Raw genomic sequence first — 72,089 nt, forward strand, 5'->3', positions numbered from 1 at the left:
TCTTGGTCTTTCACTCTTATTTTCCCTCTTGTCTCTTGTACATTTTGTATATTATCCCTATTTGCCTCAAAATTTCGAACATCCTCCAACATTTTAAATTGAAGTACACTTTTTGCTGGTAGATGGATCCTATTAACATGTCTTAATTTTTCGTCAATCTTGCTTCCATTATCAACAGCTATGTCATAATTGCTTCTCTAGTGCCTTTACATTTCCTAAAGCCAAAATAATCATCAACTAACACATCTTCAATTTTCTTTTCCATTCTTCTGTATATTGTGATTGTGTGATAATTTCCCCCTTGTACAGGCTTTGAATGTACTCTTTCCATCTATCCATTCTCCATTCAGCATTGGAATTCCCATTACACTGTTAATGTTACAACACTTTACAACCCTTCCTTTTATTTCACCGGAGTTTGTTTTGACTTTTCTGTATGCTGAGTCAGTCCTTCAGACAATCATTTCTTTTTAGATTTCTTCACATTTTCCTCCAGCCACTTCAGCTTATCTTTTCTGCACTTCCTATTCATATCATTCCGAAATGACATGTATATCTACACTCCTGGAAATTGAAATAAGAACACCGTGAATTCATTGTCCCAGGAAGGGGAAACTTTATTGACACATTCCTGGGGTCAGAGACATCACATGATCACACTGACAGAACCACAGGCACATAGACACAGGCAACAGAGCATGCACAATGTCGGCACTAGTACAGTGTATATCCACCTTTCGCAGCAATGCAGGCTGCTATTCTCCCATGGAGACGATCGTAGAGATGCTGGATGTAGTCCTGTAGAACTGCTTGCCATGCCATTTCCACCTGGCGCCTCAGTTGGACCAGCGTTCGTGCTGGACGTGCAGACCGCGTGAGACGACGCTTCATCCAGTCCCAAACATGCTCAATGGGGGACAGATCCGGAGATCTTGCTGGCCAGGGTAGTTGACTTACACCTTCTAGAGCACGTTGGGTGGCACGGGATACATGCGGACGTGCATTGTCCTATTGGAACAGCAAGTTCCCTTGCCGGTCTAGGAATGGTAGAACGATGGGTTCGATGACGGTTTGGATGTACCGTGCACTATTCAGTGTCCCCTCGACGATCACCAGTGGTGTACGGCCAGTGTAGGAGATCGCTCCCCACACCATGATGCCGGGTGTTGGCCCTGTGTGCCTCGGTCGTATGCAGTCCTGATTGTGGCGCTCACCTGCACGGCGCCAAACACGCATACGACTATCATTGGCACCAAGGCAGAAGCGACTCTCATCGCTGAAGACGACACGTCTCCATTCGTCCCTCCATTCACGCCTGTCGCGACACCACTGGAGGCGGGCTGCACCATGTTGGGGCGTGAGGGGAAGACGGCCTAACGGTGTGCGGGACCGTAGCCCAGCTTCATGGAGACGGTTGCGAATGGTCCTCGCCGATACCCCAGGAGCAACAGTGTCCCTAATTTGCTGGGAAGTGGCGGTGCGGTCCCCTACGGCACTGCGTAGGATCCTATGGTCTTGGCGTGCATCCGTGCGTCGCTGCGGTCCGGTCCCAGGTCGACGGGCACGTGCACCTTCCGCCGACCACTGGCGACAACATCGATGTACTGTGGAGACCTCACGCCCCACGTGTTGAGCAATTCGGCGGTACGTCCACCCGGCCTCCCGCATGCCCACTATACGCCCTCGCTCAAAGTCCGTCAACTGCACATACGGTTCACGTCCACGCTGTCGCGGCATGCTACCAGTGTTAAAGACTGCGATGGAGCTCCGTATGCCACGGCAAACTGGCTGACACTGAGGGCGGCGGTGCACAAATGCTGCGCAGCTAGCGCCATTCGACGGCCAACACCGCGGTTCCTGGTGTGTCCGCTGTGCCGTGCGTGTGATCATTGCTTGTACAGACCTCTCGCAGTGTCCGGAGCAAGTATGGTGGGTCTGACACACCGGTGTCAATGTGTTCTTTTTTCCATTTCCAGGAGTGTATATTCCTGAATTTCCCTAAAAATTTTTGTACTCCCTTCTTTCGTCGATCAACTGAAGTAATTCTTCTGTTATCCATGGTTTCTTTGCTGTTACCTTCTTTGTACCTTCTCTTTTTCTCTTGCCAACTTCTGTGATTACTATTTCTAAACGTGTCCATTCCTCTTCAACTGAACTGCATACTGAGTTCAAATGGTTCAAATGGTTCAAATGGCTCTGAGCACTATGGGGCTAAACATCTGAGGTCATCAGTCCCCTAGAACGTAGAACTACTTAAACCTAACTGACCTATGACATCACACATATCCATGCCCGAGGCAGGTTCGAGGCTGCGGCCGTAGCGGTCTCGCGGTTCCAGACTGAAGCGCCTAAACTGCGCATACCGAGTTATTTCTTACCGTAGTATCTTTACTATCATTCTCCTCATTCAAATGTACCTGAGTATTCCACTTGTTTGAAAATTTATTTTTGCTGACTATTCAGTTAAACTTCAGCCTACTCATCATCACTACTGAATTGTGATCTGAGTCTACAGCAGCTCCTGGTTACGTCTTCCAATCTGCTATCTGTTTTCTGGATCTCAGCCTGACTATGAAGTAATCTAACTGAAATCTTCCTGTATTTCCCGGTCTTTTCAAAGTATATCTCATCCTGGCTATTATTATCTGAAATTTATTTCAGAGCTCAATTAGTTTTTCTTCTCACTCATTCTCACTACCAAGCCCGTATTCTTCTCTAACACTTTCTTCTACTCCTTCCCCTACAATCGCATTCCAATCGCCCGTGACTATTCGATTTTCATCTCCCTTTACATACTGGATGATCCGTTCAGTAGCTTCATATACTTTCTCTATCTCTTCATTTTCTGCTTGTGATGTCGGCATGTATACCTGAACTATCGTTGTCAGTGCTGGTTTGCTGTCTGTTCTGATTAGAACAACCCTATGAATGAGATGATTGAACTGTTCACAGTAACTCACTCTCTGCCCTATCTTCCTACCCGTAACAGATCCTACTCCCGTTATACCATTTTCTGCTTTTGTTGATTTTACCCTATACTCATTTGTCCAGAAATACTTTTTTCCCTTTCACTTTATTGACCTCCAACCATATCTAGATAGAGCCTTGTCGTTTCCCTTTTTCAAGTTTTCCAGCTTCCCTACAACTTTCATACTTCTAACATTCTACGCTCCGTCTCATAGATTGTTATACTTCCATTCGTTATTCAGGCTTTTTCTCATCGTCACCTCCCCCTTGGCAATTCCCTCCTGGATATCTGCATGAGGGACAAGTCTGCAATCTTTTGCCAATGGAGAGATCATCGTGACACTTTTTCAGTAGTAGAACATGCGCCTGTGAATGCACATTATGTGTATTTAATGCAGAGGTTTCATTGCCTTCTGCATTCTTCCACCTTTAGGGGCAGTTTCTCATCCCAAGAGCAAAAGAGGCCCTGAACCTCTGTCCGCTCCTCCATCCCCTTTGACAAGACCGTTGACAGGATCTTCGGCCGCCATTGCAGATTTTTATTCAGAATTTAAGCGACGGCGAGGTTCAAACAAGAGACCGAGGGCATTTTGACTACTTGTAAAAGACGTTACACCTAGACCATGGGTACAATAATGTACGGTTCCGACGGTCACGTGGCACTACCGAGATGAAAAACAATCGTGTTCGGCGTATGGCTCTGGCCCATCGTATTACATCTGCAGCAGCAATCTGAGCAGCTGTCGGCACCATAGTGACACAACGAATTGTTACAAATCGGTTAGACGGCCTGTAGCGAGCATTACACTGAACCCAAATCACCGCCATTTGCGACTTCAGTGGTGTCAAGCGAGAGCTCATTGGAAGGCAGATTGGAGGTCTGTAGTGTTTTCTGATTAAAGCTGGATCTGTCTCTGTACCAGTGACGGCCGAGTGTTGGGTAGAAGGTGGCCAGTCGGGAGTCTGCAACCAACCTGTCTGTGTGCTAGACACAGTGGACCTACACCTGGAGCTATTGTCTGGGGTGCAATTTCGTGCGACAACTCCAGCGTCATCCAAAACAGCATTAACCGTCCCTGTATTGAACGACCAGGTGCAACAAACATGGAACTCCATCCCACAAACCGACGTCCGGCAACTGTACAGCAATTTCATTCACGATTGCATGATTGCATTCGACTTTCTTTGATTACACCGGTAACCAATGTGCCACAATTTAACATTTGCAATGGTTTATCTCGCGCTTACATAAACATGTGATTTTGCAATGTCAGTCACTTAAATATTTCATCTAGACAAATGTATTCCCGAAATTCCATTAATCTAGATTAATTTTTTTGTGTCCGATTACTTTTCAGTCATATGCACTGAAGTCAGCTAACAAATGACCGCAATTCCTTAACATTATACACACACATTAACTGTTATAAGGAATGGATTTAATAGTTGTTAACAGAGCGCGAAAGCAGAGTTCTGCATAAATGCAAAATAGATTAGCGCCAACATGAATGATTTGCCCTGGTAGTTTGATAAGAATTTTAATAAGTTAATGTTTATAACATAGCTATTTGAGTAGCGCAGTATGGCAGCGGCGGTCTAAAGAAAGTTATGAGTTTGACTAGCTCTTGTTGTTCCGCTTTGAGCTGTATAAAATACAAATCATAGTTTATTATTCTGCAGTTTTGAACATATAATAAAATAATACCTGTCTTCAAGTTATCTAAAAATGTATATTTCATATGTTTGAGATAAGTAAATATTGTAGAATATGAGCTCATTGGAATGGTGGCCTCGTTCCAAGATTCTTATTTGAATGTAGTTACAGGTCATGTGAGAGAAATTTTAAATAGTCGAGCAGAGTATGGTTCGGGGCGTTTTTGATGTTCTTGTCTGGATGGGTGAGGCAGCTGGTAAGGTTTGCATCGCCAGTTAGTTAAGTGAGTTAACTGATAGTAAGGAGTTCTTTTTCTTTTAGCAGCTTGTCAGATTAAGACTTAGAAAATATTTGAACATTGAGTGCTAGTATAGCTATCAGTGGCTGAACTTTGCTATGGTGAATCGATAATGCATATAGTGATTAATGGACTTCCTGAACTTTAGAAATTGTATTGAGTTTAAGTGATATGGGTGCGATGTATAATACCTTTGGCTTACATTACTCATTACCTCCAAAGGCTCTGACTGCTTTGTCATTTGAACAAACATCACACAACTCGAATCATTGAAAAGTTGTAGAAAGTAATCTACTCTACTTATGCTTGACTCATATTATTTTGCAACACGCACCAATACAATGAACGATATCAACGCCGTCCCTCTGTCAGAGTGACTAATTTTCTCCTTGCCCAGAAGTTTTGGTTAAATTTGAAACAGTCAGGAAAAACTTTCTAATTAAAAAGCTCTTAAAAGGAAGACATGGATGACCAAAAGGAACACTAGGTATCCTTTTTGCGCCAGCATATTTCTTATAAGCTCTATCTGTGAATTTTGGATTGAGTTATTTTTGGTTTCAAGAAATGTGAATTCATCTTGATGGATGCTGCTTTCAGCTGAACAGCAGGAGGAAGCGTGGACTTCCGTTGCGTCTTAACAGGGTAGGGTTAGAGGATGAATGGGTGACTAGGGAACTGACAGAGCAGCCCGTTATATGGCGTAACACAGGCAATCACTCTTTTGCCGGCACGGTTGGTCTGACACACTTGTCCGAAGCTGTACAACAGGTACGTGTCGATAAGGAAGAACTGGGAGGAGCCTACGGAACGATACAAAATTTTTTCCAGCAAACCAGGTATATCACGTCAGTGGCAATGTCTTACACCAATGTTTTGGTTAAATTTCACTCCTAGCAAAAACTTACACTGAGGTGACAAAAGTCATGCGATAGCGACATGCACATATACCGATGCTGGAAGTATTACGTACACGAAATATAAAACGGTATCGTATTGGTGGAGCTGTCATTCATATTCAGGTGATTCATATGACAAAGTTTACGACGTGATCACGGTCGCACGACGCGAACTAGCAGATTCCGAACGTGGGAATGGTAGTTGGAGCTAGACAAACAGATCATTTCACCTTGTAATTCGTTAGAGAATTCAATATTCCAAGATCCACTGTGTGAAGAGTGTGCCGAGAATACCAAATCTCAAGTATTAACTCTCACCACGGACAACGCAGTGGCCGACGTCTTTTACTTAACGATCCAGAGCAATGGCGTTTGCATAGAGTTGTCAGTGCTAACAGACAAGCAACACTGAGTGAAATACCCGCGAAAACCAACGTGGGATGTACGAGAGCGTATCCGTTAAGACAGTGTTTAAATTTGACGTTAATGGGGACATAACAGCAGACGACCGACGCGACTGTCCATGGCCTTTAGCGCCTCTCCTGGGCTCTTGACCATATCGGCTGGACCACGAAACCACAGACCCAGGTCATGAAAGCTGTTGGTGGTTCCGTAATGCTGTGGACTGTGTTTGCATGGAATGGACTGAGCAACTGACTAGAAATGGTTTTTTAGGCTAGGTGGAGACCATCTGCTGCCAGTCATAGACTTCATGTTTCCAAACAACGTTGGAATTTTTATGGATGACAGTCATGTCAACGGGTCACAATTATTCGTGACTGGTTTGAAGAACATTCTGGCAATTCGACCAAATGATTTGGCCAGCCAGTCTCCCGACATGATCCGAACAAACATTTAAGGGACATAATCGAGAGGTTAGTTCGTACAGGAAGTCCTGAACTGGCAACACTTTCTTACAAGGGAACCTCCCCATCGCACCCCCCTCAGATTTAGTTATAAGTTGGCACAGTGGATAGGCCTTGAAAAACTGAACACAGATCAATCGAGAAAACAGGAAGAAGTTGTGTGGAACTATGGAAAAAATAAGCAAAGTATACAAACTGAGTAGTCCATATACAACATAGGCAACTTCAAGGAGAGTGTTAGCGCAGGAGCGGCGTGGTCCCGTGGGTAGCGTGAGCAGCTGCGGAACTAGAGGTCCTTGGTTCAAGTCTACCCTCGAGTGAAGAGTTTACTTTCTGTATTTTCGCAAAGTTATGATCTGTCCGTTCGTTCATTGACGTCTCTGTTCACTGTAATAAGTTCAGTGTCTGTGTTTTGCGACCGCACCGCAAAACCGTGCGATTAGTAGACGAAAGGACGTGCCTCTCTAATGGGAACCGAAAACATTTGATCGCAAAGTCATAGGTCAACCGATTCCTCCACAGGAAAACACGTCTGATATATTCTATACGACACTGGTGAGGGCATGTACGTCACATGACAGGAATATGTTGTCGACCCACCTAACTTGTACACTTGGCGAATGGGTGAAAAGATTCTTCTACTTTGCCCGATTTAGGTTTTCTTGTGGAAGTGAGAATTATTCCCAAAAAAGTGATGAAAACATAAGAGTTTGTCACATAAACTGCAACAAATGAATCCAACAGTTTCACAGTCGCACAATTTTCCCTGTGCTCTGTCAAAACATGTTTTTAAGGTTTTCAAATTTTTCCGTGTGTAGACCGTCAGATCCTGCATATGTCCAAGCAAATCTGTACATGTCCTGGAATTTTGGAGAGCGAATTTGATTATGTGTGAGTGCCTGAACTTTGATAATTGTCTGAAAATAAAAAATTAAATTTTACGCTAGGAGGAAGACTTGAACCAAGGACCTCTTATTCCGCAGCTGCTCACGATAACCACGGGACCACGGCGCTTCTGGTCTTAGGGCATCCTTGATATTGCGTATCTTCGCATGGACTACTCAGTTTGTATATTTTGCTTATTTTTTTCATAGTTCCACACAACTTCTTCCTGTTTTCTCGATTGCTCTGTGTTCAGTTTTTCAAGGCCTATCCACTGAGCCAACTTATAACTAAATCTGAGGGGGGTGCGATGGGGAGGTTCCCTTGTTAGTTACGAACAACTATAAAGGCAGCATGCCTCAATATGCAGGGGACTTCCAACGATTTCTTGAATCCATGCCACGTCGTGTTGCCGCACTACGCCGGACAAAAGGAGGTCCGACACGATACTGGGAGATATCTCATGACTTTTGTCACCTCACTCTATTTGCATACAAACAGATAAAAAGGAACACATCGACTTACAAATGAAACATTAGGTATCGTTTTTGGGCAAATATATTTCTTGTATACTGGAGCTGTACAAGTTTTAGTGAATTACTATTGGTTTTAAGAACTGTAAAAATAATCTTGTCTGCTGTTTCTTTGATGAGGTAGCTGCTACTACTCGAGTTCTTCGACGTCGTTCTCGTCGGACTCTGGGGGTGGCGGAGGCGGCCTGCCGCCCCCGCGGGGTCCTCCGCGGTGGTGTGGGGGCGGTGGCCCCCAGTGGCCCCCCATGGGGCCTGGGGGACCGTGGGGGCGGCTCGTCAGCATCTGCCGCCGTCGCATCCAGTCGCCGGGCTCCGACCCCTCCACCTCCACGAAGCTTGCGTAGCTCGCCATGTTACCCTGCGACCGAAAGCAAAAACCTCCCAACGTCTGCATAGTGACAGCGGTGGCTGCCGCCTTCCAGCTTTCAATCACGTATTTTTATCTACAGTAGCGACAACAAGTATTTTGACAAATACATTTTCGCGTGCGTCGTCCGCTTCCCTGCCCAGCTGGTCCGTCTTGGCTCACTGTACAGCAGCACACATGCATATAAACAGATCCGTTAGGATTCAGTGCAGTGGTGGTAAGTAAAACAGTGACAGTGTTCTTGTGGTCGGTCAAAAGGAATTTTTGACACTGATTTATTGTCGGAAAACGAATGCCTACGCCAGTATTACGTCGAATACCTTCGGTTTACATTAGTTTTTGTTTTGTTTCTTCGAATTCACAATTTGCCGAAGGTCAAAGAGAATTAAGTAGACCTCAAAACTGCGGTAATCGATCCCCTACAGCGATGCAAGTCTCAGGCAGATGGTGCTCGGGATTTTGGTTTGGCCAGACAAATTGTGAGTGTCTCGAATGAGGTTAAGCGGTTAACAGGTACCACAAATAAGACTGGGTAGGCCCAGCACAGTCACACTCCGGACGAAGAATCTCATAAGGAGGATGTCAAAGGGTGTCTCAAAGAAGTCTGCTTGATATAAACAGAGAGCTGCGTAAAATAGGCAAAGGGGAAATAGCGAACAGTACCGTAAAACAAATCCTCGGATAGTCTAATCATCATGGCCGGCGCCCAAGCACAAAGTCATTAATATTAGCAAATAACAAGAAAACTTGGCTCGAGTTTTCCAGAGCGCGTAATGACTGGATGTGGTGACGGTACTCACGCCTCTAGAGAATACCGCACCAGAATCGATGCTCGAAACAATCGTAGCGCAGCCGCTGTATGTGTTGGTAGCACGAACTATGCTGAGGTCCGTCAGGGGCCGCAGTTGCCAACCCATGGGCATCACATATGTGGATAGCGACTCGTCGATGCCTCGTTAAATACAGGAGCACTGAGCTACGGAGCACAATTCTCTTAGTGTGCCGAGTCGTGTACGGTCTCCATTTACCGCCGAGTCTGCAAGCTGCAGTTTTTCGCCACAGTCTTCAAGACTTAGGCTCTGTAGGCATCGTAGGCCAGCTCTGGACTCTACGTTGGCATCATTCAGAGGCACAGTGATAGGACGTTAATATTTTAGAGGACTTGTAATAATATGAAAGGTCTATCTGTGCTGCACATTTCACAAGAAGAAGATTTGAGTATTTCTTCATGTTTAACAAAAATCGTTTTCTTACTGTTTGTTGGGAATCTTTCTGATTGAAGATAAAGCACACCGTCCTCCTGTATTTTTAACACTGCACACATCGACAGTGGTTGCACGTGAGATGAAAGTAAGTTTGATTCGTGTTCTTCCGACCGGACTCGATACGTTCGAAGATCATTCGACGCAGGAAACGCTGTCCAGTACCCAGTACCCATTGTTAATTATGGTGATGGGAACGCCGTGGTGTAGGGATGCTTCTCCCATTCAGGTGTCGTCTTTCTGGTGCCTACTGAAGGCATTATGGATCGTTTCAAATATTGTGAAATCTTGGAAACGTTGATGTTGTCCCATGCCAAAGATAAAACAGGACATGATGCGAATTTCGGCACAACCATTATACTAAGCACCTTTTGCTAATGTCAAAGACTTTTTGAAAAGGATGCGAGTAAGCCCTAGCCCAGATCACAGTCAGATTGGACATGTGTGGGAGGAACTCGGTCGAACGCTAAGGCAACGAAAATTCTCCAGCCGCGACCAATTATTGTAATCTGAGGTTAAAGAATGGCAAAAAATCCCCCTGCATTGTTTGGCTGCTTTCATTGACTCCATAGCATTACGCTGTGCGGCTGTAATTATGGCGAAAGTTTATGCAGCCTGATAACAATGGCTATGTACACTGATTTGAGTTCAACAAGTCTATTAAGCTGTAACATAACTTTTGTCAAACTACAGCAGTTTTGTAAATCTACCAGTGATATTGCCAGTTACGAAACACAATTTTCTATGTTTTGTTACATCAGCGCAGTTAGCGCTTTAAATCAAGTGACATAACAGTTACAAAGATTTTCCTTTGAATCAGTTGTTATTCTCGTGAAAATGTGATTGTCAAAATACTTATTGTCGCTACTTGATATCTCTATTAATGCAAATTATGTGTAAAGTAAACATTTCGATCAGGTTCCCATCCAACTGACCTTAAGTTTTAATCATGGCTGTCTACCTTTACAGGAAACAAAATACTACTTCGGCACATTACTATAAACTCGGACCTGCTGTAGGAAGCGCTCCACGTGTCATCTTCGCATTTGGATGCAGTACTGTAATTTATCCCTCCACTGAGTTATCATTTCTTTCATACACTGTCAGGTCATCTCGTAAACCTAGACAAGACTATACAATCCAGAATAATTTTCTTTTATTTCAGTCTATGATCACAGAACGTTTTGGTCCTTAGGTACCGGCTTCGGTCAGAGATATCCATCTTGAGATCTTTACCAAAATACGTAAAACCCAAATATAAACAGTGGACAGCCTACGTCTTAAAAAAAATTAAATATGCCACAGTGAAAAGTATTACTTTGATGCATGTAGCAAAATGTGCTTTAATGTGACCATGTATACCTGTTTTAAAACATGTAATATAATGGAGCCATAGTGGCATCGTCAAAAAAATACACACAAAATCAGCATATCATCGTGGCACATACTTAAATAATGGGGTAAAATAAGGCACTTTGTCAGAAGAGTCATCCTATTCATAACGAACTATGTTTGTCGTAAGTTCGTAAGCTGTCGCTTCTGTAGGCCTGCATGTATTCGTCAATTATAAAATTTTACAAATGCAATGAAATGAAAACGTACAATACGTAAAAACTATTCTCGGCTTGTAAGGTGTATAAGATGTATAAGTCAAGTGTATAAGTCAATATAAGAAATTAAGAACACTAATAAAGTTAAATTTTACAATTATTAAAAACGAAATGGTTAAGTGACAATATGTGTTTATGAGTCACTCTTGCTATTACTGCATCTTCGCAGCTTATGTAGAAAATGCATCCAGTATATGCAAGATGGGGCAACGATATGTCTTGCAACTGACGTAAGACGACATGTAAAGCATCAAAATGGTCCCAGGTCGATAGGCCGAACAGGCCCTGTATCTTGACCTCAATCCTGGGGATTTTTCTGTCCAGTGTCGTCTCAAAAGTGAAGCACACTCATGCGTAACTTTGAAGGAGTGGAGCAGTGAATTTTATACTCTCATAAGCTGCGTTGTAGTCATGAGTAACACAGCGCTCCAGAAAGTGCCGAATAAATTTCTTTTATTTCCGTATGCGGTCAAAAACCGTTTTGGTCCTCACACTACCGGTCTCAGTCAGCGTTGACCATCCTGAGATTTGCAGCAAAGCATGGGAAAAACAAATACAAGAAGTGGACAGTAGAGTCCTCAAAGAATAAAATGTGCCATAATTGAAAACGTTACTTCAATATATGTGGAAAAATACGGTTCAAATGTGACGTATACTTTTTGAAAACAAGTCGTAATATGAGGGCATGCTGGAAAGTAATTCCTCCGAGTTTTTAATGTGATAACTCTTAAAGCTTTTTAAATGAAACGAACGTTATTAACATTCTACATCTTTATGTACACTTGAGACGATCCTTAGTCTCAACAAATGTATTTTTTAGTGATAAACTTTCCCGAACAAAGAACTTTATGATGCCACTGCATTCCACTTGACCCTTTTGAACAGAATATTCGTAAACGAAAAGTAGCAAAGACTAAACTGACGCACACAATGGGGCGATACTTGCCTTGCGTAATTATGTAACATGTTCCAATGTAACACAAACAAAATTTGATCGATATCAGTGCCATCTCTGTGCGACGATGAGAAGTCTGCTCCTCATCCTCGCACACAGCCGTCGGAGACTTTGGCAATCCAGGTGTTGGAGTGCTGGGGACCGTTACACGTTCCTGTTTTTCGAATGCATGGACAGCGAGAAGTAGTTGCTCATTGTAGAGCGTACGTCACACATCTTAAGCGGAAGTGGTTGTAGTCTGATGTCAGGAGTACTTCTGGCAACAGACTTTCGCACATAGTTCGTGGTACATAAGAGGTATGCAAACGGTTGTGCGCTTAGTGGCACTTTTACATGCAGCCTTAGTCCAGTGGTGTGCCAGCACTCGAAAACACATTGTGTAGACCATCATAGCTCTGGGGATGACTTCTCTGTCAACCCATATCGACGTCATAATTCGTGGTCACTTGAAGTCCAAGTATGCCTCGGATGGAGTGGTATTACACCACACAGGAAACCAAACAGTGCCGTCAGTGGCCTAATAATATTACACGAATCTAACCTTATGTCGCATTTTTCACAAACATTGTTTACCCAACTACTGCTGGACCTGACGCAAACCAAATCATTAATAATTCCACCAGCACTATGTGAGCAATGGAATCCGGACATTAAAATATTTAAAAATTGTTTTCAATGCAAGTGTGCAAAATGACATTTTTGTAGTCTATGCTCGCCAACAAAAATTTTTATGAGTTAACATACAAAGAGCATTTAATAAGTAATGCTACACATTTTGTTCTTGGCCAGTTTCGGTTGAAAAAAAAAATGCAGAATTTGTTGTAGTTCATCGTGAAATTTTCCCGCTTCAGCCCCTATACTTTCATGAAGTTTCGATAGGTGGTGGCGCTATACGTAGCCTTCAAAATGGCATCGGTAACGGAGGAGCGTTTCAAGCAGAGAGCTGTCATTGAGTTTCTTTTGGGGGGAAAATCAGAGCATCACAGATATTCACAGGCGCTTGCAGAATGTCTACGGAGACCTGGTAGTGAACAAAAGCACGGTGAGTCATTGGGCGAGGTGTCTGTCATCATTGTAACGAGGTCGAGCAGAGCTATCCGATCTCCCGCGTGCCGGCAGGCCACACATAGCTGTGATTCCCGCTATGTTCGAACGTGCGGCCACTCTCTTTCGAGGTGATCGACAGGTCACAATCAAACATCTCGCTGCTCAACTGAATATCTCTGTTGAAAGTGCTGACACACTCGTCCACCAGTTGAGTTACTCAAATGTGTGTGAATGCTGGGTTTCTCGCAGCCTAACAGGAGACATAAAGAGCGACGAATGACAATCTATACGGGGCTGCTTGCGTGTGATCTTGACAATTTTTTGTCTAACATCAGCACAGGCGGTGAAACTTGGGTTCATCAGTGTGATCGTAAACCAAATGGCAACCCATGGAGTGGCTGACACAGTCATGGTGGCGGTCTTCTGGGCCTCTATATGGATTATTCTGTTTGATGTCGTCCAAGGTGTTGCATCGATCAACTCTGAAGTGTATTGTGCTATCCTCAGGAAACTGAAGAAACGGCTTCAGCGTGTTCGTCGTCACATAGATGCAAACGAACTCCACCTTCCCCGTGGCAACGCAAGGCCTCACACAAATCTGCGCATCCGAGAGGAACTCACAAGACTTCATTGGACTGTTCTTCCTTAACCACTCTAGAGCTCCGATTTCGCACCTTCCGACTTCCATCTGTTTGGTCCAGGAAGAATGCACTTCTCGAGAAGCAGTACGAAAATGATTGAGAAGTTATTGATGTACCAAGTCGTTGGCTCTGACGTCGGCCAGTAGAGTGGTGGTTACATGCGGGTATACTGACCTTCCCAGTAAGGGTGCATTGAACGTAGATTATATTAAAAAATATTGATTTGTAGCCAAAAGAGTGGAGAATCACATGGTGTGTTGGAATCCTGAATAAAACTAATCTGCTTTCAGAAAAAAATTTGTCGCATAGATATTAAACGCCCTTCGTATTCTGCAGTATTTCATGTGTAGAACAGATGCAACGAGAGTAATTAAACACCAGCTATATAAAAAACAACAAAATTAAAATGCTAAATAGAAGCTTGTTACTTACGTTGGAAATTAAATCAGAGACGCACTTGAACTGGTTGTAGACTGTATCACAGTCAGGATTCTCTTCTGCAACAGAAATGAACATTAGTTTTAAGGAACATTTGAAATCATAACTGCTGACGGACATAACAGTCATAAAGATTTTCCTTTCCGAAAATTTTAGTTTGTGTATCGTCAATTTTTTGTTGTTGTACATGCGTGCTGCGTCCTATATTGTATATTATGTCCAGCACACGAGTTAGGATGTTCACTTTGATGCATAGCTAATGATCCTGCCTTCGTATAAAAGTACGAAATCTGAAAAAATGGTTTAGTGTCGTTGTGTTCCCCTTATGCTGATTTATGACTTTGAGACATCAGTATTGAAGAATTCATAACAGGATATTTCAAAGCAAGCCAGTGATCTTCTGAAAGAGTCATTTGTGCTGAGATTTACACAAACAGAGTGAAAAAGGGCAGGGATCATACTGCCTTTTACATAGGTCTGTAGCATCCTGGGTAGTAAGCTACATCAAATGCGCAGTAAGACGTCTAAGATTCCACACGCAAAGTTGAAACGTGAACACAAGAGAAAGTTCTTACTGAGACGAGGATTTTATATGAAACATATGTCAACCAAGTCAAGGACTTCAGTCTTTTACACACACCCAGAGATAACGTACGCACACTACGCCTTCATATTTGCGTCTGGGATATGCTGGAACAGAAACTAACGAAAAATAGCGACAAGGTTACCCTTAGATGTATGACGTATTCTGGAAATAGTTCGACCTCCTCACTCTCCCCACAAACATTTCCAACTAGTCACCCCACACAAACAGCGCTGCGACAAAAATTTTCACAGTTCTTGTAGTATGAATCTAAAGTTCTTGCCAGATAAGCAGTGTAATGTTTCACACCATTTAGGTTACGAAAAGCGAAGTACGAAAATACGAAAACTCAAAGCTCTCTCTCTACGAATATGTGCTAAATTTGCGTAAATGCTATGCACTCTCCAACCAATGACCAGATGAGAGGAAAGGTAATTTTGGCAGGACAGACGTGTAAGTAAAATGGTCCGCTGTAGACGTCTTTAACAGAAAAGGTGAAAGGTGTCTGAAACATAAGTATTAAATTGTAGAAATATAAAGGTGTATGAATTTATAAAACGACTCATTGGAACTAACAACGACATGATATACTTAATGATTACTGTATAATGTATATATATTGTTCAATTAAGAGAATAACAAACTGGTGCCAACTACTCCTGTGAGAGATCTGCTGATATTTTGAAGAAGCTCCACAGTGTTGACTACTGGTGGGCGGAGTGCACGCAAAGTAACATGGCCCACACCTTTGTAGACAGTATCGTAGCGGGGTGGGAGGGAGGTGGGGGGGGGGGAGGCAACAGTAGTGCTGGGGACTCCATTGTAAACGACCCCCACAGAATAAGGGAGGTGCAGTTTCGACAGTTGAATTTGATTCACAAAATTATGCCTTGAATTACTTGAAAGTTACAGCTATCGCAACTGCAACCGATCATATTAACAGGTTAAGTTGGTATACCAATAATTTGATGAATATAGACGTTTGAAATCAATAGTTTGCCACTAAAGTACCTAAAAAGATTTAAAACATGGCTTCTTGGTTCAGTGACAGTTTCTGAACTAGAATTGAAACAAATGAGGCCTCGGTAAAAATTACTTAAGTCTTATTGACCAGGTTTCAACACTTCTAAGAGTGCCTTCATCAGAATTAAACAATTAAAATGGCCTATAACATAGTTACAAATTTATAGGAAAAGACATTTTTATATAAAAAGTGTAAGTAGTGACTAACAATAAAAGACAGAGGCAGTACTTAAATGTCACATATAGAATAATTAACAGGCCAGAAGGGCTTTAGTCACAAAATTTATAAAAAGGAAAGCGTGAAAGCGAGTCACTGTGGGCTGCTCGTACCTTTGCAGCCACAGGTTTCTTTAAATATTTTCTGACAAAAGCACTTCTGGTCTGTTAATTATTCTATAAGTGACATGCAAGTACTGCCTCTGTCTTTTATTGTTAGTCAGTACTTACACTTTTTATATAAAAATGTCTTTTCCAATAAATTTGTAACTATGTTATAGACCATTTTAATTCTTTAATTCTGATGAAGGCACTCTTAGAAGTGCTGAAACCTGGTCAATAAGACTTAAATAATTGTGACCGAGGGCTCATTTGTTTCAATTCTACCCAAAAAGAAATTTTGTTAATATTTGCATACATTTCCCCTGTTGCTACCTCAGTTATGGTGTGTGTGTGTGTGTGTGTGTGTGTGTATTTGAAATATCTTTTATTCTTTTATTTATTTTTAGTAAAAAAACAGTCCAGAAACACTAATATTCAGAATCCAGCACAGAATACATGAATACGATACCTTGATGAGACCAGTTATCACCTTCAAGAGTGCTCCCACATATCATACTGCAAAGTTTGGACACAAATACTTAACTCAACATCCAAATTGGGGTACAACAGAAGTACAAAAATTCAGTAGAATTAATACAAAAAATAAAACATATACGCAGCCTATCTACTTCAAAACTGTTAACTTTCGGTGTGAAAGGCACAAACGCTTCAATCCTACCTGGTGACACAACTAACATCATAAAAGAAAAGACAAGGAACCCAGAAATTCCAAAAATCTCCATGGAAGAACTGATACAAATCATAAAAATAATCACTGGGCAAAACGAGTGACAGTTTAAAAATTCATTATGTTTACAAATGGAAGATTCTTTGATGACACTGATCATTATTTAATCTGCAGTGAAATTGGGATTGTGAGGCCGAAAGTGCAGGGGGTAAGGTCCATATGTAGGAGGATAAGAGTGGAGAAACTTCAGGATAAGGAAATCAGGCACAAGTACATAACAGCGATCTCAGAAAGGTACCAGTTAGTTGAATTTAGTCAATTACAGTCATTGGAAAAGGAATGGGCAAGGTACAGGGACACAGTACTAGAAGTGGCTAAAGAATATCTTGGAACAGTAGTGTGTAAAAGTAGGAAGAAGCAAACAGCTTGGTGGAATGACACAGTCAAGGCAGCCTGTAAAAGGAAAAAGAAGGCATATCAAAAATGGCTACATACTAGAACTCAGGTAGACAGAGAAAGTTATGTTGAAGAAAGAAACAAAGCCAAACAGATAATTGCAGCATCCAAGAAGAAATCTTGGGAAGACTTTGGAAACAGGTTGGAGACTATGGGTCAAACTGCTAGAAAACCATTCTGGAGTGTAATTAGCAATCTTCGAAAGGGAGGTAAGAAGGAAATGACAAGTATTTTGGACAGGTCAGGAAAACTGCTGGTGAATCCTGTGGATGCCTTGGGCAGATGGAGGGAATATTTTGAAGAGTTGCTCAATGTAGGTGAAAATACGATCAGTAATGTTTCAGATTTCGAGGTACAATGGGATAGGAATGATGACGGAAATAGAATCACATTTGAGGAAGTGGAGAAAATGGTCAATAGATTGCAGTGCAATAAAGCAGCTGGGGTGGATGAAATTAAGTCGGAACTCATCAAATACAGTGGAATGTCAGGTCTTAAATGGCTACACAGGATAATTGAAATGGCCTGGGAGTCGGGACAGGTTCCATCAGACTGGACAAAAGCAGTAATCACACCAATCTTTAAACATGGAAACAGAAAAGATTGTAACAACTACAGAGGTATCTCTTTAATCAGCGTTGTGGGTAAAATCTTCTCAGGTATTGTTGAAAGGAAAGTGTGAGTATTAGCTGAAGACCAATTGGATGAAAATCAGTGTGGGTTTAGGCCTCTTAGTGGTTGTCAGGACCAGATCTTTAGCTTACGGCAAATAATGGAGAAGTGTTATGAATGGAACAGGGAATTGTATCTATGCTTTATAGGTCTAGAAAAGGCATATGACCGGGTTCCTAGGAGGAAGTTATTGTCTGTTCTACGAGATTATGGAATAAGGAGGCAAACTTCTGCAAGCAATTAAAGGTCTTTAGATGGATAGTCAGGCAACAGTTAGAGTTGACGGTAAATTGAGTTCATGGTTCAGAGTAGTTTCAGGGGTAAGACAAGGCTGCGACCTGTCTCCACTGTTGTTCATATTATTTATGGATCATATGTTGAAAACAATAGACTGGCTGGGTGAGATTAAGATATGTGAACACAAAATAAGCAGTCTTGTATATGCGGATGACTTAGTTGTGATGGCACATTCGATTGAAAGTTTGCAAAGTAATATTTCAGAGCTAGATCAGAAATGTAAGGACTATGGTATGAAGATTAGCACCTCCAAAACGAAAGTAATGTCAGTGGGAAAGAAATATAAACGGATTGAGTGCCAAATAGGAGGAACACAGTTAGAACAGGTGGACGGTTTCAAGTACTTAGGATGCATATTCTCATAGGATGGCAACATATTGAAAGAACTGGAAGCGAGGCGTAGCAAAGCTAATGCAGTGAGCGCTCAGCTGCGATCTACTCTCTTCTGCAAGAAGGAAGTCAGTACCAAGACTAAGTTATCTGTGCACCGTTCAATCTTTCGACCAACTTTGTTGTATGGGAGCGAAAGCTGGGTGGATTCAGGTTACCTTATCAACAAGGTTGAGGTTACGGATATGAAAGTAGCTAGGATGATTGCAGGTACTAGTAGATGGGAACAATGGCAGGACGGTGTCCACAATGAGGAAATCAAAGAAAAACTGGGAATGAACTCTATAGATGTAGCAGTCAGGGCGAACAGGCTTAGATGGTGGGGTCATGTTACACGCATGGGAGAAGCAAAGTTACCCAAGAGACTCATGGGTTCAGCAGTAGAGGGTAGGAGGAGTCGGGGCAGACCAAGGAGAAGGTACCTGGATTCGGTTAAGAATGATTTTGAAGTAATAGGTTTAACATCAGAAGAGGCACCAATTTTAGCGCTGAATAGGGGATCATGGAGGAATTTCATAACGGGGCTATGCTCCAGACTGAACGCTGAAAGACATAATCAGTCTTAAATGATGATGATGATGATAATACAAATGGAAGAGCTCCCACTGAGCAGCTCAATCTCATACACACTAGCAGATATCCTAATGAATCACGTTGAAACCGAAATTTTTGAAGAAATAATACAAACAGATATGTAGACACTTCCATATGCCTCAAAGAGAAACCACAAGAATATATAATCAGTATATACAGGCAGGTAAATGACTTACACCACAACCTTCAGTTCACTACAGAAGTAGAAACAGAAGAAACAGTACACCGCGCTGAACTCAAAATCGCAAAGTCTAACACTAGACACAGCTTTAACATTTTCAGGAAGGGAACAGCTACAGACATAATAATACAAAAAATTAAGAAAATCTGTTACAATGAATGTTTATTCGCAGACAAGTAGTTTCGGTCAAAAGATCATTTTAATGTCAGATTAACACTACATCAATTCAGAGAAGGTTTCTAGAGTCAGTTACATAGTTACCTATAATGTGTAGCATCTGCCACATACACACATGTCTGTTGCCTTAAGTATTCATCGTCAGCCCTCAAACTGATGTACCATTCCAGTGAAGAGCATCCTACATAGTCAAAGTCATACCACAAGCAAAATGTAATGTTAATCTGTGACTTGAAAATGGTTTGTCTGTTAATAACTATTGATCACAGCAGTTTTTGTGGTTCTATAACGCCATTTCTTAAATGCATTGAAGCTGTGTAGCACTTTTAATCCCACATTCCCTAGCCTGAGAGAACTGATTCAATAATGAATCATGGTGCAATGAAAACATAAAAGGCTTTGTGGCCAGGAAAACAAACGGAACCAGACAATCTTTTATCCTGAGTTTTTAAAACATTTAATATATAGTGGTGAGATGACCCAGTGTTCAGTTAGGTAGAGTAAAAAGATTCCTGACTCAAAATTGGCAGAAAACACGATGGAATGAATTGCAAACGAGGTAAAAACCAAACAAAACTGGAATACCATAGGGACAAGTCAGAAGCTGTAACCATTTAACATCTAATTAAATGGCCTGACTGGAGCGCTCAAGAACACTGAAAATATAAATGTGAGACGTTTGCATACAACATCGCGATATGGGCCACTGACCAAAAAGCGCAAACTTGAAAAACGATTAATAAGGCATTTGATATTCTGCAATAATGATCTTTCGATAGTAAAATAATCATCGGCAGATCAAAAACTGCTGAAGTGCAGTATTAGGTAATTCACCAACCAACCATACAAACTTTATTAAAGAAAAGAAAATTCAAAAAAATGCCAGTCCTTAAGAGACCACCTGTACCAAATTGAGGATGCACTCAGAACAGCATAAACAAAACATTCAGTATATATAAATTAAATCTGTCATTAAATCTGGAAGTATAAATTTGAGTTTTTACGGCATAAAAAATGAGAGTCACATTAGAGAGAAACCAGGGTCAAGCGTTTAGCCACATAACGAAGCAGTCAAAACTACACCCAACAAAAATAAAGAAGCAAGTCGTATGTACATTCATCAAAATGAAATCACACGAAGCAAACTGGACAGAAATCTGCTTTCGTAGCTCCTTGAAAAACACAAACATCAACAACAGGAGCATGTGAAACGCTACTAAACAACCTAGACACAAATATAGCTACAGAGAGTGCCAAATAACTTGACAATCCTTTACATTAAAGGGGCATGGATACTCTATAGGCAATGGAGAACATTACTAAGAAGAAAACTGCAGATACGATATGAAAGGCAACGGCAAACAACGGTGTTAAATCAAAAATACGCATAATCAGAATGGCTTATAACGTATGCGAATGGATCACAGATTTATGATACACTGGAGCCGAGGTGTACAGAAAATTGTTTTCTCAGAACTCCCCTCTCTTGGAACGCATGAGGAGCTTTGACGCTGAAATTCGTGCACTCCATCTAGCAATTAACTTATAAACACAGTAGTTGTGGTACTGGTTAATTCTAGAGCAGCCGTTGAGGCTATCTCAACAAACCACTCCACAGAAACAACACCCATAACTGAAATAAGACGGACAGAAATAAATAGTATTTCCGTTGATACCTTCTCATTTATCAATCGACTGAAACGAGATTGCCCACCGGCTGACCTCTTGGCCAAACTAGGAACACATCAACAAGGTAACAAAAATCCCATTCTGCCTGACATACTTAAGAAATTAATTCACAAGACAGTTCTGAATCAAGGAGGCTCAATAAATAAAAGGAAGCATGTGGGAAAACATGCAAGACTGTTAGGAGCTATACGGGAATGAACCGAGGAAGAAATAGTGGTCAACTTTCAGCTAACAACCGGAGATGATTGCCTATCCCAGCATCTGAACAGGGCAGGAGTATGGTACTCCCAATGAATGAATGTCGATTCTAAAAACCGATATTAGGGATTCAGATCATCCACTAATATACTCAGGTTTTGATGCAGAAGCAAGAAAGGAAACTAAGATATGCAGATTATACTGGGAACGCAGAAATTATATGTTTTAACTTTCCAAACCTTTGCATCATTGTTACATTTACTTCTCTTAGTCATTATGTTCATGTAAATTTTCTTGGAACGCCAGAAACTGTACGTTACAGTTTATCTGTAACTGATGTATTATTACTATTATTTTCAAAGTAACTGTGTGCGAAGTTACTAAGACTTTCAGATTCAACCGCAATCAGATATTAAATGTATTACGAATTAACTTCCAATAAAGACTTGTGTAACAACATCACAATCTCATTGCTCTCAAGATCCGAGAATTGACACACTGGAATTACGTTGACATCTGGGAATTACCGCATACGTATTACCAACGCCTGAACGCCGCAGATAAGATAATCTTCGACTTTCCACTGCCATGTACAGCAGTGGACAGAATCTGTCTTACTCGCCCTCTTTTTTTGTGTTCACTTTCCATATTCACATTTTCCTACGATTCCTTTTGTGTGTTGTTCTTATTGACCGAACGTTGTCTGCCAGTCCCTTAACTGACGGTTAACTACGATAATGCACCTTTGCCCGTCATTTTCGTGTCTTCTAATTAATTAACTCTATTAATGCAGCTGGAAACTCAAGGACCTCTGGGAACAAGCTATATATTCAGTTGTGTCTGTAGCCTATTCTCACTTTATGTAGTTTCTCTATCTCGTTTTAACTACGTTTGACCAACTTCGCTGAGATCAAGTGTGGCGCCAGGCGAATTAAACCTGCAGTGGAGAAAGTTTGACGCTTTCGGCAACATTTAGCATAGTGAGCTGTGGCACGCGTATTCATGAGTCACGTCGGCCAGTAGCGCAGGATCTGTTTTAAAGGACTAAATACTGCAAAGAATGGGAGCGGAAAGGACTCTATAGAGAATCTTTACTATAAGAAGGGAGATGTTAATGGCGCATCTGCTGCGAAACGGCACTGGAAGGAGCAGGAGAGAAGTGAAACAGAAGAGGCAGATAAAGCCTAGAATATGCAAAAAAAAAAAAACTGATTACGGAGGATGTTGGATACAGCAGCTACCTAGGGTGTCATAAGATTAGCACAAGATAGGAAAAAATAGCTGCAGCATCTATGACAGACACATGATTTTTTAAAAAGCGAACTTCGTTTGAGAGAGAGGTGCTCCGAAGGCTGAGACGTGTCACTAACCAGAGGTGACACAGGCTTCCACGTCGCTGGATAGCCGGTCCATGTCGAGGGTGATGTTCCGGCCGTAGACGGAGGCCATCCTGCCCGCAAAGTACGCGTCCGCTCGAATGTTCATCAGGATCTGCCTCGTGTCCAGCACACCATCTCGAACCTGTGACGAAACATACAAATTAGAACCACCTCGAGGTTAAAACAAGGCAGTCGGTTGATTATGAAAATAAATTCTTGACACATTCTAGAGGATTTAAAAATAAAAGCAGAGAAACGGCGAGATACATTGCAGAACTTATGAAAGGAAACTTTTTGATATGTGTTCAACCTTTAGCAAGAGATAGATATACTGATCGATATATCTGACTGTGCAAGACAGTGCCCCATCGAAATGACGATGAGTTCAATGTCATCTGCGTTTCTGATGATCCACCTCCCGCGACTTATTGTGCGTCGTGCTCGCTGATCACGTGGTCCACCCAAGTAATTAAGGCTCTGCGCAGGGAAAAAGTGGCCGTCTCCATCCCTTCACTTGCCACCGTCTGCTGTTCGTTTTAGTCACGTGACACATTTGGCCATATTGGGTCCACCTGTTTCTTGTGTATCGTGGGATGTGTTGCTTTACTTTCCACTGCTGTGCTTTCAGTTTCACTTTTCGAGGTCACAATTTCGAATCAATGGAAGACACCACAACAGGGGAAGAAAATGTATACGAAACGAAAATATTGCTGTGCTTTAGAATACTGGTTTTGTTGTGTGTTACGAAAACGAAACAACGGAATTTAGAGCAATGTTATGCCATTAAGTTTCGTGTTAAAGTCAGGGAATCAGCGAGTGTGACATTTGAAAAGTTGAAAGAGGCCTACGTGAAACAATCCTTATCAAGAGCAGAAGTTTGTCGCTGACAGAAATCATTTTTGGAAGGCTGAGAACACACTGAAAATGAACCTCGTTCAGGGAGACCTTCTCACTCTTGTGAGATTGTTCCTCCAGCACATACTGTCAAATATTAAAGATGCCCTAGGAAGGCCCAGGAAAAGGATGAACCATGAGAGAATGCGCACTGCAGCCAAGTGGATGATTTATCATGACGAAGTCCAATGTCACACGACCACTTTCATCCCGGAATTCTCGACTTCAAGAGGCATTCCTGTTGTTCCATGCCGCCCCCCCCCCCCCCCCCCCATTCAGCTGATTTGACTTTTTCTCCTGAAATTGAAAAATGTCTCAAAAAGACGTCACTTTAGGACTCGAGAGAACATTCGAAGGAATGTAACCGACATGTGAAAGGCCCCACCAGTTGATGCGTTTCAACACTGCTATCAAGAACAACGACTCCGACTTCGAAGGGACAATATTATTGTTTGAAAAAAAAAAACTTTGGTAGATAAAAAAAGACTCTAATTACTTTCCTCACACAAATGGTTCAAATGGCTCCAAGCACTATGGGACTTCACATCTGAGGTCATCAGTCCCCTAGACTTAGTATTAAGTAAACCTAACTAACCTAAGGACATCACACCGAGGCAGGATTCGAACCTGCGACAGTATCAACCGCGTGGTTCGGGACTGAAGCGCCCAGAACCGCTTTGTCACAGCGGCTGGCTTTCCTCACACATCTCGTGCTTTAGTTGTCTCTTAAACTATAAGGTCTACAGCTGCAGTCTAGGGCCGTGCAGCCATTCAACTGCCATCTCCTTGCTGGCTGCCTCTACTTATGTGGGCAGGCACTGCTGTCGTGTGCAATCCCCTTCTGCACTGGGTACACGCCACGGCACACCTTGTCCAATGTTATTTGACGCGGCTGTGGGGCGTCTTCCTGCTGGAGTTGGCGATCTTGTCTTGACGTTGGCGCCATCGCCTTCTCGGCTGAACGACACTGCTGGCTGCCTGTGATCATGAGTCGCAAGCTGACCACAGCATCTTTCAGCGGCTGTGTACGGTTTACACTGAGCCAGAATAAGTCATGGGATACTTTCTAATAACGTGTTGGACATTCTTTTCTCCGGCGTAGTGCGGCAACTCGACTTGCCATGGACTCAACAAGTCGTTGAAAGTCATTTGCAAAAATACTGAGCCATGCTGCCTCTATAGCGAAAGTGTGGCCGGTGCAGGATTTTGTGCACGAGCTGACCTCTCGATTATGTGCCATAAATATTGGATGGTATCCGCGTCGGGCGAGCTGTGTGGCCAAATCATTCGCTCGAATTGTACAGAATGTTCTTCAAGCCTATCACAAAGTTCTGTGGCCCGGAGACATGACAGATGGTCATCCATAAAAATTCCGTCGTTGTTGCGGAATGAAGTCCATGAATGGCTGGAAATGGTCTCCAAGTAGCCGAACACAGCCAGTTCCAGCACAATGATCGGTTCATATGGATCAGAAGACCCTTGTAAATACAGCCCACACCTTGAAACCACCAGCAACTTACACACTTTCTTGTTGACAGCCTGGGTCCATGGCTTCGTGGGGTTTGTGCCACACTCGAACCCTACTAATCAGCTCTTAGCAGCTGGAATCGATACCCATCGGACCGGACCACGGTTTTCCAGTCGTGTAGAGACCAACCGATATGGTCAAGGTCAGAGGAGTGGCGCTGCAGGCGATGTCGTGCTCTTAGCAAAGGCACTTGCGTCGGTCGTCTGTTGCTACAGGCCATGAACGCCAAACTTCACTGCCCTATACTAAGGGTGTAAGTTCACCGTGTGCTCGACACTGATTTCTGGGGTTATTTCACGCAGTGTTGCTTCTATGTTATCACTGACAAATCTATGCAAATGCCACTGATCTCGATCGTTAAGGCCGTCGGCCACTGCGTTGTCTGAAATTTGGGTTTCTCGGCACAGTATTGACACTATAACTCTCGGAATATTGAATTCGCTAACTATTTCCGAAACGGAATGTCCCATGTGTCTAGCTCCAACAACCATTCCGCGTTCAAAGTCCGTTAATTCTCGTCGTGCGGCTGTAATCACGCTGGAAATCTTTTCACATGAGTCATCTGAGTACAAATGACAGTTCTGCCAATCCACTGCCCTTCACACCATTTATGTCAAAATGGCTCTGAGCACTATGGGACTTAACTTCAGAGGTCATCAGTCCCCTAGAACTTAGAACTACTTAAACCTAACTGACCTAAGGACATCACACGACACCCAGTCATCACGAGGCAGGATTCGAACCTGCGACCGTAGCGGTCGCGCGGCTCCAGACTGTAGCGCCTAGAACCGCTCGGCCACTGCGGCCGACCATTTATGTCACCTCAGTGTAGATACTGCAGGCGTTTGCTTCTCTCGGCGTCGTAACGGATATTGTACTTGTACGCTAAACGAATGTTTTACCAATAATGTTTGTAAGACAACGCGTTGCACTGCCGGGAGACAACTCGCGGCTCCACTGCTACACTGCGCGTGGTGGTGGACTACTGGTATCCTGATTTCCAACTATCCCATTCCACCACCCACCATAGAGGCCTAGCACCGCGGACTGTATAGATCTCTTCGTTTCATAAACGTTTCGTTAGTTATGTTTCCGTCATTTCCGTCAACACGCAACCCGTAGCGTATAGTTGCTTATACATTAAATGCATTCGCAGTTGCGAGTATGAACGACCATAAGCTGCAGACTGGAATGTCGACACTGAAAATTATTGCCGGGCTAGGACTCTAACCGGGATTTCCCGCTTATCGCGAGCGGTCGCGTTACCATTTGGCTAACCGAGCACAACTCACAGCCAGAGACAAACTTCCATACTCTGTCAACCGTATCTCTATAACCTGTACTCGTACATCCGTTATACAGGGTCGTCCATTGATCGTGACCGGGCCAAATATCTCAAGAAATAAGCGTAAAACGAAAAAACTACAAAGTACGAAACTTGTCTAGCTTGAAGGGGGGAACCAGATTGCGTTATGGTTGGTCCGCTAGATGGCGCTGCCATAGGTCAAATGGATATCAACTGCGTTTCTTAAATAGGAACCCCAATTTCTTATTACGTATTCGTGTAGTACATAAAGAAATATGTTTTAGTTGGACCACTTTTTTCGCTTTGTGATAGATGGCTCTGTAATAGTCACAAACATATGGCTCACAATTTTAGACGAACAGTTGGTAACAGGTAGGTTTTTTAAATTAAAATACAGAACGTAGGTACGTTTGAACATTTTATTTCGATTGTGAACATATCATTTCTGAGAACGCATGCTGTTACAGCGTGATTACCTGTAAATACCACATTAATGCAATAAATGCACAAAATGATGTCCGTCAACCTTAATGCATTTGGCAACACGTGTAACGACATTCCACTCAACAGCGAGTATTTCGCCTTCCGTAATGTTCGCACATGCATTGACAATGCGCTGACACATTTTGTCAGGGGCTGTCGGTGGATCACGATACCAAATATCCTTCAACTTACCGCACAGAAAGACATTCGGGGACGTCAGATCCGGTGAACGTGAGGGCCATGGTATGGTGCTTCGACGACCAATCCACCTGTCATGAAATATGCTATTCAACACCGCTTCAACCGCACGCGAGCTATGTGTCGGACATCAATCCTGTTGGAAGTACATCGCCATTCTGCCATGCAGTGAAACATCTTGTAGTAACATCAGTACAACATTACGTAGGAAATCAGTATACATTGCACCATTTAGATTGCCATTGATAAAATGGAGCCAATTATCCTTCCTCCCATAATGCCGCACCATACATTATCCCGCAAAGGTAGCTGATATTCCACTTGTCGCAGCCAGCTTGGATTTTCCGTTGCCCAATAGTGCATATTATGCCGGTTTACGTTACCGCTGTTGGTAAATGACGCTTCGTCGCTAAAGAGAACGCGTGCAAATAATCTGTCATCGTCCCGTAATTTCTCTTATGCCCAGTGGCAGAACTGTACACGACGTTCAAAGTCGTCGCCATGCAATTCCTGGTGCATAGAAATAATGGTATGGGTGCAATCGATGTTGATGTAGCATTCTCAACACCGACGTTTTTCAGATTTCCGATTCTCGCGCAATTTGTCTGCTACTGATGTGCGGATTAGCCGCGACAGCAGCTAAAACACCTACTTGGGCATCATTTGTTGCAGGTCGTGGTTGACGTTTCACATGTGGCTGAACTCTTCCTGTTTCTTTAAATAACGTAACTATCCGGTGAACGGTCCGGACACTTGGATGATGTCGTCTAGGATACCGTGCAGCATATATAGCACACGCCCGTTGGGAATTTTGATCACAATAGCCATACATCAATACGACATCGACCTTTTACGCAATTGGTAAACGGTCCATTTTAACACAGGTAATATATCACGAAGAAAATACCGTCCGCACTAGCGGAATGTTACGTGATACCACATACTTATACGTTTGTGACTATTACAGCGCCATCTATCACAAAGCGAAATAAGTGGTTCGACTAAAGCATTCATATTTCTTTACGTTCTACACGAATATGTAATAAAAATTGGGGGTTCCTTTTTTTAAAAAAGGCAGTTGATATCCGTTTGACCTATGGCAGCGCCATCTAGCGGGCCAACCATAGCGCCATCTGGTTTCCCCCTTCAAGCTAGACGAGTTTCGTTCTTTGTTGTTTTTTCGTTTGATGATTATTTTGTGAGATATTTGGCCCGTTCACTATCAATGGACCACCGTGTATATATTGCCGTACAGAGGAGACATTTTATTTGAAAATCGCTTCTCCGGTGTAGGCGGATAAATACGATATTGCAGTGCCTGATTTATTCCGAATTACGATGCAATGTTTCATCGGACATGTATGCACGAATAAATATGGCTGCAAGCTGCCATTAATGATTTACATGAAGTGTCATAGTCTTCTTCAGATTTTTTGAATTGGCTGACATGTTTCATTTACCACTGATCAAAATATCTTTTCATTATATTATCACGCAGGTAAACACGTTAGTGTCCCATCTTCAGTACGTTCTTATACAGTTTCTACCAGATCGACAGGAATGCCATCTGTCAGTCGCCGTAAATTCGAATTCCCATAAGACTATGTTAATTTAGACGTTCCACGCTTTTTCACCGTAAACCTAAATCAGTGTAGGGGGAAGGAGGTTTGTATCCCATTCCGTTCGTATATGTTGCTAACATTAACAGCAATGCACCCTTCCACTCGCTCGTTTATCACATGCCAAATGGAACCATATATCTAAAAGTGATCTTGACGAAAAATGTGTGTTTGACACAAGTTGTTAAGTACTTACCAATCGATTTGTCATTAAAGCGCAGCGCAGCATGCACTGCAAGAGAGAAAAGAATATATGAAACAACACATAACACTTACACCCGAAACATTGTTTCATGCACGAAAACATGATACTTTTTTTCTGTGTGTAACGTTAAGAAATGAAAAATATACCTTTTGATCATCAGAGGTTTCATCGGGAACTTCAAAGTTTCTGACGATTTTCATCATAGTATCTGTAACAGAAGAAACTATATTATACTCGGCCAAGTAATTCAATACCAAAACGAAGTTTCGTGCGAATAAACTTGCCATTTATTTTCTATTGTAATTTTAAAAAATCTCATCCATATAACAGTAGGAAATGGAGATGCCATTAGACGGAAAGGATGTTCATTTTATCAACACAGTTTAACTATTCACAATCCAGGAAGTTTCAAAGATTTTCTGACACAGACGAGCTAGTTATATTGTCAGCTCAGCGGTTAAAAGGAAAGTAAGTTCGAATAGCGCAAACAAGTGTAGGAATGGTTGCCAAGGTATTTCTTCCATTTGCCTACCCTACCCGTAATTGACGAAATGACTCGTTAAAAGTGCTAAGAGAAATCAGTTGACTTTTGTCAGTTACTGTTTCTTATCATTTCTGCCTTGGAATCCACATCTCTGCGAAACTTATGTTAGCTTACCGCGCGTCCTAAACAGCAGAGGACTAAATGGGACCTCACGCAAACGGCGAGAGCAATTAAGACAATTCTTCTGAACGATATATGTGAAAGATCATGAATTTCCTGCGGTACCCTTGTCTGTCTCATAAAAAGTAGCAGCAGCTACTTAGACAGTTAGCCTGTGCCAGCATAACGGTCCACATCTTGCTACAACATCGTATATTATATTTTTCAGAGGATGAAATAATATATCACGGCTATGCGAAGTTCATTCATTCATGTTACATTTATAATTCATTGGTGTTGATATCCGTCATTTTTTGTCGTAGGTAATATGTGCCGAATACAAGGTGCTGGTTTTATAGAAACAAGTAAAACAGCATTTAAAAAAATGTTATTACTTAAAAGCATGTACCTTTATTTGTCTGCTGTTCAACGCAATTTCCACCAACGCTGTAGTGCTCATCATAACGAACGGCCAACTGCTAATTCCAGTCTCATAAGAACCTAAGACCTAATTTGGGTGCCACTGCTGAACGGCTGTTTTGAAATCATCGTCACTGTCCGCTCAAATGATTTCGGAATCTCGCTCTGACCACGATATAATCTAACTGAAATTTTTCTGTACCACCCGGCTTTTTCCAAGTATACATCCTCCTCTTCTGATTCTTGATCAGAATATTGGCTTTTACGATCTGAAATTAATTGCAGAACGCAATTAGTCTTCCCCCTCTCTCATTCCTCGTCCCACGCCCGTATTCTCCTGTAACCGTTTCTTCTATTTCTTTCCCGACAACTGTATTCCAGTCTCCCATGACTATTAGGTTTTCATCGCCCTTTCAATATCCTATATACACTTTCTATTCATCTTCGGCTTGCGACGTCGACATTTATACCTGCACTATCCTTGTCTGTGTTGGTTTACTGTCGACTCTAATAAGAACAACACTATCATTGAACTGTTTACAGTAACACACTGTCTGCCCTACCTTCCTATTCTTAACGAATCCTACTTCCTTTATGTCATTTTCTGCTGCTGTTGATATTACCCTATATTCATCTGACCAGTAATCCTTTTCTCTATTTCATTTCACTGACCTCTACTTTGTCTATATTGAGTCTTTGCATTTCCCGTTTCAGATTTTCTAGCTTCCCTACCACGTTCAAGCTTCTGACATTCCACGTCCCGGCTTGTAGAACGTTATCCTTTCGTTGATTATTGAAATTTTTTCTCAGCGTCACCTCCCCTTGGCAGTCGCTTCCCAGACACTGGAATGGGGGACCATTCTGGAATCTTTTCGCACTGGAGATATCAACATGTCACTTTTCCAATTACAGGTCATATGTCCTACACAATAGATACACATTAGGTGTCTTTAATGCTGTGGTTTCCATTGCCTTCTGCATCCTCATGCCGTTGATCATTACTGATTCTTCCACCTTTAGGGACAATTTCCCACCCTGAGGACAACAGAGTGCCCTGAACCTCTGTCCGCTCCTCCGCCCTCTTTGAAAAGACCGTTGGCGGAATGACAGTGACTTCTTATGCTGGAAATCTTCGACCGCCAGTGCTGATTATTAATCAAAATTTAAGCGGTGATGGGTTTTGAATCTGGAACTAGGACGTTTTTGCAGTAACCCAAGACGCTCTCTCTAACCCATTTTATTTTATTTTATTTTATTTTATTTTATTTTATTTTTGTTAAATCCCGCCAGAATCAGAGGCCTCTCAATGATCAATACAGGACCAATTACTTTTCTCATTATATATTAATGATGTCTCGACTATTCTTTCCCATAGCAAATATCACTTATATGCTAAAGATCTTTTGTTATGGCATACGCCAACGACCTTTATCGCTAAGTGAAAGTCTAACAAACCTATGTACACACATCCTGCAGGTAAATGCTGATTTACTTGCATTATCAGAGTGGATGCAGAACTTAGATTTGAAACTTAACCCATTTGAAACGCAAGCAGTCGTAGTCACTCTAAAAACTTATTAAATATCAGTACACAGAATCTCTTCCAGTCTTAATCGTAACGATATAGAAATAACTGTTCGTCTTGGACCGTCGCTTAGACTCGACTGAATACAAAAACCAGTTTGTAAGAAGGTATCACCGTCACATCATTCCCTACGAAAATACAACAATATTCCCTTTCCAGGCTGAGAAAGAAAGTTGTAGAGTCTCTAATACTCCCCATACTTGATTATAATGATCCTGTTCACAAAGGACTTCTGTACGACGCCGGCTAGAACTGCCGATAAATGTTTGTGTAGAGAACATTTGTGACTTGGCTATTTCGACCATATCACTCCTGCCTACAAACAATACTCATGTCTACACGCTGATAAGCATAGGAACTATCATACTCTAAGCTCCTTAGTTTTCTCAGGCACTGAACTCCGTCTTATTTATTTTCAACTCTTACTTTCATAATAGCATAGCAGAAATACTTCTCAAAAAGATAAAATCCTCTCTACAGTATTACATAACACTGTGAAATTCTCTAGATCATTTATTGTGTCATGAACTCATCTTTGGAACAATCTTTCTCAGAATATCAGAAAAATTAAATTCCTTTCAAATTTCATAAAACAGCTAATGATCCATCTTCTATCACAATAGCAAATTTCTCCCATATACTCTCCTTCACAGCTTTATCTCCCTCCTGTACATAGAGTTCTATATTTAAATTCTGTCCTTTCATAACAGCACCGGTAGCTGTGCCAATAATAATAATAATTTACATTTTGAATGCTATATAATAATATGGTTTGTGTTGTTCCTGGCCAGACATAAGAGAGGACCTTAAAGCTCTAATCTGGTCAGGCTAAATAAGAATAAATAAAAGCGTAAAATTTGCTATGCACTACATATTTGTCTGCTTATGATAGCTTTTGTCTTTTAATGATAATGTATTTCAGTATTTAAAGTCTGAAACACCCACAATGAAAAGGAACGATTCACTTTTAATGAACTTTAAATTAACATTAAATTCAAATAACAATTCTTGTTTAAATTACGAACTTTGTATTTTGTTTTACTAATGTATTACATGTAATTTAAACCAGTTCAGTCTAATATCAGCTGTTTCTGTACACCAAACAGAAGAACTGTCCAATTAGTTATATAAATTAATAACGAACACACAATCTATAGTTTTCTACTTACCTCTATCTATATCACCTACCGACGAAGCACATCGACCGAAAGGTCTAGGACCCTGCAGAAGAAACGTCAAAAATTGTTTCAAGTATTCATTATACTCTGTACTACAAAAATTATTCTTAGTTTAATGTTTACAGGTTTGCCTTTCCTAGAACATACATATTATCTTTGTTACTGTTCGTGCGGCTAGCAAATCAGTATTTACGTGCTTATTATTCTGAATAGTGTTTTTTTTTTGTATTGGTAAAGCCAAGTGACATAAATAACCCAATAACAGAGACTCTCTCAAAGGTGTACGTCATGACCCTTTTTCGTCAAAAAATGTAACATTAAAAACGCCATCAGCCGTGTGTATTTTGAATGTATTTTCTTTATGCGACCAGTTTTGTTGTTTCAGTACACCGTCTTTTGATCCATAACTGTGTAGGAAGAATCCAACCTCATGTGCAGTCTAAATGGGGGTCAGCATTAGGTAACTCCTATCCGTAGACTTCGGGTTTCAACAACGCTATCGCTTCGTTCATCAACTAAAGCCTGCTAAAAAACTATTCCCGTCATTACTTCTTCAATGTACATGATGAGCTAGACCATATGCTCTTTTTGACCCGAGACTGTTATTCCAGTCTTATTGTTCCTCTCTTGATTGTTATACTTGTTTTCTATTACCTCTCTGTCGCCCAAATATCTTGCAGCATTTTACGTTGTCTAACGCTTTTCCTAGGTCGACAAATCCTACAAAAGTGTCTTGACTTTTCTTGTCTTGACCACGTTACCAACTGCAAATTAGGAATTCCCTCTCCGGTAATTTCTTAAAGTCAAACAAATCTCCATATTAGATATCCGCACTTTTCCTTTTTAATTCTCTGTATATTCTTCTTCTTTGCTACTTGGATACATGAACTATTAAGCTAACTGTGCGACTCGCGCATTTATCTCGCATTTGATTGTGTAGATGACGTTCTTCCGATAGCCCGATTATATGCTCCAGAGTCATAGGTTCTGCAAACCAGTCTGAATTCTTGTTTGGTCATCACCTCCCCAATGATTTTAGAATTTCTAAGACAATATTATCTACGCCTTCTGCTTTATTTTTGATCTCAGTCTTCAAAAGATCTTTCACACACTGCCTGCAACTCGAACCCATTTCTCCTTCTATCACTTAAAACAATTTTTGCAATTCGCAGGGGGCCTCGACGTACCCTTTTTCCAAGCCGCCCTCTCATTTGCGTTTAACAGTGGAATTCTGTTTCAACTCTTAATACTGACTCCTTTGGTTTTAACTTTGCCGAAGGATGTCTTGACGTTCCGACTACCAGTTACTTTTGGATTTCTTCACGTATTTCCTTCAGTCATTTCGCTGTAACTTCCGGCACTTCATATCAATTTCATCACCTTTCATTGCTCTGTCCCTTTCTTTTCATGAATATTTCTGTATTTCAAATCTTTCATCGATCAGTTCAAATATTTATTCTGTCGCTCACAGTTTCTTCGGTTACTTTCCTTCCAATCATCATGTCTGCCCAGGTTAGTAACTGTCCTCTTCAATTGAACTGCCTTCTGCGATATTCATTATCGTAATATCTACAGCCTCAAAGAACCTAAAACGCATATTATCTTTTCTCCGTTGTTCAGTATCCCATTTCCTTACACGCCTTCCTGACAATTATCTAATCTTCAACATTACTAAACTGCGAACTGAGTCTGTATCTGCTCCTGGGCACGTACTACAGTATCTCTTTTCAGGATCTTTGTCTTATGATCACCTGATCCATCTGGCATCTTCCTCTAGGATGCAAGTGCTACTCTCAAGCGAAGGCGTTGACATAAGACAGGAATTCGTCACGTGACGCACTACACAAGTCGGAAGATTGAAAAAATTATTCTCGTATTTCTAGGCCTTTTCCAGGTATACCTCTTTCTCCAGCGATTCTTGAACAGTGTATTTGCTGTTACTAGCGGACATTTATTGCAGTACTCAAGGAGTCCTCCTGCTCTCTCATTCCCATTGCCGAGTCCGAATTATTGCACAGAACTAACTTTTATTCCCTCCACTTTATAGCACTCCGATGCTCCATGATTATTATACACTACTGGCCATTAAAATTGCTACACCACGAAGATGACGTGCTACAGACGCGAAATTTAACCGACAGGAAGAAGATGCTGTGATATGCAAATGATTAGCTTTTCAGAGCATTCACACAAGGTTGGCGCCGGGGGCAACACCTGCAACGTGCTGACATGAGGAAAGTTTCCAACCGGTTTCTCATACACAAACAGCAGTTGACAGGCGTTGCCTGATGAAACGTTGTTGTGATGCCTCGTGTAAGGAGGAGAAATGCGTACCATCACGTTTCCGTCTATCGCGATTGGAGTTTATCGTATAGCGACATTGCTGCTCGCATTGGTCGAGATCCAATGACTGCTAGCGGAATATGGAATCGGTGGTTTCAGAAGCGTAATACGGAACGCCGTGCTGGATCCTAACGGCCACGTATCACTAGCAGTCGAGGTGACAGGCATCTTATCCGCATGGCTGTAACGGATCGTGCAGCCACGTCTCGATCCCTGAGTCAACAGATGGGGACGTTTGCAAGACAACAAACATCTGCACGAACAGTTTTACGACGTTTGCAGCAGCGTGGACTATCAGCTCGGAGACCATGGCTGCGGTTACCCCTGTCGCTGCATCACAGACAGGAGCGCCTGCGATGGTGTACTCAACGACGAACCTGGGTGCACGAATGACAAAACGGATGAATCCAGGTTCTATTTACAGCATCAAGATGGTCGCATCCGTGTTTGGCGACATCGCGGTGAACGCTCATTGGAAGCGTGTATTCGTCATCGCCATACTGGCGTATTACCCGGCGTGATGGTATGGGGTGCCTTTGGTTACATGTCTCGGTCACCTCTTGTTCGCATTGACGGAACTCTGAACAGTGGACGTTACATTTCAGATGCGTTACGACCCGTGGCTCTACCCTTCATTCGATCCCTGTGAAACCCTACATTTCATCAGGATAATGCACGACCGCATGTTGCAGGTCATGTACGGGCCTTTCTGGATACAGAAAATGTTCGACTGCTGCCCTGGCCAGAACATTCTCCAGATCTCTAACCAATTGAAAACGCCTGATAAATGGTGGCCGAGCAACTGGCTCGTCACAATACGCCAGTCTCTACTCTTGATGAACTGTGGTCTCGTGTTGAAGCTGCATGGGCAGCTGAACCTGTTCACGCCATCCAAGCTCTGTTTGACTGAATGCCAGGCGTATCAAGGTCGTTATTACCGCCAGAGGTGGTTGTTCTGGGTACTGACTTCTCAGGATCTAAGCACCGAAATTGCGTGAAAATGTACTCACATGTCAGTTCTAGTATAATATATTTGTCCAATGAATACCCGTTTATCATCTGCATTTCTTTTTGGTGTAGCAATTTTAATGGCCAGTAGTATATTTTAATCGCCCACTGCATTATGAGTTACTCGTTGAGTACCATCGTACGCTCTCTCTCTTCATTTTCTGCTTGTGCTGTCGGTACATAAACACGAAAAATTGTTGTTGGCGTTCCTTTTCTGTAGATTCTGACGAGAATAATCATCGATCAGTCTGCCTGTGGTAGCCGTAGTGAGCAGCCATGTGGTGTTGTGTGCGCCGCGAGTGGTGCTGTTTATGTGTGATAGAGTGTTCTATGTTTCCTTTCACAGTGTACATTCGTCACGGTGCAGTAAAAATATCGCTTTTCAACTAAAACAAATGAAGTAAAACTGGATGGTGAGGAATTCTGAGGCAATGTATGCGTTAGTGTCTTGAAAGGAGGAGGTAAGATGAACACCAACAAATACACAACAAGGATAACGGAATGTAGTCGAATTCAATCAGGTTCTGTGGAGGGAATTAGATTAGGAAACGGGACGCTTAAAGTAGTAGATGTGTTTTGATATTTGGGCAGAAAAATAAATGATGGCTGATGTAGAGCGCATATAAAATGTAAATTGGCGATGGTAAAAATAGCGTTTCTGAAGAAGAGAAATTTGTTAAGATCGAATATTGATTTAAGTGTTAGGAACTCGTTTCTGCCAGTATTTGTATGGAGTATAGCCATGCATGGAAGTGAAACATGGTCATTAGCAGTTTAGACAAGAAGAGAATAGAAGCCTTTGAAATGTTGTGCTACCAAAGAATGCTGATGATTAGGTGGGTAGATCATGTAGCTACTGAGGAGGTACTGAATAGAACTGGGGTGGCACAATCTGACTAGAAGAAGAGATAGGTTTGTAGGACATATTCTGGGACATCAAGGGATCACGAGTTTGGTACTGGAGAGAAGAGAGGGGGGGGGGGGGGGTAAAAGTCTTAGAGGGAGACCAAAAGATGAATTTAGTAAGCAGATTCAGAAGAATGTAGGTTGCAGTAGTTATTCACAGATGAAGATGCTTGCACAGGATAGAGCAGAGTGGATAGCTGCATCTAACCAGTCTTCTGACTGTAGACCACAACTACAGAAACAACAACAACATTAAAAAAGCGTGTTTGTGAAACATATAAAATTTAAGCACGATGGTAGTTCGGTAAGTACAGCTGTCATTACTTGTGCTGGTTTCGGTTTAAGATCTGTAACAATTTACATTCAGCACTTTAAAGTTCCACCTGATAAAGTACGAAGTAGTAACGATGGGTTGGAGAGGATACATTATCAGATGGAGGTCTGCATGGTAAACTAAATGAAATTAGGTTAGCTAGAGTGGAGTTTCAGAAGCATGTAGGATCTTGTCTCTTTATCTGTCAGCACAAAGCATTTAACAAAAGAAGATTACCCCTGTACTCAGCAGAACATTTTAACAATTCTTGTAATCGCAGAAGACCTTTTAAGGGACATAGTAACAACGGCTACCACCAGATAAGTACACATGCAACCATTTCGGCAAGGTGAAATGAAATCAGTGCATCTTACATCCCTTTAAGTGAATAAATCTGAATGGGCTGAAGAAATGAAACTAATGCTTGAAGACAAATGTAGTGTTAACACGTTAGAGACAGATATATCAAAAACAGACAGAAATAATATGGAGCAACAGCGTACAGAAAATTCGAACGTACAGAAGCAAAAATAGGGCGTGTAGAAAACAACATTCTAAAGTAATTATTTCCAGGAATGACATGTTCACTTGATCGGGAAGTAAGTGAGGCTCCAGTAAATGTGGAAAAGGTGGGAAAAGTTACGTAAAGCACGAATAAGAAACAGGTGAACAAATTACGACTGAACTGGAACAAACGGAGACCTGAATATTATTCAGTATGAAGACTACGAAATAAAGGAGCGCAGCGTGGCTAATGATGCAAGAAACAACGGTGAGATGCAACCTAAAAGGCCAACATTATGTATCGCTAACAGAGAATGGTCCAGGAGTAATTAACATCACAAAAGAAGGAAAGACGATGAGAAAGGCAGATTCTTCAATCACTAAGACAAGCAGCAGAAGGGAAATCAGCGGGCGCAGAAGAAACACCAGCCGAGACTTATGAGATTTTTGGGAGACGGTAAATCAGCAAATCACCAATGTAATGAATTGTATACGATATTCTGCAACATTTTGATGAAGGAATAGCCGTACCAATCCCAATTTGATAACATTACGCAACAAAAGCGAGTGCAGACGTATTACCAGTTGTCTTCCTGAAAGCATTCGATAGAAGAAGCTGGAAGTACCTTTATAGAATAATGACCGCGAAAGGGTTTAATCCCGAATTCATAAAACCACTAAGTCATATACAGCTTGCCAAGCTCGAGAATTGTGACAAATGGACAAAGTACTAATGTAATAAACATAAATCGCTCAGAAAAACAAATGTGCCCCTTATCCATGATGGTGCTCCCGATAGTGCGGGATCTCCTTTGACAATAATATACCATGAAATTTAACTATTAAACGCCGTTGGTGTATATTCTGCTTCTGTAGCAAATGAAGATGTTGTCGGAATAGCGCTAAAGAACCGAGAAGATATGAAAATGTTGGACAAGTAAAGAGCAGCAGGAGGTTCTAAAGTGAAGAGCCACAAGACCGAGATTATTATGTTAGGAATGTGTATCAGGGTAACCAACAAACATGAGTTTCGGCAGACAGAGATCCGAAAAATACTAGATGTAATCTACAACAACTCTCAAAAAATAAGTAATTGGAGAAAGGTGTTACGAGTTTTTAGAGAGAAAATGAAAGGAAAATACTGAAAGACACTTTTCACTACTCCAAAATAGAGGCTGTTAACAATCTATTTTGGCTAAAATATGGTATAAATCGTACCAGTGCCGAAACAAACCGTAATTTGGATAAAATCTGAAATAGACTGGTGTATCTGGCAGCATAATATGCTCAAGTTTAAAATTTCAACTTTAACTTCATCGTAGCATAAGGAAGAATATGGTTGTGGGATGTTAAAAGGAGATGTGATGCCGTATTTTTGTAGGATATAAATCGTGAAAGGAAGTAAAAGAACTACTGAATGGTGTAACAGCTGTGATTTTGAAACATATACAACAACAAAGCGTGAACCTAGCCAGCCAGTATATCTGTCATTTCTTGAACTGTACTGGGCTATATTACATGGAATGCAGCTGTATACTCGATACAATAAGATACAAAACCTTGAAACAAGCTGCAGTATATAGAGGTGCTCCATAAATCCGGAGTTAACAATATTTTAAGGAAATAAACTGACAGAGAACGAACGTCAGTATAGCAAATATATCCAAAAGACATTTAACTTTGTTTTGTGAACTTGATATCTGGGGGTAAATTAAACAGCAGCAGTAAATACAAAGCTTAGCTCGATTAAGCTACATGAAACAAACAACTGAAAATTTCGTATTACTGCCTTGAGCAGTTGGTAAAATTCTACACTTACACGATCAATTTCAGTCGGCTGTCCATCAGCAGGTTCGTAAAGGTATTCACAGCACCATGTCAGGCGAAATATAAAATCATTATGGTCAGATGATAAAATCATGAATTATACACTTTTGTCATACCGCGATATAAATTACATTGTCAGTTTATAAACCCTGTGCTAGGTAGTGTTCCACTCATGTTATAACTGCAATCGGTGTTAACGCTGTGAACACATTCATACCGCATGGAGAAGACCTCACAAACAAGACCAGGTAGACGAGACTGTGATATGAGTATCGGAACAATGTATAATTCACGGTTTTGTCATCTGACGATAAGGATTTTCACCTAGCATGGTACTATGAACACTGAAACTGCTTGTGTAAATAAAGAACTTTATCAGGAACTCAAGACGGTAATATGACATTGTTCAAATATATGAGCTGTGGGAAACAACCTCCTGAAAATTGTAACAGTTGTCTCTGCGGGTGAAAAATAGTCTCGGAGATTTCTGTCAATCAAATACGAGAAAATACAACACTCAGCATAATGTAAACTCAATGAGTAGAACAAACTGAAGACGTAAACTGATGACGAAATTCTTAAAGAGAGGAGACAATATCAACCAACAAAAAAAAAATGCAAAATGCGAAAATATTGCAGCTGTGCTACGACGGTCTACATGAGTTCTTTAGCCGTATAATCACTATGAACGAGTACTGTATAGCTACGATCACGAGACAAAGGAAACTTGCGGATACACCGCCACCATGAAGTGCAATTACCCGACCGTCATCGGGGTAGGTGACGTTGAATGTATTCTGGGACTGCCATGGTGCGATGCCAAGAAGTTGTACTCGCAAGCGGCAAATCGCCTGAAGAAGCCACAGGACTGTTGAAAGAATGATGTTTCAATCGGCTGTAGAATGACTGTTTCGATGATAATTTATCATCTGTCACAATCACATTAATATCAAATGAAGTTGTTCAGCCGACATCAGATATATTTACATCATAACACATGACTTGGTTCATTCTCATTAATACAGAAACCACAATGTTCACCCATGCAACCCAGTGCGGTTTCTACAGTGATGGGAGTGAACCACGACAAGTATTTTATGATATGGGGATGGCCGATGCAAGTCGAAACTGGTCGTTTCGTTTGAAATTAGTGTGACTGTGCCGGAAAATAAATTATTTTCGAAACTTCTCGAGGCTTTGTGGGAAGTTGTCCAAGAGGGTGTTTTTTTTCCACGACCACGCCTCAGATCAATCTGCACAGAACCGAGTCCCACACATGTTGTTCCTTTTGGCTATCAAATTTTGCATCACCTTCCTCAATCCTCCTGACATGGCACGCAGTAATTATGTCACTGCGTGGCAAAGATGAGGAGCTGGGGCGTTTCCTGAACAACCGATGCAACAAAGGTCTCACCCAGGTCGTCCATCGTTTGAAATAACGTGACTATCCCTCCTATATTGTCACACACAATGAGGTGATAAAAATCATGGAATAGCGACGTGCGCGTTTACAGATGGCGGTAGCATCGCGTACACGAGATCTAAAAGAGCACTGTCGGAGCTGTCATTTGTACTCAGATGAGTCATGTGAAAAGTTTTCCGATGTGGTTGTGACCGCACGACAGGAATTAACAGACTTTGAGCGCGGAATGGTAGCTGGAGCTTTACGCACGGGACATTCCACCTAGTAAGTCATTAGGGAAGTCAATATTCCGAGATCCACAGTGTGAAGAGTGTGCCGGGAATACTAAATTTCACTGCCGAAAATAATAGATTACAAAGAAGTGACCGTGCGCCTTCACTTAACGACCGAGAGCAGTGGCGTTTGCATAGAGTTGTCAGTGCTAACAGACGTGCAAGAGTGTGTGAAATAACCGCAGAAATCAATTTGGTACGTACGACGAACGTATCCGTTAGCACAGTGTGGCGAAATTTGGCGTTAATGGGCTATAACAGCATACAACCGATGCGAGTGCCTTTACTAACAGTACGACATCGCCGCAGCGCCTCTTCTGGGCTCGTGGCCATATCGGTTGGACCCTAGTCGACTGGAAAACTGAGTCCTAGTCATATGAGTCGCGATTTCCGTTGGCAAGAGCTAATGGTAAGGTTCGAGTGTGGCGCAGACCGCACGAAGCAATGGATCCAAGTTGTGAACAAGGCACAGTGCAAGCTGGAGGCTTCCCATAATGGTGTGGGCTGTGTTTACGTGGAATGGATTGGGTCCTCTGGTCAAAATAATTTTCCGCTACTTGGAGACCATTTGTAGCCATTGATGGATTTCATGTTCTCAACGATGGAATTTTTATGGATAACAATAAGCCACGTCACCTGGTCGCAGTTGTTCGTGACTGGATTGAAGAACGTTGTGGACGCTTCGAGCAATGATTTGTCCACTCAGATCACCCGACGTGAACCCCGTCGAACATTTATGGGTCACGATCGAGAGAGCAATTCAAGCATAACATCTTGCACCGGCAAAACTTTCGCAGTTATGGCTCGGGACTTGTTGAGTCCATGCCAAGTCGATTTGTTGCACGAAGCAGGGCAAAAGGAGGTCCGACATTACATTAGGAGGTGAAGGTAACTCCATCTTCTGGTGGAGTATGGGACTACGGCTGTTCAATGTTCAATCAAAACAATATCAATCGCCGTTATATAGGTTTATTTCTAGGCAACCAGTTCCGACGTTACATTACGCCATCTTCAGACCAAAAATGTTCCAATCCAGTAACCTTCGTGTTACAAACATAGCAGCGCCTTTAACTGGTCTCGTAATAGCTATTAGGAGACCAGTTAAAGACACTGATATATTTGCAACACGAAGGTTACTGGATTGGAGCAGTCTTGGCCTGAAGATGACATAGTGTAACGTCGAAACTGGTAGCCTAGAAATAAACCTATATAACGGCGATTGGTGTTGTTTTTATTGAACATTAGGAGGTATTCCATGACTTTTGGGACCGTAGTATATGAGATGTGAAAATGTCAAGCAGCCTGTTACAGTCAGTTCGCTAGCCCGTTGAATGGCAAGCATATGTGCCACAGGAGCAGCGACACTTACCCTGCGAGCGGTGACGCTACCAGCCGCCAACAGCAGAGCCAGCAGCAGCGCTGCCGGAGAGAGCACGGTGGTCGCCATGGCGTGTGGCGGTCGGCGGCCGGCGCGCCCGCTTTATACCGCGGCGGGCGGATGCCGCCGCTTCCGGCAGCCTCGGCGCGCCTCTCCACTTGCCAGGACTCTGCTCCGCTGTTCAGCCGAATCGCGGGTGACGCCACGCTCTGCAAAAAAGCCCGTGTCTGAGATAAGGCGCTGCGCGGCGTGGCGCGGCCGGGCTGTGTAAATAAGCTGATACTGTCGCTCCCTCTTTTGCGGGCAACGAAGGCTTCGCCGAAACGGCGCTCCCGACCAGTCGTAGCAAAGATGGAAGGCAGTTTAGGGCTGAACAGTGTTTCGTCATTCCACAAAACTTTAAGCAACCAGTATCTCCAACATCCTCAATGAAATTAATACAATTATAAAAGTTCAAAAAGACAAACGCTCTTGTGGGGTTGATGGTATTTCAAACAGAATTCCGAAAAGTTCTCCCAAACATAATAAGTAATATCCTTAGTGATATATACTCGTACAATGCATCATTGACACAGCGAATTTATCAAAATGGCTCTGAGCACTATGGGACTTAACTTCTGAGGTCATCAGTCCTCTAGAACTTAGAACTACTTAAACCTAACCAGCCTAAGGACATCACACACATCCATGCCCGAGGCAGGATTCGAACCTGCGACCGTAGCGGTCGCGCGGTTCCAGACTGTAGCGCCTAGAACCGCTCGGCCACTCCGGCCGGCAAAACGAATTTATCCAGACAGGTTAAAATGTGTATTTATTAAGTCACACCGCCGCGCGGGATTAGCCGCGCCGTCTAAGGCGCTGCAGTCATGGACTGTGCGGCTGGTCCTGGAGGAGGTTCGAGTCCTCCCTCCGGCATGGGTGTGTGTGTTTGTCCTTAGTATAATTTAGGTTAAGTAGTGTGTAAGCATAGGGACTGATGACCTTAGCAGTTACGTCCCATAAGATTTCACACACACTTGAACACACACACTATTAAGCCACACCGTAAGAAAGATGACAAGAAAAACTTAAACAATAATCCAGTTTCCTTACTGATACATATTCCCAAAATATTCGAGAAATTAATACACTCAAGAATAGCCGCACTCTTAAATGGAAGCAATTTGCTTAGTATATTACAGCCTCAATTCCAGAGAGATTGCTCGACTGAGAATGCTATTTATACAGTCACTTGTCAAAGAGTACAAGCCTTAAATATTAATATATCGCCAGCTGGTATTTTTTGCGATCTCTCCAAGGGCTCCAATTATGTAGATCATCATACTCTCTCAGAAAAATTCAAGTTTTAGGGAATTGATGATTTTACACACAGCTGATTGGAATCATACTTGACAAACAGAATGCAAGACATCGCGCCTAATAGTTCAATGTCGCAAAGGTAGAAAAATTTAGTGCCTGCGGTAAAAATAGAAAAGGAGTCCCACGGGGTTCAGTTTTGGGTCCAGTCCTGTTCCTTATACAGATTTTAAAAAGGAACTGTCGACTACTTTGAGAGGCGGTAGTGCTCTTCGAAACAAGAAAAATAAGTACAATAAACACGGGTCCGGAAACGCATACTTTCCGAAATAAACAGGTGTTTATAGGACGGCCTGCGCGACGGTTGGTTGCGGATATTGGCACAGTCAGAAGGGCATCGTGATGTCTTACTCGCAGTACTCTCCCAACCACTAGGTGGTCTGCAGTCAGTTGTCTGGTTCGAGTGGTGTTGTATGCTGCGTTAGTTTTCGTCTTATTTGTGTGCCTTATTGTACTGTACTGTCAATCTAGCGCACGTATTGGTGTTTTATCTTCTTCAAGAAGCGGATTCACTTATGTGTTTACTATCATTGTACTGTTTATACGTACAGATGTTGTACATTTACATTTTCTCTCTCCCACCACGTGTTAGCAATGGAAACCTACCACTCGACATGTGAAATAGAGGATATGATATTCTGCTATGGCTTAGCAAATGGATGTACTTTATAAGAGCGTGTCCTCTACGCTGAAGAATGTCCACAGCGCAGGGTGCCCTCTGAGAAGCTGTTCGGCAGTCTTTTCCAGCGTCTGAGGGACGCAGGTACCCTTGCACCTTGCAAGACGGGCAGTGGAAGGCCCCACACAGTCCGCACGCCTGACATGGAGGAGCTTGTGCAACATTGCGTGGAATAAACCCCTGGGACCTGTGAGTGACGACTAGCAGCAACAGAAGACCTGGGGGTACTTCATGAACAACTGCTGTACCCACATCATCTACAGCGCGTTCAGGCCCTAAGACCAAAGGGTCATCATGACAGACGGTGGTTCTGTCAGTGGTTGTTGCAGAAGTATGCCGCAGATCCACTGTTCACATCCTAGATTTTGTTTACCGATGAGGCAGGTTCACATGATATGTGTTGTGGATTTCCATAACCAGCATGTATGGGCAGGTGTAAATTCCCAAGCAATTCACGAAAGAGGACATCAACACCGATTCTCAATCAACGTATGGGCAGGTGTACTTGGCGATAGATTAGTAGGGCCATACGTGCTACCACATAGATGCATTTCTCATTAACGTATTACCTACCTTGCTGGAAGCTGTGCCATTGCAGCAACGAATACAATGTGGTTCATGCATGATGGCGCACCAGCACACTTTCGTCACAATGCGCGCGAACATCTGAAGCAGATATTTCAGGACCGTTGAATTAGTCGGGGAAACCCCACACCGTGGCGTGCTTGTTCCCCAGACCTCAATACCCTAGACTTTTGGTTATTGGGACACTTGAAGGAATTGGTCCACGTCACTCCAGTCAACGATGTGCGGACTCTACAGGGTCTCGTCTTCAATCCGTGCCAGGAGGTACAACAACTGGGTTTACGTCAAAGGGTGCGTCATCCCTTACGCCAGAAGGAAGAGGGTTGCACTGTCATGAATGGGCGCTACGTTGGACACCTCCTGTAAACACGTGTTTATCGCAGAAAGTATGCATTTCCAGACCTCTGTTTATTGGGCTTATTTTTCTTGTTTCGTTGAGTACTACGACCTCTCGAAGTATTCGACACATTTTTAAATGTGAATGACTTTCCATTAAACATTCGACTAGCAAACGTGGTAATTTTTGCAGATACCTTTAGAGAGAAAACAACAGAAAACGGACTCATCCTGAATTTTGATAAAACACACTATATTCAATTCTACACAACAAATAGTCATGCAAACAACTGATGTAACACATGAGAAGAAGTCTGTAAGTAAGGTAGAATGCTCTAAACTATTGCGTATACATATTGATTAAAACTTGAACTGAAAGATGCATATTACTGAGCTTCTCAGGAAATAAAGTTCAGCTATTTCTGCTCTTCGTGTAATTGCCAATCTTACAAACCAACTGACACATTTATAACTGATCACTTAGAAACGAGGCATTGACTGCACAAAAGCGAGAAGTAAAAACAATCTGTGGTGTGCACTCACGGATCTCATGTAGGTACCCTCAAGGAATTGGGTATGTTAACTGCGCCAGCACAATAAATATTTTCGCTGATGAAATGCGTCAAATATAATCCATCATAATTTGGGAAGAATAGTGATGTAGATATCCACAACACTACAGCGAAAATGACCTTTATCACCCATTGTTAAAGCTGTCAGTGGCTCAGAGAGAAGTTCAGCACGCACCAATAAAAATTTTTGATCATATGCCCAATAACCTAACATTTCTGACAAGTAGCGAAGCGAGGTTTTAAGTATAATTTAAGATCATTTCGCCCGTATAATTACTTTTATTCCACTGACGAATTTCTGCTTAAAAACTGGTAGCCAGTAGAAAATAAAAAAAAATTGAGTGTAGTTTCACGAGTAGAAATAAAATGATAATGTGTTCATTAATGTTAACACAAATCAATAATACATATCGTATGCAGTGACTCGTTCCACATCATTTCGATAAAAGAATCGTTCAAATCATTTATGGAACACGTAACTAACTAATATCTAACTAACTGTAATACGCCTCTTCACCGTTTGATATTCAGTTATCTGTCTTCGAACCAAACGTTGATCATTATTTTAAAGTAAGCCGCATCGAAACCTGCATCCACATCTAAAACTCTGAGTTATTATTTAGCTTATTATCTCGTTGCTCGTCTCGTTGGCTTCTGTAGGCACGATGCTGTTCGCTGACCCTATTCGCTTGCGGAGAAACATTAACTCATAAAAGGATTGTGATATTCAAGTGGTTTCCAAAGATTACTGAGTAAGATAAAGTTTCCGAACTTTGAAATAATTATATTCAGCAATATTTCACACTTAGAACTACTGAATCAAAATTCATCTGCCTTTAGTAGTTCTACAAAAGCACATGAGCCCCATTTACAGCAACTCTCTCGCCAAGGCTCTGAAGGACTCAGGAACCGAGCAGGAAGACCCCCTCCCACCATCAAACCGCGATTCTGAGCGCGGCCTATTCAGACATATTCGTTAGAGTGTTTCCCTACTATAACCATACCAATATCATTTTTAAGAAAGAAAATGTGGGGAGAAGGCTGTCAGCAGCTGGCCATAATTGTTTAATGTATTCAAGACCACGCTCTCACCAAGATAGTGCACGACGGACAAGAACAGAGATATAAACCAAATAGTTTACATCTCTGACGATAACAACCTCTGGTACATATTTAAAAAACATTAATAAAATGAGTTTACAGAATTTAAATAAAATGTTTCAACATTGATTCAAATATGTAGAATATTAATATTTAAGTATGAAATAAATGGTTTTTGCGAACATGTATTTGTATGAAGTCTGGTAAAGTAGGATTGTTACTGTTTCACTGGAAATTATGAGATGGTAGTAACAGCTGGATTCGTATTTGGGAGAACGCTAGTTCAAATTCCCGTACAGCCATACAGATTTAGATTATCAGTAATTTTCCTAGATCGCTTAAGGTGAATAGTGAGATGATTTCTTTAAAAAAGGCATGGCAGATTGTCTTTCTCAGTCTGAGCTTGAGCTCCGTCTCTAATGCCCTCCTAGTCGACGAGACGATAAACCTTATTCTTCCTGCCTCTTCATATTTTTTAAGACTAACCATCCCAGTATAGGCCTTAACCGATATGTGACGAAAGTCACGCTAGCATAACGTACCGATGGCACAGAACACGGCTCGCATTTTGCCCTTCATATTGGAAATCTTCACCATCAGTGTCTAGCCGGGAAGAAGAGGGGAGGTGGTGGCGTAAGTTCCTGATTCAAGACTTCACGCAACCATCCTGGTTTAAATTCGTAACCTCTCCGCAGTCTTATGAAACTGACTAGTTGCTTATATGTGTGGAAAGCTCGAGATCGATAACATAAGCATTCTTACTAAAATAATTTTAGACGAATGTAGCTCAATTATTTAAAAGTAAGCCCCAGAAGGTGAAATTTTAAATATAACTCTGATTCCTTGTCACTCACTTGCACTCACACTTCGACACAGAGGCACAAAAGTACTTCAAAAGGTAAACATCCACTTTGCTGCAAAATCTACGAAAGGCGTGAATCTTTTTCTCGATTGTCTGAACCTTATTGTCTGTGGCCGATGTCGATGGCTTTCACTCCTGTTCCGAATCATACACGCCTGTGTCAAATTTCTGGAACCATTACACTACAACTAGATGCAACATTGCATTTGTGCCACATACTACTAGATTTCGCGGTGAATCTGAGTGAGATGTAGATATTTTTCCCACATGAATCGTACTGCCCTGTGTATTACAACTTTGTAGTGCGTTACCGGTTCCCGCGTTATTTCACTCCCTCACAGTGGTGCACGGGTTATCCATACCTCAGCAGAACTGTGTCTGCAGGAAACCCAGAAGAGATACTCTCTTTTGACAATGTGCCACTCTTGGTGCGTAAATGGTCTTAGCGTGGAGCGGAACGACATCTGTAACTTACTTTTTGAAGTCTCCTCGTACACAAGATTCAGTCTACAGCCATTTTGTAAATTTTTTTTGTTAAAATCCACTCTGTAAGTACACAATGCCTAAAATAACGTAATAGGGGACAGTGACAGGTTGACCGCTGAGAAAAGAACAGCATCAGCTAGCCACCCTGAAAAACAAAAATTTTTCAGTCAAGTCTCGTTTCATCGTCTCGTGAAGCCAGGGTGTAAAACACCGTCTATGGTAATCTGTTTGTTAGATGTGGACGTTAAACCTGCAGGTTCCGTCGGAGCTGTTCGAGAGGAGTATATTCCTACTTTCTGTATTGTAGTGTTGTAAAGTGCACTAGTGACAGTACTTTTATAAAAGGCAACTCCGCTTGCGGCGACCGTGAAACTAAGAGTAGCAGCAAGCACGTCACGTGTGGGTGGCTGGTGGTCCACTAAAGATAATATATCCCCCGCCCGACGATTGAATCGTTAGTTCGTACCTCGCCACTGAAGCCTTCGTTACGCTATATCCACATCCACCCCTTTCGTCGCCTTTCTGAACCTGGAATTTGATTTCTGACCTCTCATTATGCGTATTCTTTGACGGCTCTGGCTTTTTTCATCGGTACAGTTTTTGAGATTATGGTACTTCCAGTTTTAACGTTCTCTCTCTGTTGTGTTTTCGGCAATCCACTTTGCGTTAATCTCAGTTTCCAAGCGATTTGTGGTTCGTGCAGTTGGTTGGTTGATTGATTTGAGGGAGGGGACCAAACGGTGAGGTCATCGATCCCATCTGATTAGGGAAGGATAGGGAAGGAAGTCGCCCGTGCCATTTCAAAGGAACCGTTCCAGTATTTCCCTGAAGAGCTTTAGGAAAATCACGGAAAACCTAAATCAGGATGGCCGGACGCGGGTCTGAATAGTCGTCCTCCCGAATGCGAGTCCAGTGTGCTAACCACTGCGCCATCTCGCTCGGTGTTCGTGCAGTTACCTGCCTGGCTTTTGTCATAGTACAACATGAGAACCATACATCTATGATAGTTAAAAGGGAAGGAACAAATGCTTTACAGACACTAACAAACCTTAGATGTATTTAAGTCTACCATTATTAGTCCATACGACAAAATTGTTAGGCAGTACAGTATTCCATCTTTCCCATTTTAAGAAAAAAACTGGCTAATTTCGTAGAAGAGTGAAACTACAAGAGTGAAACTAGAAGAGTGAAACTAGCTCGCACATTAAATTGTGTGCAAGACCAAGACTTGACCATGGTGCATGAGAGGTGTTTGGAAACATGTTGACATCCACTATTCCAAAACAACAGCGTTTAAATCGGCAGATGTGTTTCGATTCCCGGCCGTGTTGGAGATTTACTCCGCTCGCGGACTGGGTGTTAAGTTGTTCTTGTCATCATTTCATCCTTATCACCGGTACGGAAGTCGCACAATGTGGCGTCGACTGAAATAAGACTCGCACTCGGCGGCCGAACTTCCCCGGACGGACCTCCCGGCCAACAATGCCACACGATCGTTTCATTCCATGCATCTGGAATACACGGAGTATCTGATAAAAACATTTGTTTTTTTAAACTAATTTGCGTTTCTTAAATTTGTGTCGTTTTTAAAATACTTAATTTTCAATTTTTTTAAATTTTACTTGGTGCAGTTGTTAGGTATACTTTCGCAGAATCAATTTGTTAGTTATACTTCAGTACCAGTTTTCGACAACTTCTATCCGTCATTGTACACACACTGAAATATTTGTTGCTCTTTCATTGAGTTAATGACGAAGTTCAAAAACTAGCATGCTCCACTCCACAAATCAGTGCTCCCTACCGTTTCGACAATGATGCGCAACAGATAAACTCCAGCATTTGTGAAACAAGTCACTAGCTTAGTTCGTTGACACACATACAAACAAATATGATAAATCTCATAGCTATAGTATTGGAGATAGAGAGTTCTATTACCAAACGTGAGTGGTACAGTTCGGCAGCTGAGGTGCCTGCGATTCACAGTAGTTAGACCTTGTGACAACCAAATGCAGGATGAACAAAGTGTGCGATATCACTTGACAGCCTCTAGGATGTGATTGGCGTTCTCCTTTTTCTTGGATGTATAAGCTCTGTGGTTTTCATCCACTACAGTGCCAAAGGTATACTAGCGTCGGCAGAACCGATAGCCATCGGCTATCGTTAACTACTCATTTAGGTTAAAACAGATTGCAAATACAGGGTGAGAATAATTGAACTATTTGGGAAAAGAAACGTAAATTAGTTACAAACTACGGGTTGCACACACTTCATTCAACATGTAAACGTCACTACAGATATTCGTATTTAAGTTATGACATGTTCGATGTGCCTGCCATCGTGGGTGACGATGTAGCACAGACGAAAGCGAAATTCTGCATGACCAGTTGAATTGTCGGAATATCAATATTGTCAATGACCACCTGAGTGGCTGTTTTCAGCTCAGCAGTGGTTTTGGGATTATTGCTGTACACGTTGTCTTTAATATAGCTCCACAAAAAGGAGACGCATGTGTTCAGATCCGGAGAATATGAGGGCCAATCGAGGCCGATGCCAATGGCCTCTGGGTACCCCAGAGCCAGAATTCTGTCCCCAAAGTGCTGCTCCAGGACACTCTCCTGCTTCGATGGGGTCGAGCTCCGTCTTGCATGAACCACATCTTGTCGAAATCAGGGTCACTTTGGATAATGGGTATGAAATCATCTTCCAAATCCTGCACATACCATTCGGTAGTCACCCTGCCACGAAGGACTATCGGACCGATTATTCCGTGACTGGACATTGCACACAACACAGTCACCCGTTGAGGGTGCAGAGACTTTTCGATAGCGAAATGCGGACTCTCAGTCCCCCGAACGCGCTGGACAGTGACATTTTCACGTGCAAATGGTCGACAACAACAAGCCACGTGCACATGCACATACTAATTTCCATTATGTCCGTAGTCAACCATGTAGTTTGAATGTCCTAAGTCAAACCGTTCACAAGTTATGACGATTTTATTTCATATAGCCTAACAATTGTCAGCATGTATAAGAAATATATCTTTAACACATTAAAAGATAATTATGATGAAGAAATTCACCGCTCCACTCTGAATGGGGATTGGAACAGAAATATGGAACACTATGTGCTACGAATTATTCTCATATTTCTATAATGAAAAACAAGGAAAAAGTCGTTTGGTAAGTTTCCATTCTAGTCGATCACTATTAAAAATGTGATGAGTAACAGGATTCCGCCCAAACTGCAACAGAATTAATGATTTATTTTTATCTGAATTGTTAACCATTTCTTAGTTGAAGAAGCTTCATCAATTAAGAGGGATGGCTAATTTTCTCTTGTTCACAGGTTTAATTTTGCTTTTTTCCCAAAAACAGCATAAATTTCACAAACTCACCTTGAAATAGCTGTTGCGACAGAATCTTGAAACAGAGTTTATTAAACAAGAAATACGCGGCCTGGTTGGACAGTAGCATATTGTGTCAGTTCGCTGTATTATAAAGTAAGATATTTCACATTCATTTTCATACTAGCCAATTCTCATTTCAATAGATGTTGAAGATTCTTTAAAAAAATGCCCTACTGGATTGAAAAAAAAGTAAAAGCCATAGCTTCTGCTATATTGCCATTGATAAGAAAGTTCTGTATGCTAATGATACAGCAAAATACCCTCCTCTCTTGACAAAATCTCGTGTCGATACCTCAAACGGTTTAAGAGATGTGTGGTATGTTATGAATATTTCATTCTCGTGCGGGTGCGGTCGGAAGTGTATGTGTTACATAAATTCCATTTTCTCGAGTTTGGAGGCAGGTAGATACCTCCTCCCAAGTCTAAAAAAAATTCAATATCTTACCTAAATTTCGTTTGCAGCAACATATGGTGTAACATGCACCAAACACAAAATCATAGCGTTCCATATTTATCGCTGCAAACTTTTTTGAATTTCGCGCAGCACCTTAATTAAATAAAAATATCACACTAAGTATGACCACTAACCAGATGTACGGGACTTTACCATAAAGCTGACATATGAAGCTGAACATTTGTGAGAAAGACCACAGAGCCTGTAATGGCACAGCGCATCTTGACCAATGTCCCCTGTGTGCACCCACAGGCACGTTATACAGTAGCTGCGCTGCGCAGCGTGGCAAGTCGGCATGCCACTAGCTTTCTTTCTGTTCATACACATACACACCTCACACTTCGTCCTTCTTCCAGTTCCCCGATGATTCTTAACTATGTAAAGTCATGCAAATGTGGCCTCCGAGTGATGTCGTACTGACGAACACCTCCACAGTGCACCGTACTGCTCGCTAATTGGCACACACTGTATTTTCACATTCCTTCAATAGCCTCATGTTGCGGGGTTAGCACCAGTCGGCGCTATAATAATGCTAACGGCATGCCATGTGACATCGAGCTTCCTATGTGGGACTGAGGGGCCTCTGATAACATGCTTTCCCACTTCCATTCATTTCCGCCGAGTTGTTAATATGCTGTCTTACTTTACACATTTCATGCTTGCGTTTCGCAGGACATTGATTATAAAATTAATCAGAGAGGTTAGTGAGCATTTCTGCGACATCTTATCTGAGTGCAATGTAAATTGTTGCCTTACGACTCCTTTAGATTGGAACAGCTGTCCAAAGAATATTTTGATTTACTTGTGCGCTTCTTAGTTTAAATTCTTAAACTTCTTGCGTGTTTGCGTATTTATAAGGCACAATTCCGCCCTTAATTCAAATATGGTTCGAATGGCTCTAAGCACTATGGGACTTCACATCTGATGTCATCAGTCCCCTAGACTTAGAACTACTTAAACCTAACCAACGTAAGGACATCACACACATCCATGCTCGAGGCAGGATTAGAACCTGCGACCGTAGCAGTCGCGCGGTTCCGGACTGAAGCGCCTAGAACCGCTCAGTCACAGAGGCCGGCGGCCTTTAATTACTGTGTAGTGTATCGTCCCACAGGCTTCATTGCGACAGTCGTATGTTTTTGTTTGAGGAGACAGGTACACACGGACTGAAAAAAAGTTACAACACCAAGAAGAAGTTGTAGACATTAACGAACGTTGATAGATGATGTCATTCAAATTTCGCACCAATCGCGACGCTAGTGGCGCGACTACGGCGATGCAAACCGGTTTTGCTTTAAATACACGTTGTAACGCTCCAGATCGCTTGTTACCTTTGAGATTGGACGTGGTGAGTTGATGTCTGTCAAGAATGACTTTAAGATGACAAAGGCGCCATTTTCAAAACCACACTCAGATTGAACGAGGTCGTGTAATGGGGCTACGAGAAGCTGGATGTTCCTTCTGCGACACTGCAGAAAGTCTTCGCAGGAATGTAGCCACAGGTAGGGGTCGTCACGAGAATGTACGGGCACAAGATGACCGGGCTTCGGATGGTCTCAAGGCATTACCGAGAGATAATACCATCGTTTTCGGCATATTGCTCTGGCACATCGTACTGCATCAGCAGCAGTTGGCGTCACAGTGACACAACGAACTGTTACAAATCAGTTATTTCAAGGATAGCTCAGTGTCAGACGCCCTGTAGTGCATTCCACTGACCCCCAAACCACCGCTATTTATAACTTCAGTGGTATCAAGAGAGAGCTCATTGGAGGGCAGCTTGGAAGTCTGTTATGTTTCCTGATCTCGCTCCCAGTGACGGCTGTGTAACGGTTAGGAGGAAGCCGCTGAGGGCCTGCAAACAAACTGTCTGGATGCTAGACACACTGGGCCTCACCTGAAGTTTTGTTCTGGGGTTCAAATGGTTCAAATGGCTCTGAGCACTATGGGACTTAACTTCTGAGGTCATCAGTCCCCTAGAACTTAGAACTACTTAAACCTAACTAACCTAAGGACAACACACACATCCATGCCCGATGCAGGATTCGAACCTGCGAGCGTAATGGTCACGCGGTTCCGGACTGTAGCGCCTAGAACCGCTCGGCCACACCGGCCGACTTCTGGGGTTCAATTTCGCATGCCAACAGGAGCAGTTTCGTGGTTATCCCATGCATCCTAACCGAAAATTTGTTCGTCAGTCTGGTGATTCGATCTGCTGTGCTGCGATTCACGAACAGCATTCCATGGGGTGTTATCCAACAGGGTAACCGCTGTTGTAACCCAGCATGCTCTACATGTTGCCGTGGCCTGCTTGATCACCAGATCTGCCTCGGACCGAACTCTTATGGGATATCATCCAGCGTCACCCGCAACCAACATTTACCATCCGATCCGTGAATAGACGACCAAGTGCAAAAAGATGGTTCAAATGGCTCTAAGCAGTATGGGGCTTAACATGTGAGGTAGTCAGTCCCCTAGACTTAGAACTACTTAAACCTAACTAACCTCAGGACATCACACACATCCATGCCCGAGGCAGGATTCGAACCTGCGACCGCAGCAGCATCGCGGTTCCCAACTGAATCCTCTAGAACCACTCGGCCACAGCGGCCGGCGACCAAGTGCAACAGGCGTGAAACTCCATGCCACAATCTCACATCCAGCACCTGTACAACACAATGCATGCACATTTGTATGCTTGCATTAAACATCGTGGAGGTGATACCGGTTATTACTGTACCAACATTTCACAATTGCAGTGGCTTATCTTTCACTTATGTTAAACTGTGATCTTGCAATGGTAATCTCTTAAATATGATACGTATACAAATGCAGTCCCGAAATTTCAATACTGTACGTTACTTATTTTTTGGTGCTGCTATTTCATTTCCGTCAGTGTAGTTGTTAGACATTTCACTTAGGAGGCAGCTTCTGTCCCTGCAGCAGCAGATCAGAGCACACCCTTTCGTTTGTGAATTGGTTACTTGTTTACCATCTTCTAAGTAGAAGCAACTTATTCTGATTTCCTGCGTGCTTCTCAGTTTATTTTATAAGTCGAGTGGGAGGTCCATTCAGGGTGTGGCAGGCAGCAAAAGTCTTTCAATGGGGCCGATTGATGGGCCTCCCTGTTCGTTTGTCGGACAGGTTTGAGGTGCTGTCTGAGTCCGATAAAGATCCTGAGCCAGATGCAATTGCTTGCCCTGCTTCAGAACAAGCCCCTTGGTCTGCAACATGGTAGCAGCCACAAAGGGTGAAACTGCTGTTGGTTGGGAGCTCCACTGTTAGGAGTGTAAGGAGGCCTCATTGGGATATGGCTGCCAAAGAGGGGAAGAAGTCCAGTGCTCTACAGGGTGGAGTCATCCCACAAGTGGAATGGTTGCTTCCTGATGTCATGAACAGCTCAGAATGCAGCCATGTTGGTACCAACAATGTATGTCACTTTCGACTGGAAGAGATTCTCTCTGGTTTCGGATGGCTATCAGATGAGGTAAAGACTACCAGTATTGCTTGCGAGGTGAAGGCAGAGTTCACCATCTCTAGCATCGTCGACTGGACAGATAGCGAACCTTTGGCACGGAGCAGAGTGGAAGTTTTGAATCAGTGGTTCACATGGTTCTGCGGCCGTGTGCGCTGCAAATTCCTCGGCTTGCGCCATAAGGTGATGTGTTTTCGGGTTCCACTTTATAGGTCAAGGTTCTATTACACATAGGAAGCGGCTACATGGATAGCGTGGGCTGTGTAAAGTGGACTGGGTAGTTTTTTGGATCAGAGGGTCTCGGGAAGTTACAGAAAGGGCTTCAGACTCAGAGGGTGCATGTCAAACACAGGATTAGGGTAGATCTAGCAACAGTCCGTTTCGCAGTTGTAAATTGTCATACCTGTTTTGGGAAAGAACAAGAACTCTGAGTGTTAATAGTAAGCACCGGAGCTCAATCGACATAGGTATTGAAAACTGGCTAAATTCAGCCGAAATTTTTGCTAAAGACCTAACGGTGTTCAGAAAGGCTAGATTAAATACTGTTGGTGCTGCAATATTAATTGCTGTTAGGAGAAGTTTACTTTACGGTGAAACTGAAATAGATGGTTCCTCTGAGTTAGTGTACGTAGATGTTATACTTGACAACTGGAATAAATTGAGAATTGGTTCCTTTTTTGGTCAGCGTGTTCAAGCGTAAATCAGGTGTGGCACAATTCGAAAAAAGTATCGACGGAAATTGGGAGATGTACGCCAAATAAATTAATAACAGATTTTACTTAACACTCATGATACACAAACGAAGCCTGAATGTTGTTGCAAAAGCAACGGAAAACGCAAATTTAAAAGTGCACAATATTGCCAAGGTGTGTGCCGGTTTGCTGAGGCTCTAAATTTAATGCGAACTTTAGTGCGAGATGCTTTTAATGGTTTCCACAACTTAACTCTGTATCGAAATCTGGCAGAAAATTGAAAGATAGTCTGGTCCTTCGTAAAGTACACCAGCAGCAAGACAAAATCAACACCTTCACTGCTTGATCACACGAAGCCAAAGTTACTAATTACGGTTTTCCGAAACTCCTTCACCAAGAAGACGAAATAAATTTTCCTAAATTCGAATCACTAACAGCTGCTGAGAGAGTATCTTAGAAATAGATATCCTCGGTGTAGCGAAGCAACTTATATCACTTACTACTAGTAAGTCTTCCGATCCAGACTGTATATCAGTTACATTCCTTTCAGTGTATGTTGATATAATAGCTCCATATTTAACTATCATATAAAACTGCTCGCTCAATGAAAGAGCCGTACCTAAGGATTGGAAAGTTACACAAGTCACACCATAACTCAGCAAAGGAAATAAGAGTAATCAACTGAATTACAGCCCGATATCACTGACGCTTATTTGCAGTAGGATATTGCAGCATGTACTGTCTTCGGGTGTTATGAATTCCACGAAAAAATTATCCATTTCCACAAATTTAGCACAGATTCATAAAATATCGTACCTGTGCAACACAGTTCTCATGAAGTGGTGAGTGCTATCGACAGAGAAATGAAACTGATACCCTATTTTTAGATTTACAGAAGGCTTTTGACGCCGTTCCTTACAAGCAGCTTCTAATCAAATTGTGTGTTAATGGGGTATCGCCTCAGTTGTGCGACTGCATTCGTAATTTCCTTTCAGAAAGGTCACAGCTCGTAGTAACTGACGGAAACCCATTGAGTCAAACAGAAGTGATTTCTGGCGTTCCACAAGGAAGTGTTATAGGCCCTCTTCTCTTCCTGAACTGCATAAACGATTTAGAAGACAATCTCAAAATGTTTCCAGATTACGCAGTCATTTACTGTCTAGCAAAGTCATCAGAAGATCAAAACCAGTCGCAAAATTATACACACAAGATATCCATACAGCACGAAAAGTGCCAGTGGACTCTACATAATAAAGAGTGTGAAGTCATCCACGTGAGTACTAAAAGGAACCCGCTAAATTTCATTTACACGAAAAATGACACAAATCTAAAGACTATCAATTCAACAGGGATAACAATCACGAATAACTTTAATTTAAACGATCACATAGGTGATGCTGTAGGCAAACATACCAAACACAGCGTTTTTTTGACAGATCACTTAGAAGATGCAACAGATCTATCAAAGAGACTGCCCACATTACACTTGTCCATCCTCTCTTGGAGTATTACTGAGCGGTGTGTGATCCACGTCAGTTAAGACTGATGGAAGACATTGAAAATGTACAAGAATGGCAGCTCGTTTTGTATTATCGCGAAGTAGTGGAGAGAGTGTCACGGATATGGTACGCGAGTTGGGTTCAAAAATGGTTCAAATGGCTCTGAGCACTATGGGACTCAACTGCTGAGGTCATTAGTCCCCTAGAACTCAGAACTAGTTAAACCTAACTAACCTAAGGACATCACAAACATCCATGCCCGAGGCAGGATTCGAACCTGCGACCGTAGCGGTCTTGCGGTTCCAGACTGCAGCGCCTTTAACCGCACGACCACTTCGGCCGGCACGCGAGTTGGGGTGGAAAGATCTTTCCGCTAAATTTCAGTCACCAACTCTCTCGCCCCGAACGTGAAAATATTTTGTTGGCGCCTAACTAAATAGGGGGAAATGATCATTGCACTAAAATAAGAGAAATTACAGCGCGCACGGGAAGATATATGAAATCGTTTCCCTCGCGCGCTGTTCAAGAGTAGTATTACAGAGAATTAGCTTCAAGGTGGTACCAGAATCTCTCTGCCAGGCACTTATTTATGAATTGCAGAGTAGTCATGTAGATGTGGATATAGATGTAGATCCGTTGTGCGCAGTATCATAGGACAAGCATTCGAGTCGTTTCACTCGCAAATCATTGATTACAGTCATTAATACAAATATACGTACGCTTCCGCAGCCAGTGTCAGTCTCATTAAAATCCTCGTGAAGGTAGTGTAGCAAAAATAACAGACATTTCGACCATGTTGCAGCGGCATTCCTCAGGGCAAAGAGTTTTGTTGTATGAGATGGCGCGGCAGTATACCCAAAAAGATTGAAGTGGAATTACAGACACTAGGTTTTGTTACTTTTGTTGATTCCATTTAGATAACGCACAAAGATTTCATTATCTTCATATCACAGTCCATAGACCTTTTCAAGGAATTAGCACATTACAGTTACATAACTGTTAGTACAACTCAGGGCAGAAATTAAGTCATATATATACTACTGGCCATTAAAATTGTTACACCAAGAAGAAATGTAGATCATAAACGGGTATTCATTGGACAAATATATTATACTAGAACTGACAAGTGATTACATTTTCACGCAGTTTGAGTGCATAGATCCTGAGAAATCAGTACCCAGAACAACCACCTCTGGCCATAATAACGGCCTTGATACGCTTGGGCATTGAGTCAAACAGAGCTTGGATGGCATGTACAGGTACAGCTGCCCATGCAGCTTCAACACGATACCACAGTTCATCAAGAGTAGCGACTGGCGTATTGTGACGCCCCAGTTGCTTGGCCACCATTGACCAGACGTTGTCAGTTGGTGAGAGATCTGGAGAATGTGCTGGCCAGGGCAGCAGTCGAACATTTTCTGTGTCCAGAAAGGCATGTACAGGACCTGCAACATGCGGTCGTGCATTATCCTGCTGAAATGTAACATTTCGCAGGGATCGAATTAAGGGTAGAGCCACGGGTCGTAACACATCTGAAATGTAACGTCCACTATTCAAAGTGCCGTCAATGCGAACAAGAGACTTGTAACCAATGGCACCCCATACCATTAAGCCGCATAATACGCCAGTATGGCGATGACGAATACACGCTTCCAATGTGCGTTCACCGCGATGTCGGCAAACACGGATGTGACCATCATGATGCTGTAAACAGAACCTGCATTCATCCGAAAAAATGACGTTTTGCCATTCGTGCACCCAGGTTCGTCGTTGAATACACCGTCGCAGGCGCTCCTGTCTGTAATGCAGCATCAAGGATAACCGCAGCCATGGTCTCCGACCTCATAGTCAATACTGCTGCAAACGTCGTCGAACTGTTCGTGAAGATGGTTGTTGTCTTGCAAAAGTCCCCATCTGTTGACTCAGGGATCGAGACGTCGCTGCACGATCCGTTACAGCCATGCGGATAAGATGCCTGTCATCTCGACTGCTAGTGATACGAGGCCGTTGGGATCCAGCACGGCGTTCCGTATTACCCTCCCGAACCCACCGATTCCATATTCTGCTAACAGTCATTGGATCTCGGCCAACGCGAGCAGCAATGTCGCGATACGATAAACCGCAATGGCGATAGGCTAAAATCCGAACTTCATCAAAGTCGGAAACGTGATGGTACGCATTTCTCCTCCTTGGACGAGGCATCACATCAACGTTTCACCAGGCAACGCCGGTCAACTGTTGTTTGTGTATGAGGAATTGGTTGGAAACGTTCCTCATGTCAGCACGTTGTAGGTTTCGCCACCGGCGCCAACCTTGTGTGAATGCTCTGAAAAGCTAATCATTTGCATATCACAGCATCTTCTTCCTGACACTTAAATTTCGCGTCTGTAGCACGTCATCGTCGAGGTGTAGCAATTTTAGTGTATAATGCACTGTAGCTCAATCGTCATAGGTATTGAAAACTGTCTAAATTCAGCCGAAAGTTTTGCTAAAGACCTAACGGTGTACAGAAAGGCTAGATTAAAAACAGTTGGTATTGTAATATTAACTGCTGTTAGAAGAAGTTTACTTTAATTTGAAACTGAAATAGATGGTTCTTCTGAATTAGTGTGCGTAGATGTTATACTTGACAACTAGAATAAATTAAGAATTGGTTCCTTTTTTGGTCAGCGTGTTTAAGCGTAAACCAGGTGTGGCACAATTCGAAAAAAGTGTCGACGGCAATTGGGAGATGTACACCAAATAAATTAATAACAGATTTTACTGATCCCCCATGATACACAAACGAAGTCTGAACGTTGTTGCAAAAGCAACGGAAAACGCAAATTTAAAGTGCACAATATTGCCAAGATGTGTGTCGTTTTGCTGAAGCTCGAAATTTAATGAGAACTTCAGTGCGAGATGCTTGTAATAGTTTCCACAACCTGACTCTGTATCAGAAACTGGCAGAAAATCGAAAGAGAGTCTGGTCCTACGTAAAGTACACCAGCGGCAAGACACAATCAACACCTTCACTGCTTGATAACAATGATGATGTCACCGATAACAGTGCCACGTAGCCAAAGTTACTAAATACGGTTTTCCGAAACTCCTTCACTGTTGTTGTTGTTGTGGTCTTCAGTCCTGAGACTGGTTTGATGCAGCTCTCCATGCTACTCTATCCTGTGCAAGCTTCTTCATCTCCCAGCACCTACTGCAACCTACATCCTTCTGAATCTGCTTAGTGTATTGATCTCTTGATCTCCCTCTACGATTTTTACCCTCCACGCTGCCCTCCAATGCTAAATTTGTGATCCTTTGATGCCTCAAAACATGTCCTACCAACCGATCCCTTCTTCTAGTCAAGTTGTGCCACAAACTTCTCTTCTCCCCAATCCTATTCAATACCTCCTCATTAGTTACGTGATCTACCCACCTTATCTTCAGCATTCTTCTGTAGCACCACATTTCGAAAGCTTCTATTCTCTTCTTGTCCAAACTGGTTATCGTCCATGTTTCACTTCCGTACATGGCTACACTCCATACAAATACTTTCACAAACGACTTCCTGACACTTAAATCTATACCCGATGTTAACAAATTTCTCTTCTTCAGAAACGATTTCCTTGCCATTGCCAGTTTACATTTTATATCCTCTCTACTTCGACCATCATCAGTTATTTTACTCCCTAAATAGCAAAACTCCTTTACTACTTTAAGTGTCTCATTTCCTAATCTAATCCCCTCAGCATCACCCGATTTAATTTGACTACATTCCATTATCCTCGTTTTGCTTTTGTTGATGTTCATCTTATATCCTCCTTTCAAGACACTGTCCATTCCGTTCAACTGCTCTTCCAAGTCCTTTGCTGTCTCTGACAGAATTACAATGTCATCGGCGAACCTCAAAGTTTTTACTTCTTCTCCATGAATTTTAATACCTACTCCGAATTTTTCTTTTGTTTCCTTTACTGCTTGCTCAATATACAGATTGAATAACATCGGGGAGAGGCTACAACCCTGTCTCACTCCTTTCCAACCACTGCTTCCCTTTCATGCCCCTCAACTCTTATAACTGCCGTCTGGTTTCTGTACAAATTGTAAATAGCCTTTCGCTCCCTGTATTTTACCCCTGCCACCTTCAGAATTTGAAAGAGAGTATTCCAGTTAACGTTGTCAAAAGCTTTCTCTAAGTCTACAAATGCTAGAAACGTAGGTTTGCCTTTTCTTAATCTTTCTTCTAAGATAAGTCGTAAGGTTAGTATTGCCTCACGTGTTCCAACATTTCTACGGAGTCCAAACTGATCTTCCCCGAGGTCCGCTTCTACCAGTTTTTCCATTCGTCTGTAAAGAATTCGCGTTAGTATTTTGCAGCTGTGACTTATTAAACTGATAGTTCGGTAATTTTTACATCTGTCAACACCTGCTTTCTTTGGGATTGGAATTATTATATTCTTCTTGAAGTCTGTGGGTATTTCGCCTGTCTCATACATCTTGCTCACCAGATGGTAGAGTTTTGTCATGACTGGCTCTCCCAAGGCCGCCAGTAGTTCTAATGGAATGTTGTCTACTCCCGGGGCCTTGTTTCGACTCAGGTCTTTCAGTGCTCTGTCAAACTCTTCACGCAGTATCGTATCTCCCATTTCATCTTCATCTACATCCTCTTCCATTTCCATAATACTGTCCTCAAGTACATCGCCCTTGTATAAACCCTCTATATACTCCTTCCACCTTTCTGCTTTCCCTTCTTTGCTTAGAACTGGGTTGCCATCTGAGCTCTTGATATTCATACAAGTGGTTCTCTTCTCTCCAAAGGTCTCTTTAATTTTCCTGTAGGCAGTATCTATCTTACCCCTACTGAGACAAGCCTCTACATCCTTACATTTGTCCTCTAGCCATCCCTGCTTAGCCATTTTGCACTTCCTGTCGATCTCATTTTTGAGACGTTTGTATTCCCTTTTGCCTGCTTCATTTACTGCATTTTTATATTTTCTCCTTTCATCAATTAAATTCAATATTTCTTCTGTTACCCAAGGATTTCTATTAGCCCTCGTCTTTTTACCTACTTGATCCTCTGCTGCCTTCACTACTTCATCCCTTAGAGCTTCACTAAGAAGACGAAATAAATTTTCCTGAATTCGAATCACGAACAGCTGCTGAGATGAGTAACTTAGAAATAGATATCCTCGGTGTAGCGAAGCAACTTATATCATTTATTACTAGCAAGTCTTCCGATCGAGACTATATATAAGTTAGATTCCTTTCAGAGTATGCTGATATAATAGCTCCATATCTAGCTATCGTATAAAACTGCTCGCTCAATGAAAGAGCGGTACCTGAACACTGGAAAGCTGCACAAGTCACGCCATAACACAAGAAACGAAATAAGAGTAATCAGCTGAATTATAGCCCGATATCACTGACGATTATTAGCAGTAGGATATTGCAGTATGTACTGTATTAGAAAGTTATGAATCCATTTCCACACATTTAGCATAAAATATCGTACCTGTGACACACAACTCTCATGAAGTGGTGAGTGCTGTCGACAGAGGATCTGAAACTGAACCCTATTTTTAGATTTTCAGAAGGCTTTTGACGCCGTTCCTTACAAGCGACCTCTAATCAAATTGTGTGGTAATGGGGTATCGTCTCAGTTGTGCAACTGCATTCGTAATTTCCTCTCAGAAAGGTCACAGTTCGTAGTAACTGGCGGAAAGTCATTGAGTCAAACAGAAGTGATTTCTGGCGCTCCTACATTACACTTGTCCACTGTCTCTTCCTGATCTACATAAACGAGTTAGAAGACAATCTGAGCAACCATCTCAAATTGTGTGCTGATTATGCTGTCATTTATTGACCAGTAAAGTCATCAGAAGATCAAAACGAATTGCAAAATGATATACACAAGATATCCGTATAGTGCGAAAAGTGCCAATTGACTCTAAATAATGCAGTGTGAAGTCATGCACGTGAGTACTAAAAGGCACCCACTAAATTTCGTTCACACGACAAATCATGCAAATCTAAAGACTGTCAGTTCAACAGGGATAAAAATCACGAATAACTCAAACTTGAACGATCACATAGGTGATGTAGGGAAAACGAACCAAGGACTGCGTGTTATTGGCAGATCACTTAGAAGATGCAACAGGTCTATCAAAGAGACTGCGTGCATTACACTTGTCCATCCTCTCCTGGAGTATTGCTGAGCGGCGTGAGACCCGCGTCAGATAAGACTGATGGAAGACATTGAAAATGTACAAGAAGGGCAGCTCCCTTTGTGTTATCGCGAAGTAGTGGAGAGAGTGTCACGGATATGGTACGCGAGTTGGGGTGGAAATCTTAAAACAAAGTCGTTTTCATTGCAGCAAGATCTTTTCACGAAATTTCAATCACCAACTCTCTCTCATTCGAACGTGAAAATATTTTGTTGACACCCAACTAAACAGGGGAAATGATCATTCACTAAAAGAAGAGAAATTACAGCGCGCACGGGAAGATTTATGAAATTGTTTCCCTCGCGCGCTGTTCAAGAGTGGTATTGCAGAGAATTAGCTTTAAGGTGGTACCAGAAACTCTCTTCCAGGCACTTAATTATGAATTGCAGAATAGTCATGTAGATGTGGATGTAGATGTGGATCCTTTCTGCACAGTACCACTGGACAAGCGTGAAAGCCTTTTCAGTCGCAGATCATTGTTGACAGTCATTGATACAAATATGCGTACGCTTCCGCGGCCAGTGTCAGCTCTGTTTAAATCTTCGTGGAGGCAGTGAAGCGTCCTCTTATTAAATACTTGCAATGTTAATCTTCGTGGAGGTAGTGTAGCGTCCTCTTATTAAATACTTGGAATATTAACATACCGAAGGAAACATACATTTCGGCTGCGTTGCAGCGGCCTTCCTTCAGGGCAAAAACTTATGTTATATAAGATGACGTGGCAGTGCACGCAAAAGGTTTCAATGGGACTACAGACACTAAGCTTCTGTTGATTCCATATATAAGAAGGGATTCTTTGAAATTGCGCCATTAAAGGGGCGAAACGTAGGATGAAAGATTTTTTTTTTTTTAATATGGCCGTTTTGAAGCTAGAAGTACGAAAATTGGTTTCTTGGTCAGAAATAAAGAAATAGGTGTTCCAGTATTTCTCGGAATTTAATCCCTGTGGGGCTAAAATGGTGGATGATGGCTACGAGGGGCATTCGATAAGTTAGGCAAAACATTTTTTCTGGAAGCGGGTTGTTTGTTTTCGGGATTCCAAAACACTGTATTACATCCCACTCTTCTGGCTACTAAACTCTACTTTTCAACATAATATCCGTTCAACGCGATGGCCTTAGGCCACATTACTGGGAGGGGCATACCTCCTCATCATTCACGTACTGTTCCCAGTGGTTTTTTTTTTTTTTTTTTTTCTTTATTGTGATTTCATTCCCCTGCCCCATATGGGCAGGGGAGGGCTGTCAGCAGCACAATCCGCCGCTCTTCAGCCGAGTGACAGGACAATTAAAACAAGAATAAAATAATACATACATAAGGAGGTAAAAAAGGGGAACAGAAAACAATATAAGGGGAGAAAATGGAGGTAAAAATACACTGATATGTAGACGTTCATTGGGGACAGTTAAAAAAGTCACCAGAAAGTTAAAAAACACAATTGGTGATTCTTAAAACACATGGAAGTCACTAGATGCACAGGCACAGGTTAAAAGTCGGCCACAGTATTAAAAACACTCCGAAACAACACACTTAAAACCCACTCGGAGCACACACGACGAAGAATAAAACTACCAGGTGGGACCTGCCGAGGGAAGGGGCAGAGAGGATGGAAAAGGAGGGGAGAGCATGGGGCAGTTGGGGAAGCGGCGGGAGGAAGGGAGGAGGGGTAACCGTGGGTTCACGAAGAGGCAGGAGACACATGGGGCGGGAGAGGAAAAGGGAAGACAGGGCAGGAGGGAGCGCAGAGACACTGAAAGAAGGCACAAGAGATGGAGGGGGAGGGGAAATCCGCTCAGAAGGAGGGAGGGGGAGGAGAGGGAGCCCCGAGGAGGAGGCAGGAAGAGGGGGTTAGAGTTGGTAGGAAGGGTAGATGTCAGGGCGAAGCTCATCATCCGGGAGCGGTAGATGGTGGAAGTTGTGTTGGGAAAGGAGATGGAGGGTGTGGAGATGGAGAGAGGGAGGGACACAACGGTAAAGGCGCGGCAACTGGTCGGGAGTGGAGAGGAATGGAGACACCAGGGGGTGAGGGGGATCAAGGCGACGGACAACATAGAGGGTGCGGATGTGTTCAAGGAAAAGGAGAAGGTGGGGGAAGGGGATGAGGTCATAGAGGATGCGCGTGGGGGACGGAAGGCGGATGCGGAAGGCGAGGCGGAGCGCATGGCGTTCGAGGATTTGGAGGGCGTTATAGAACCGGGGAGGGGCGGAAATCCAAGCGATGCTGGCATAACAAAGGATGGGGCGGATCATGGATTTGTAGGTGTGGAGGATGGTAGAAGGATGCAGACCCCATGTCCGGCCGGACAGGAGTTTCAGGAGGCGGAGGCGGATGTGAGCTTTGTTTTGGATGGTAAGGAGATGGGGAGTCCAGGTGAGGTGGCGGTCGAGGGTGAGGCCAAGGTATTTGAGGGTAGGAGTGAGGTGGATAGGACGGCCATAAATGGTGAGGTAGAAATCATGGAGGCGGAAGGAACGGGTGGTGCGGCCTATGATGATCGCCTGGGTCTTGGAGGGATTAACACGGAGGAACCACTGGTTGCACCAAGCGGTGAATTGGTCAAGGTGGGTTTGGAGAGTACGTTGGGACCGTTGAAGGGTAGGATAAAGGGCTAGGAAGGCGGTGTCATCAGCGAACTGGAGAAGATGAACAGGAGGGGGAGGTTTGGGCATATCAGCAGTGTACAGGAGATAGAGGAGAGGGGAAAGGACAGAACCTTGGGGCACGCCGGCAGAGGGGTAGAAAGTACGGGAGTTGGAATTGTGGATAGTCACATAGGAGGGACGATGGGAGAGGAAGGAAGCAACGAGACGGACGAAGTTGATGGGGAGAGCATAGGTCTGGAGTTTGAAAAGGAGCCCGGGATGCCAGACACGGTCATAGGCGTTCTGGAGGTCAAGGGAAACAAAGATAGCAGAGCGACGGGAGTTAAGTTGGAGGGAAAGAAGATGGGTAAGGTTAAGGAGCTGGTCGTCAGCAGAGAAGGAAGGCCGGAAGCCACATTGGGTAAGAGGAAGGAGGCGGTGCTGGTTAAGGTGGCGGTGGATACGGCGAGAGAGGATGGCCTCAAAGACCTTACTGAACACGGAGGTGAGGCAGATGGGACGATAGGAAGAGGTAGCAGAGGGGGGTTTGTTAGGCTTAGGGAACAGCAGGACACGGGAAGTCTTCCACAGGTCAGGGTAAAATCCAGTGGAGAGGAGGACATTGTACAGGGTAGCAAGGACAGACAGGAAGGATGGAGGGGATTCCTTGAGGTGACGGTAGGTGACGCCATCATGACCAGGGGCGGTGTTGCGTTTGGAGCGGAGGACGAGTGTGATGTCTTGCATGGTGATGGGAGTGTTGATGTTGGAGGGGGGTAGCCGATCCAAGTACTGGAAGCTAGGGGCGAGCGGGGGGACCGAGGTGTCAGTGCGGTCAAGGACAGTGGGGAAGAGGGAGTAATCAAAATGGGGATCGTCAGGAATGGAGAAGACCTCGGATAGGTGGGAAGCAAAATGGTTAGCCTTACTGAGGTTGTCAGGAAAAGGGCGATCGTCATGGAGGATGGGGTAATGCGGGGTGGGATGGCTACCAGTAAGGCGGTGGAAGGCTGACCAGTACTTGGACGAGTTGACAGGGAGGGTGGAGTTGAGGCGTGTGCATGTCTGACGCCAGTCCCGGCGTTTCTTTGCTGTAAGGAGGTTCCGGATATGTCGCTGTAATTGCCGGTGGCGGGTGAGAGTATCCCGGTCACGAGTGCGGAGGAAGGAGCGGTAGAGCCTGCGGGATTCACGCAGAAGAAGGACGGCCTGCGGAGGAAGCGTAGGGCGGTGAGGGTGGATGAGTTTGGTAGGGACATGAGCCTCCACAGCGTCAGTGATGGTCTTCTGGAGGAAGGAAGAGGCATGGGTGATGTCATCAGTGTGGTGGAAAGTGAGGGGGTGGCTGTCGACCTGTAAGGCAATGGATTCCCGGTAGGCATCCCAATTGGCACGGTGGTAGTCATGGACAGACTTTGGAGGGGCAGGGGGGCGGGTGGCTGCAGTGGCAGGACGGGTAGAGGAGACAGTGAGAAGGACAGGGAGATGGTCACTACCGACGGGATCGAGGACATCAACGGCAATGCGACCAAGGAGGTTGGGGGAAGCGAGGATAACATCGGGGGTGGAGTTACTTTCAGGACGGGTGTGCTGTGGGAGAGGAACAAGGTCACCATGGAGGGTGGCAAGGAACTGATGCCACCGCCGAAGGGTGGCAGGGTCACGGCTGTGGATGTTGAGGTCAGCGGCGATCACATAGGTGGAGAAGGTACGGTCAACATGGGAAATGAAGTCAAAGGGGAGAGGAGCTGCGGGGCGAATATAGATAGTGGCACAGGTGACGGTGAGAGAGGGAAAAAAGAGGCTGAGGAGAAGGTGTTCAGTTGGGTCATTGAGGAGGGGTTGTGGCCGGACAGGGAGATGCCGGAGGTGGCCGATAGCGACCCCGCCTCGAGCTAGGGGAAGGGGATTGTCAGTGCGGTGAAGGAGATAAGGGGAGATGCGGACCACATGGTGGGGTTGGAGGAAGGTTTCATTAAGGATGAAGGAGTCAACCTGGTGCTGGGAGAGGGTATGCATGAAGAGGTATTTGTTTGCAAGGAGGGAGCGAATGTTGAGGTAGAGGAGACGATACTGTTGACGAGCCATGAGAGTGGGTGCGGGAAGGGTGCGGGAAGGGGAGAGGGGCTTAAACGAGGGTGTCTAGACGGGTGAAGGTAAAGTGGGCCTGGTTGTGGGAGTATGTGGCGTAGGTGTTTAAGTGGAAAACAGAGCGGGCAGCGAGGGAAATCTGCTGGAGTGTGTGGGGGCGCTGGAAGGGGTGGATGTTCTGCAGGACGACGGTGAGGAACCGGATGATGTCTTCTGCCGTAGGGGGAGGGCGGAGGGAATTGTTAGGGTGGATAGGTGGGTCAATGGGGCGAAGGGGGACAGTGAGTTCAGGGTTGGTGGGAGGGGGCTTGGCTTTGCATTTGGAGGAATAGGTGGGGTGAGGTTCATTGCAGGTGTTGCAGGATGGGGGGGAGGCGAGGTTGGGACACTGTTTGAGGAAGTGGGAAGCTTTACAATGGGGGCAGGTGGGTGGGTTCTTGCAGTTCTGGGTGAGGTGGTCATTGTACAGAAGACAACGCTGGCAGCGGTAAGATTGAGGAGGGGAACGGGACGGGTCAACAGGGTGGCGGCGGTTGAAAATCAGGGCTCCCTGCGTGAGGAGGTGGTCGATGGAGGAGGCGGACTCTGTAAAGATACGCATGAGGAAAGTAGGGCCAGAGGAGTTGTAAATACGGCGGGCAGAGCGGATTTCCAGGGAGGGGTGGGCATTCAGTTCCGCCAACACCTCAGCCTCCGTGACCACAGGGCTGAGTTTTGTGATGACGGCAGTGAGGGTCGGCGGACGACGAGGCGGTTGGGGTTGGCGAGGAGAGGAGGATGTAAGGAATGGGGTGAGGGATGCGTGGGGCCCAAAGGTGATGCGGGGAAGGCGCCGGAGGAGATCAGTATGGAAGGATGGAGAGGGAGACTTGATGAGAACAGAGTCTCTGCGAGGGATAAGTTGGGTGATGGGTGCACTGGGGATGTACTTCCGGATTTCAAGGGTGAGGGTGCGGGCATCCAGGAATTTCGGATCAGGGTTTGCGAGGACAAAGGTATACAGGGAGGGGGCTGGAGAGGAGGGAGGTGGGGTGGTATCCATAGTGGGGTCAGTGGGAGGTGGGGGAGGCGGGGCGGGCAGTGGCCTTTTGGAGGAAGGAGTAGAGGAGAGGTCGCCACTGGGCCGTTTGGAAGATTTTTTGGCGGGTGATGCCTGGGAGGAGGGATGAGGGACTGGATGGATGGGGAGGTGGTGGGAGGCAGGGCCCTCCTGAGAGGCAGGAGCACCGGATGAGAGGGTAGGGCGCTCTGTGGCGGCGACTGTGGCGCGGCGGGCGGAGACTCCGGTAGGGGAAGCAGCGGTAGTCGCAGGGGGTAGAGGGGGGAAGTCGTCTCGGCGGGCGACAGGAGTGGGAGGGGGGTTGGGAGCAGGGGCAGAGGCAGTAGCGGGAGAAGTAGCAGGGGCAGTAACAGGGGTAGGAGCAGGAGTGACGTACAGGTGGGGATACATCGATGGAGAGGAGATAGATGGGGAGGAGACTGTGAGTAGGGGAGGTGCATGAGACGGATGAATCCCAGAGGAAGCACTCCATGACGTTACAGTGGGGGCAGGTGAAGGAGAGGTGTAGATGATGGTGGTAGTTGGGGCGTCCATGATCGCAGGCGGCAGCGAACACCGAGAGACGGCGGCAGAAGAAGCGGCGAGCACCAAGAGACGGCGGCAGAAGAAGCGGCGAGCACCGACAGACGGCGACCAAGCGGCGGCGGCGGCGGCGGCGGCGGCGGCGGCGGCGGCGGCGGCTTCGGCAAGCACCGGGCGGCGGCGAACAGACGACGGCGGCGGCGGCGGCGGCGGCGGCGGCGGCGAGCACCGACAGACGGCGACCAAGCGGCGGCGGCGGCGGCGGCGGCGGCGGCGGCGAGCACCGACAGACGGCGACCAAGCGGCGGCGGCGGCGGCGGCGAGCACCGACAGACGGCGACCAAGCGGCGGCGGCGGCGGGCAGCAGTGACGGCGTGCAGACGGGCAACAACGCGACAAGCACGAGTGGGGCTCTTCCACGTCGAAGGTACACCCTGAGAGTAGCCCAGGCAGTGCGAGTCCTCGATGAGGAAGTGAGGGAATCCAACCCTCGAATGGTTCCCAGTGGATTGCATCCTCCATTAGGCCAAACAGATGAAAGTCGGAAGGTGCGAGATCCGGTCCGTAAGGTGCATAGGAAGAACAGTCTAATTAAATTTTGTGAGTTCCTCTTGGGTGCGCAGACTTGTGTGAGGCCTTGCGTTGCCGTGGAGTGGTAGAAGTTCGTTGCATTTTTGTGGCGACGAACACTCTCAAGTCGTTCCAACATTGCAGGAGTCACAGCTGAGTGCGGCCGGCCGGCAAGCAGGAGGTCGGACAGGTTTGCGCCACCTTGTGGCGATGACGATAGACGCACCGCCGAGCGACTCACCGCATTCACTACCAGGTCTCGATAGACAGTTTGCAAGCGCGTATGAATACCTACGATGCTCTGAATTTCCGCCAAGAGAAACTCGGTGGCAGGTCTGCTTGGAAACACCTCCGTTGCAGACGACACTTCGAAGGCTAGGTATAGCGCCGCCACCTGCCGGAACCGCATGAAACTACAGGCTCAAGTGGGAATATTCCATGATGTCACGTAATGGAACGCTGG

General features: G+C 43.6%; 1 protein-coding gene across 1 annotated transcript; it reads right to left on the reverse strand.

Moving 5' to 3' along the window:
* Positions 1-8,105: 8,105 nt before the first annotated feature.
* On the reverse strand, positions 8,106-43,220 carry LOC126262564 (uncharacterized). Its single transcript, XM_049959264.1, has 7 exons — positions 43,086-43,220; positions 33,112-33,163; positions 29,441-29,502; positions 29,286-29,321; positions 23,053-23,203; positions 14,411-14,475; positions 8,106-8,454 (listed from the first exon to the last, which is right to left on the reverse strand). Exons 1-7 carry the CDS (start codon positions 43,161-43,163, stop codon positions 8,227-8,229), a joined length of 672 nt encoding a protein of 223 aa, XP_049815221.1. The 5' UTR covers positions 43,164-43,220; the 3' UTR covers positions 8,106-8,226.
* Between the last annotated feature and the right edge of the window lie 28,869 nt (positions 43,221-72,089).

This window comes from Schistocerca nitens, chromosome 6, assembly GCF_023898315.1.
Source record: "Schistocerca nitens isolate TAMUIC-IGC-003100 chromosome 6, iqSchNite1.1, whole genome shotgun sequence".
In the NCBI taxonomy this organism is placed as follows: Eukaryota; Metazoa; Arthropoda; class Insecta; order Orthoptera; family Acrididae; genus Schistocerca; species Schistocerca nitens.

What these genes read in the sequence shown, in the direction of transcription:
- LOC126262564 (XM_049959264.1), bottom strand. Translation starts at nt 43,163, where the DNA reads ATGGCGACCACCGTGCTCTCTCCGGCAGCGCTGCTGCTGGCTCTGCTG. An exon ending in GTAGCGTCACCGCTCGCAGG is followed by an intron (nt 33,164 to 43,085) that starts GTAAGTGTCGCT and finishes TTTCTTCTGCAG; the next exon opens with GGTCCTAGACCTTTCGGTCG. An exon ending in TCTCTGATTTAATTTCCAAC is followed by an intron (nt 8,455 to 14,410) that starts GTAAGTAACAAG and finishes TTTCGGTCGCAG; the next exon opens with GGTAACATGGCGAGCTACGC.